The sequence below is a fragment of the Mycena indigotica genome (assembly GCF_014461135.1).
Source record: "Mycena indigotica strain 171206Taipei chromosome Unknown Mind.scaff0013, whole genome shotgun sequence".
NCBI classification, from domain to species: domain Eukaryota; kingdom Fungi; phylum Basidiomycota; class Agaricomycetes; order Agaricales; family Mycenaceae; genus Mycena; species Mycena indigotica.
This window is the reverse complement of record NW_023503012.1, coordinates 1608136-1678770: the sequence shown is the minus strand read 5'-3', so window position 1 is coordinate 1678770 and position 70635 is coordinate 1608136. Positions and strand designations below refer to the sequence as shown.

Here is a 70635-nt window from a genome sequence, read left to right as displayed (position 1 = left end):
TGTCGGCGACGGCGGGAACGGCGTCGAGACGTCTCGCGGGCCGGGGTTGGTTTCGGATCTGCGACGGATGGCCGGGTCGCTGGCGGCGGCGGCGCGTTCGTACTGCACGACGAGCGGGACGAACGGCTCGACGGCGTACCCGAACGGGAGTCCGCTGCCGCTGCCGCAGGGTGGCGCGCTCTGCACCTCCACCGGGCCCCCCTCGTGGTGGTCTTCGCGCGAGAAGAACGAGCTCGAAGCGACGGACACGCGTGTCGGGCGGCGGAGGCGGCTGGGCTGTGTCGACGCCGGTTTGGACTTCCTGCGCGCGCGCTTCGCGGAGCTCGCCACCAGCGTCTTGAGGCGTCCGATCCACCGCTGCACGACGCCCTTCCTCGTCGTCGTCGTCGTCGTCGTCGTCGTCGTCGTCACCTGCGTCGGGGGCGGGGCTGGCAGCGGCGGCGGCGAGCCCGGAAAACGGAGGCTGAGCTGGAGGGACAGTGCGCTCTGGTTGGGGTTCGCGCCGTGGGAGCTACTGGAGAGGGCGGAGGTGACGAGCTCGCTGAACTCGCCGAGCGAGAAGGGCGGCAGGCGGCTCGCGTCGGAGCTCGCGCTCAAGGAGAGCGAGGACACGCGGCGGGCGACGGCGCGCACGTCCATCGGTGGGCAGCGCAGGGAGGATGAGGGAGGGAAGGAAGGAAGATGTGGGGGCGTGTGGCAAGTTTATCGCTTGCGCCTCCGAACGTCGAAGTGCAGAAGCAGAAGCACGGACCAAGAAGCAGCGGCTTCTCGCGCGACAGATGAAATGGCATTTCCTGCTTCCTTTTAATTAACGCAGAAGGGTAGTGGAGCGACACACCTCCCTGTATCCTCCCCCCCACTTGAGCCCGCCCCACTGGCACGCAGCGTCCAGCGGGCCACCGCCCCGACGCCCGGGCTCTCAGGCCCCCTGCGACGGAGGGCACTGCCAGCCGTCTGTCGCGCGCCGCTCGCCGGCGCCGCGCCCGAGAACCCCGGCACGTACTTATTACGCACGTGGGACCGCTTCTGCGTACACAAGGCAGCCCGCGCGCCACATCCGTCCATACGGGCACGCGGCTCCGGCGTCGTCCGGACTCGCGACGGGCGCTTTCAGTTGCCGCATCTCCGGGCAGGGTATCGACGAGCCGCGAGCGCCCCACCACCAGCATCACACGCGCCGAGAGGGGCAGAGAGCAGAGGGCAGGAGTCAGGACAGAGGCGAAACCAGTGAACAAGCGACCTTGAGGTGGCGCGCCGATCCGCGGACGCGAATAGGCTTCGGCTGATATGCATGACCGTCCAGCCTAGCTTAGCATCCTTCTTCGGCCCATCCATCCCATCCCAGCGCGTCATGATCTCGACGCTCGTGCGCCGGAGCCGAGTTGTCCCCCCAGTGCTTCGCCACCTCGTTGGCCATGGAACGTTCTCGAACGTCCTTTCCGCGTCGCACCCGCCGGTGCGAGGCGCCCCGAGCCCCGGTGCCATCTATCGTCTGTCGTCTGCATCGGGGTCGCACGACACGACGCCGGGTCGTGCGACGCCGCTGGCCTGCTGCGACGTCGTTGAGTTAAGCACAGCCGCGTTTCAAAAATGTTGGGGGCGGAAACGTTAGTGGGAAGAGGCAAAGCTTTTTAACAAATGTTTTTATCGTACAAACGGGACCAAAAAGGGTAAGTTTTTGAAGGAGAAAAATTTATTGGATAGTCTAAAGTTTACAAATTGTTTTTTTGCTCTGACAAATGCAAAGTATTGTTAAAAATATTTCTTAGCTACAAAGTAATTTAAAAATATTGAGATTTCATACAAGTTTTAAGAGTGGGGTAAAATGTATTGTAAAAGGTAAACTATTGGAACAAATTTTTTCTAGTGGAAAAAGTTTAGTTTATTGACTGATTTTAAGGCCTGACAGACATGATCAAACACTTTGAATGGTAGAATGAGTTTTCTGACACAGAAAACATTAGACTTTTCAATGAGTTTTTTGGCCTGGAAAATTTCAAATATTCCAATACATTTTTTGACCTGGATTTTAAAGACAGGAAAACATTAAATAAATCTAATTGATAAGTAAATTTTCGCCCAGGATCAGGCGATTTTTCGTCGACTTACCTAAGGTCATAAATTGTAAGGCGATCCAGATAAGCATGCTGCTTATCATCTATTATGTTTCCTTATGGGCTCTCCCTTGGTTTGATTCAGCCAATCTATTGCTCTAGCAAATACATTTTCTGCTGGCTGACAAGAAACCCCGAACTTCTGCTCCGAGTTGTGCACCTCTATAGCCAGATTCCGGGTCAGCGGACGGGCCAGTGACCCTGACACGTGATTTCAGATGCACACGCCAGCCGCAGGCGGAGAGGTGGACTGGCCGTTTCACCCGTTGCGCTGGTAGAGAAAGGATTGCCAACCACAAGCGAAATCGAGTCTCGACGATAAATCGTCGGGTAGGGCAAAATCGCCCGCCACCCGGCCAATCTTCCCGCTGAATGTCCTCTGGCTACCACCTTCGTCAACCCGCCCTCGCCGTCGCTCGGATCGCACCTGAGCAACGGTTGACCACACTCCCTTGCCTAAGCACGTGCTTCGGCCCGGAGTCTGGCGCCTCCGATAGCGCCGCGAAGCGTGTGCAGACAGTAGTGCAAACAGCACTTCCTCTGAATCCTCAGTGTGAGTGTTGAGGGCAGACTGGGACTGTTGGCGTAATACCGGGCTCGCCGCCGATTCGCCCTAATCGGACATTTTGTCGGCGCGATTTCGCCCGACTGGACGATTTATCGTCCGACAGATCCGACGATAATCGCCGACCGGGCGAAATTTTCGCCGGCCGCCCCGGCGATTTATCGTCCAGACCGGTCGGCCTGGCGATTTCCCCCGTGGCTGGCGCTGCACTATATGCGCGTACGGCCCAACTGCCCGGGCCCGCTTGAACACCGTCGGCCCGAACTTGGCGTGGTAACGTTGGAGGAAAAGATGTTGATGATCGATCGATCGGAGTAATCTTGTCGCGAACGACGACGACCGCGATGCCGGCCTGCACATAGGGCATTTGCTGCTGCTCGGGCACCCCGCGCCTGGCGATACGACTGACCGCGGCCCACGCCTGCCCGCGTCGCCTCACGAGACCGCCCGCTTTCTGCCGACATCCTCCGACAACTCACAAAATTACATCACATCAACGGTGCTACTACTAGCCCACTACGCGGCCTCTTTGCGACCTCTCTGCCCTGTCCGCCATCGACAGCGACATCAACACGTGTCGGGCCGCCCTCCCCTTTGCTCAAGCTGGCGCCGACACCAACACGCGCAAACCAGCGCAGCCCGACCTGGGTCGACCAGCTGTTAGCGGGGCGCAAATACCGCCCACGCTTGGTGAACGACCGTCTTCACGGGTCAGAAGAAGGATTGCGACCGAGAATCCCACCCTTCACGCGGTCTCTTCATCGCCATCACTCTCGACTCCCCCTTGACCCCCGCGTTTTTATGACAGCAAGCAAGCTCGTTGCTGAAGGCGACGCGGAATAGCTGCAGGGACACCAGCCGTTCGGCGCAGACCCAGCTTCTGGCTTGTTCCCTTTCCAAAGGCTCACACTGGCACTGTTGCCGCCTGTGTTTCAGGTTTCAGTGGGAACGACTCAGGGGACTCGGAACTGTGCCCGCTGCTTGCAAATCTCGCGGAGGACACTGTGCATCGGCGAGGACGGTAAGCCCGAGCCCTGATCCGGGCCGGGATCGGGCTGCCCGACGCAGGCTGGGCCGGGCTTCGGGCTCCAAGCCCGGCAGACCACCACGGCCAATGGTAGCTGGTAGGCCGCAGATCGATGCCTTTATCGTCCTTCGCAACTTGGGTCATGCTTAAATATGCTATTGACGCATTATGCGCACCAGGCGAAAAAATCGTCCACTCAAGACGAAAAATCGCCGGATAGGGCGATTTCGGCCGATCAAGCAATGGTATCGGGCGACTTATCGCCAGCGAGAGCGCCGAGCCTTTCCACTGCTGTGTGGACCGTTAAGGCCGACGTCGACCACCATCACCACGTTCGCTCCCGCGCCAACCACGGGGGAAGCCACCTTCATCATCAGATCTGTTGGACGAGAAATCGCCCAGTCGGGCGATTTCGCCGGACCACCGGGCGATTTCGCCCTGCCCGACGATTTATCGTCCAGTCGAGTCGCTCATGGTTGGCGATTATTCCCTGTTGGCACAAGGGAGGAAATGACAAGCCCGCTTCTCCGCCTGAGACTGGCGCATGCGTCATCGTCCTGCCCGTCACGGTCCCGTCCGGGTGCGGGCCGAACACTGGCCATTTGGGGCCGTCCGCTGACCCGGAATCCAGCTAGCATTTGTCACACGGGGCGGGCATTGGTGTTGACCATGAGACTGAAGTTGGGGGCTTCTCATTAGATAGCAGAGCAATGTATATCACCTTAAGTCGACAAAAAATCGCCTGATTCAGGCGAATTTGGGCGAAAAATTACCTAACAACTAAATTTATTTAATGTTTTCCTGTCTTTGAAATCCAGGTCAAAAAATGTATTAGAATATTTAAATTTTTCCAGGCAAAAAAACTGATCAAAAAGTCTAATATTTTCCATGTCAGAAAACTCATTCTACTAATTCAAAGTGTTTTATTATGTTTCTCAGGCCTAAAAATGGGTTAACAAACTAACCTTATTCCACTTGAAAAAACTTGTTCCAATAGTTGACATTTTACAATACATTTTCCTTCAGTCTCAAAACTTGTAGAAAAGCTCAATGTTTTTAGATGACTTTGTAACTAGAGAACATTTGTAGTAATACTTGCCATTTATTGCACTAAAATACCAATTTGTAAATTTTGGATTGTGCAATAAATTTTTCTTTTCTGAAAACTTGACCTTTTTGGTCCAGTTTGTATGATGAAAACATTTGTTCAAAAACTTTGCCTCTTCCCACTAACGTTTCCACCCTCAAGATTTTTGAAACACGGCTGTGAAGGTTGAGGAAAGGAGGATCCACGTCACACATCACACGTCACAGGATCAACAAATCAACAAACGATCGGCGCAGCACGTGCTCTGCACTGGCACCAACCCGCCCGACCCGAACCTGTGACCCCGGCCGGACACCCGTCCCTGGCACCCGAGGAAAAAAGGAAAAAGGCTTGCCATTCCACATGTCCACGACCGGCGTCGAACCGGGGCCGGGCCGTGCCCGAACGGAGGTGCAGAGCCGACGCAGCGCCCCACTTATGCTATCTCGAGCATGCACTCACTATCTACTAGTACCACGTTATACGTCACCCCCACCGGCACCGCACGGGTATGCGCTGCACCGCACCGCCGCGGGCCGGCCCGCAGCCGCCGCCTCAACCGGACGCCTTTCAGTGACACCTAGAGCAAAAAAGGCATTGTTCACCAGAATCACCACAAGAACAAAAAAGGAATTGTTCACCCCCGAGATTCATAATGTCACCACCCGGCGTCGAACCCGGCCGTGATACTTGTCTATACCAATATATGTCAAACCCAGGGTTTAAGAAACCTTTTTGGCCCTGGTTGATAAGATGAGACAAGAAGAATATAAGATCGATGATAAGATGGTGATTAGATCCTCAGATATTGATGTTAGGACAGCATGAAGTTGAAGATAAGGCAGACAGCACATAAGTAGAGTGGATTTTCAAGCATGTGCCAAAATTTCATAAATTTCATAAATTTTGGCACCTGTTAATCCCAGATATCCTCACATATTAGAAGGCTCGACCAGATGGAAGGCTCGACCCATCTGGTCGAGCCTTCTAACATGAAGAGAAGAGCTTCTGGGCCTATGCTATGATATTTGCTCAGATAATTCTCCAATAATTCTGAGACTTAGAGTTTTTTTTACATATATCACTGGTGTAGTGACGAATCAACATAATCTGATGTGATTGATGCTGTTTCCATATATGATAACTTTTCCCAAAGGATACATTTTACAATGCATTTTACCCCACCCTTAAAACTAGTATGAAGTCTCCATGTTTTTTTATTACTTTGTAGCTAAGAAATATGTTTAATAATACTTAGCATTTATAACAGCAAAATAACAATTTGTAAACTTTAGACTGTTCAATAAATTTTTCCCCTTCAAAAACTTTACATTTTTGGTCCAGTTTGTATAATCAAAACATTTATTATAAAACTTGGCCTTTTCCCACTAACGTTTCCACCTGCCATATTTTTGAAACATGGCTGTGATTACATTAAAATTATTTATAATTATTCATATCTGATCTTAGATATTGACTTGTATCCTTTAGAAAAAGTTACCATATATGGAAAAAGCATCAATCACATCAGATTATGTTGATTTGTCACCATACCTGTCATATACACAAAAAAATACTTCAACTCTCAGAATTATTGGAGAATTATTGGAGCAAATATCACAGCATAGGCCCAGACACTCTTCTAATATGTGAGGATATCTGGGATTAACAGGTGAATTTTGGGACATATTTACAGAATGCTTTGAGGCTACTGCAACAACCACAATACAGACGGTGACCAAAATTTGACAGTTCGGAGTGAGTATCAACAGGAACTGATGGTATCAATTCTGAAGTGATTGAATCAAAATTGCCATCAAGCTGCATCAATTTCCGGTTGTTTTGGTTTTAGTTATAATAACTATACATTCAGATACATGCCTAATAACAGAAGAGGAACATCACAGCATTGGGCTAACTGATAGTGACTACTATTAAAATACACATAAAGGACATCGTATATAAATATCTGATCTTTCCAGCGGGTTTGTTCTTGTTTGATAGGAGATGATATTGGATAATATTGCCCATGTATGATCTTGAACTTCCACTTTTGATGAATGTATATATTTCATAATACCACCTTTCTCACTTCTAAAGTGCTTGGACTTGATACACTGCTGGCAGCCTTCATCCCACTGTGTGCTCACAGAAACTGTATAAAGAGCAGATGACTGTATCTCTGGATCATTGGAGTTGCTAGAATATAAGTTGAGATGTCATATTGACACAAGGGGTGCACATATACCCTGCAATGGTAAGAAGAGTACTGCAGACATTCCAGGACCAAGAATGAAGATGATCTGCTGTGATTTTTCCAATACACCTCACAATATTACATATTGTTTCTTGGTGTATATGATTTTGAAGCAGGCTCTCAAGACAAGTGCAATATATATTTTGCTTCATAGCTTCCACAATGAATAGTGCTAGAGGAGGGTCTTGGACTAGAATGAGCACAATCTGTAGGCCATTTTCCTGGATAGCAATTTCAGATGCTCTATAAAATATATTCAGCTGATCAAAAAGACCCCTTATCACTTGAAAACTTACAGAAGTAGTTTCAGGAGCTGGATAATATCCATCTGAGAAATAGTCTGTATTCTGTCTACCCATGATTGTTGCTGATATAACTTGAGGTCCAATGGATATTGTGCCCAACTTCTGACATTTTTATGTTCTGAATGCAATATGGATAATAGGATATCCAATCCCTCAGAGCCCATGAAAGACTGCTTAATATAGGTTAACAGCTTTTCTAGTGCTTTGCTCTCTGACACTACTCTGGCAAAGATATTAATGATGCTATAATATCACCACTGTCATAAAAAACAACATACTTGCTGATAAGAGCATAATCTACCAAAGATAAAGTTGCTAGCTGGAGATCAGAATGGCGAGCCAACTGATCTAAGAGCTGACAAGTGACTTCAATAACCATCTGATCTTCATGGAGGAGATTACAAATCCTCTCAGCCAAATCAACTTGTGAGGTTAGAAGGTGTCAGACTGCGGGTCGGGCCGTGCAAGGACTTCTCCTAAGAACGCGCGCCCGGAACAGAACAGACGGATAGTCGGCCCCGCGAGTATGGCGGGCGGGGTAGATCGAAACCGAAAGGGCCCGTGAACTCGGTCCCTTGCCGTAGTCAGTGGTCGAAGGTTCGAATCGGGTCGTGTCGGGCCCGATGAGTCGATAGCGTCTCCTCGCACGGAGTAAGGTAGTTCTTCAGACGATCTAAGCGATAGAGTACAAGGTACACTATCGCGCCTTATATACGTGGGCCCGCAAAGGGGTGATCGGACACCCTGGCCTCTCCTCCTCCTCCTCCTCCTCCGCTCCTGTTCCTGGCCGCAGAGGGGACGATCATACATCCCTTGCGGGCCAGGCGCTACTCCTAACCTCCTAGCACTCCTCCCCAGTCCCCTGGTGTCGAGTTGGGCTCGGCGACGGCTCGACGCGTTGTTCTCGGTCACGTGCTTCCCACGTGTGCGTTCCTCCTACTGGGGCGCATGTTCCCCGTCGTCACATGCTGCGTGCTACGGGCCCGCGATGGCCCGACACCAGCGCCGGAGCGGATGGGCCGGGTCTTATCCGTGACAAGTAGCAGGAGTGCTCAACTACATTCATCTTAAACAAAAAGGAAAAGAAAGCCAGAGGTTGACCCAGCCAATCAGATTGAAGGCAAGCGTAGTCGAACAGCATCTAGAAAGGCACAGGGGAAAGAGATCTTGCAAGGGCCAGAGGACTCTAAATCAGGTCATGCTTTGTAAATAGCCGCCAAAATGGATCTATCATTTGTTATTGTATGGCATATAGGTAATTTGGTAGCTAATGACAGTTTGTGTCAAAGTTCTGTGCAGGATTGAGTCCCATTCCACAGGACTGAGTCCTATAATCACAGGACTGAGTCCTATCCAATAGGACTGAGTCCTATCCAATAGGATTGAATCCTATCAGGCCAATCCTACTCCTACTCTTTTCGTATATACTCCTCGGGCCCGGGGGTATGGCTGTGGGGCGTTCTCGAACGGTCCCTCTTCACGGGGGCGGGGTGCCGGATGCAGCGCGCGGTTGTGGCGGGGGAGTCAACGCACGGGCGTCCACGTTCCAGTCGTCGACGTCGCTGGGGAAGGAGGTCACAATCACATCACATTGGTCACGGGTCACGATCAACAACGCGCCGCGTCACTGCACGTGCATATACCGCAGCACGTGCTATCACGGGCATTTCCGGGAGATGCCGTCGCCGGCCGCAAAAAGGAAGCAGGATATGCCATTTGACCTGTCGCGCCAAAAGCCGAAGCCGCTGCTTCTTGGTCCGTGCTTCTGCTTCTGCGCTTCGACGTCCGGAGGCGCAAGCGATAAACTCGCCACACGCCCCCACATCTTCCTTCCTTTCCTCCCCCATCCTCCCTGCGCTGCGATGGACGTGCGCGCCGTCGCCCGCCGCGTGTCCTCGCTGTCCCTCAGCGGAAGTGCTGCCTCCGACGCGAGCCGCCTGCCGCCGTTCTCGATCGGCGAGTTCAGCGAGCTCGTCACCTCCGCGCTCTCCAGCAACTCACACGGCGCGAACCCCAACCAGAGCGCGCTGTCCCTCCAGCTCAGCCTCCGTTTTCCGGGCTCGCCGCCGCCGCCGCTGCCAGCCCCGCCTGCGACGCAGCAGCACGTGACGACGACGACGACGAGGAAGGGCGTCGTGCAGCGCTGGATAGGACGCCTCAAGACGCTCGTCGCGAGCTCGGCGAAGCGCGCGCGCAGGAAGTCCAAGCCCGCGTCGACACAGCATGTCAGCGCCAACCGCCTCCGCCGCCCGACGCGCGTGTCTGTCGCCTCGAGCTCGTTCTTCTCGCGCGAAGACCACCACGTGGAGGTGCAGAGCGCGCCACCCTGCAGCGGAGGTGCGCTCCCGTTCGGGTACGCCGTCGAGCCGTTCGTCCCGCTAGTCGTGCAGTACGAACGCGCCGCCGCCGCGAGCGACCCCGCCCTCCGCCGCAGATCCGAAACCGCGCCGACGCCGAGCCTGACGCACGAACCGGCGCCGCCCGCGTTCCCGCCGTCGCCCACCGCGTCGCTCTTCTCGCGCTCGTCGAACTGGCACGCGTCGTCCGAGTGCAGCGCGGGCAGCAGCTGCGACACGTCCGTCCTCGCCACGCCCGCGTCCGCCGCCGCCGCTGCCTTCTCGCCGTACCGCGACCCCGTTACGTACTCGCCCATCGTGACGCGCCCGTGGTCCGCGCTGACCGTGCGCGCGCCGGACGCGGACCCGTTCGCGAAGAGCGCCGTGCGCGTCGTGCACCGCTCGTGCGAGGCGCTCCCGCACCCGCGCACCCCGCCGCGCACGCACGTCGCCAAGACCCTCCCGGCGCCGCCCGCGCCCGCCCCGGTGCACATGCCGGTCCTGCGCCGCCGGCCCGCGCGCGTGCCGCGCCTCCGCGTGGCGTCCACGATCGCCGAGGCCCCGCCGCCGACGCCGCCGAAGGACGACTGGACGCTCGCGCTCGGGGTAGATCTGGAGCTGGAGCTGGACGTGCCGCGCGATGTGGAGCCGGCGACGTCAGTGGAGGATGATAGCGGCTTTGACGCCGAGGACCTCCGCGACGAGCCCGATCCCACGCTCGCGCTCGACGCGGACGAGCCCGACTCCGGCGGCAGCCGCACGCCGACGCCGACGACCGCGCTGCATCGTCACCACCGCCCCGGCAAGCGGGTGCTCCCGCCGCGCCCGGCGAACCCGGTGTCGTCTTCGCTCGCGCTCGCCCTGGCGCCGCTGCACGCCGCCGATGTCGATGTCGACCACGCCCAGCTCACGCCGCCCCGCCGCCGCTTCCCGTTCCACGGCCACGGCCAGGGGCAGACGCAGAGCGCGCCGGCGCGGTCGCGCATCCCCGTGCCCGTCCGCGTCGTGGTGCAGGGAGGAAGGCTGCCGCGCGCGCGCGCGAGCTCGCCGTTCCCGATGACGCTAGCGCCTGCGTTCCCGTGAGCCCGAACCCGCTGCTGTATCCACCCGTCGCCGCCGCTTGCTTGCCCCGCCGCCGAAGAAGAAGAATACCTTTCTTGCACGCTTGTCCGCTCGTTTGTCCTGACGTCGATCCCCGCTCGTTTACTCCCTCTGTTTCTCTTTGTGTGCCTGTTTGTTGCCCGCGATCTTGTACCCGTAGTGTACCCGCTGTAACCCCGTAGTGTAGCCTATCAACGCCTTAATGTGTATTCCCGCCCCGGCGCCGCACAGCAAAGATGGGGCGGCCCGTGCACGGTGGGTCGCCGCATTGACCAAACACCACATCACGATCACAGCCTCACCCACGCACGGCGTTGCCCCTGATCTTGGTGATTTTCCTGCATCCCATCCGAGGGCGCCGCGTCACACATCACGCTACGCTCAGAGAAAAAAATGTTGAATATAATACGGATGACTCATGTGCCCCGCCGGGTGCGATCGCACATCACGCTCAGAGAAAAAACTGCTGAAGATAATACGGATGACTCAGCCCCGCCGGGTGCGAACCCGGCACCTCCGTCGATCCGTCAGGTTCATCATGCAGCGGAGGGGCGCCGCGGCGCGGGTGCCACGGGGCTGGTGTAGGGCAAGGAGCCCGAAATGAAAGACACACCCTCTCCTGCCCCCGCCTCGACTCCATCTCCGACTCCGCCCGCGACTCCGGTCATCGTCCTTCGCCGCCTCACTGCCTGGGAAAAGAAACTGCCCAAGCAGTACACCGTTGCCGCTGCCCCTGGGGCGAACTCCCTCCACCTCCCGTTGGAGCTTGAGTCCACCACCAGCGCGCTGAAGCTCTCACTCTCTGGGCTTGTCAACTGTGGTGCCACCTCCGACTTCATTGACACGAACTATGTTGCTTGGAATGGCATTCTGGTCCGCACCCTCGATCAGCCGATTCCGGTTTTCAATGTCGATGGCACCCCCAATGACGCTGGCTCCATCAAACAGATCGCGGACTTGGTCCTGCGCTACAAGGGCCATGCCGAACGAGTTCAACTGGCCGTCACCCATCTTGGCAAGCAAGACCTCATCCTGGGGTACTCCTGGTTGCGGAAACATAACCCAGAGATCAATTGGGAAACCAAGGAGGTCAAGATGACACGGTGCCCCCGCAATTGCTCGACCTGCCGTGAGGAAGAGCGCGTCGAACGGACCGAGCTGCGGCGACTCCGGTCGCTTCAGAAGCGTTTCCGCTCCGGCCCGTTCCCCTCGGTTTGCACTATGGACCTCTCTGGCCCTGAGGATGCAGCGGCCACACATCAAACGCAACACCGACCATGGACTCGTGCGGTATAGTGGGACGTTGTCCCCGTCGGCCGTGCCTTCCTCCCTGCGTCCCACGCCCAGCGGCGCGTCGAACGCAAAAAGAAAAAGAAAAACTTGTACTGTCCGTGCTCGCAGATATGGTATCGGCGGCGCCGGGCACGAACCCGGCGCCTCCGTGGTGCCTTGTTTTGCCACACTTGACATGGAGCGGCGGGGCACCGCGACTGCGTGCCGGCGTACGGTGCTGAGTATCAACACCTTACTGTGTATTCCAATTCCCCGCGCCGCACCTTGACTGGGGGCGGAGTCTGGACGGCCCGGGCCGCGGGTCACCGCAATGACCATTGACCAAGCATCGCCCGCCCGCCCTCGGACGTCGGACATCAGACGGCAGACGGCGGTGACCAGCGTGCAGCGTCCCAGCGGTGCGCCACGAAGAAGTCTTCACCCAGATCGAAGGATGTGCCCTGCCAGGTGCGAACGCGGCGCCTCCGTGCTGACTCGACTTACTACTTAGGGTAATACAGCGGAGGGGGCATCGCGGTGCCACGGGGCTGGCTAACAGCCTCACGGGGCTCCTGTTGCTCATGCGTCTGGCCTGCCAGTGCACAGCACAGTGTGCCCGGGTACTAACTTGAAGTACTAGTACCCACCACATCAGGAAAATAACAGAATCTTGTGGGGGCCTTGTAGGCCTTGTACCAGGTCTACAAGGCCCTACAAGGCCAATACAAGGCTATATAGAAGCATGTGACAGGAACAGCTCAGGAATTTAAGAATTGTCAAAAAAAAAAAAAAACTGCATTAAATCGTGTTCTATCGACGTATACAGATTATTATGGCGGGAAAAAATACCCCGAGAACATCAGCAAAAAGTGGAATCTCCGTTGAGACCCGTTGATGGCCTCCGGACTTGTGACATTTGTGAGCGCTTGAAGGCATCTGAACAGGCCTTGCAAGGAAGTCGCCGAGAAGGCAGATGTGGATCAGCGTGGTATGGAAGTGGTAGTTCTTATAGCATCCTGTCTAGGACATGTATTCTATCTAGAAACTTGGTCAGACCTAGCCAACATAATGCCAACCTTGTGCTGAAACTTTTGGCTGCTTGTCACGAGAATCTGCATCAGCATAATAATGGCGTAATTTGGCATGCTTGTTGACAATTTGATGAGATTTGATGTGCTGCTGTCACGGTCACCACACGTTGTTTCTTTCCTCTAAGCTCTTTTCCCTTTGTCGACACTGTCTCCGCTGTCTTCTCCCCCCCTTTTAAGACCGTGAAAGTCCCTGTTGCAAGTCCTCAAGCCTCCCTTCAAGCCTCAGCCTCTGTTTTCACACTCTTTTCGCAAGAGCCATCAAGTGCTGACTCAAGCCCTCAAGCGCCGGCTTCAAGCATCGTGTCCCAAGTCAATTACCCTGTAAGAACTTCAAGCCTTCGTCTTAATGCTACCTCAGCAAACCTTCAATGCCAATGAACTGAGAGGGTGCTGGAGGGCAGACAAGAGGTGGCCAAGACTGCTGCATGACTGCACTGTGGTGAGTCAGTGCCACTCATTGGCCCGGGGTGCGCTGTTCCTATATTGTTTATGTTTGATTAATTGCTACCCTAATACAACAGTTTATTCTGTATTGTAATCCAAAATAATTAATATTCACTGAGGACCCTTGCATTCGCATGAACAGCCTAGCCAGCTCTTGCCAGGCTGGCCACGACCGCGGCTCTTACAATTTAATGATCGTTTCTAAGGCCCTTTGATGGGCTGCCATGCAGGTAACTTATTAAGGGCAATTATGTTGCATTTGCAAGCCACGGTGAGCACTTGAAAGAATATCCATTTTTTGCTGATGAAGAAAGACTGGTCTCCAAGGAGAAACTCTGCACCCTTTGACATTTGCGAGAAATGTGGGCTCTTTTTGCCCCAAAGTCTCGCTATGTCATTCGTAGTGCTTTGCCAGGCCAGGCTGCCCGAGCCCAGCCCAATTTCGGGCCAGGCTTTGCCGGGCCTGGGCCAGGGAACCCGGCCGGGCTTCAGGCCCGGTCATAGCCGAATCAGAAGTACGAGTTACTGGTGCTGTACTACTCAACAGGTGTTGCAGAGTTCTCTACAGCTATTGTTACCTCTTCATCTTCGTCTTCGTAGCAGTCATCGTCAAGCTCCAATACGAGTTCTGCCGCTGTCTTTTTGATTAATGCACCACCCATCAAATCTTCAAGCGCTTCCTGCGCTTCCCCTCGTCCAATTTCCTCTTTGTAAGTGAGATCAGTATGAATATTTTTGAACCACAATTCATGCTTGAAAGCGAATTTGAGTGTTTGGAGTGCCTCTATAACGTTAGGCTTTAGTGCATTGCGATGTTTGGTGATGGTGATTCCAGCTAAGGAAAACACTCACTCGCATGACACGGAGGAAGCGGGAACAGGAAGACAATATCTTGCATATAACCGTTTTTCTATGTATTGGAAATCAGGAGAGGAACAGGAAGATTGAGTTATCATTACGTACGGCCCACCAGTCGGGTGCTGACTGCTTTTCTTCAAGCGACCATGTATCGGCTATATGCCTTCTCCCACGTTATCTCACATGCTTGTAGCGTCGGATGAGATATGAGCATTCAATGGCAGCTCCACCTCATCCTCGTCATCAGAAAGCCCAAACAGAGTTTGGGCCCGACGAGAAAGTTTTGATGCGCGGAATTGGGTCGTTGCCTGACTTTTTGCATAAACCTTCTCCCAGCGTTCACAAAACTGGGATAGCAATGAAAAGCTGGGAACAACAGGCAAAACACATTACTAGTTGCTTGACATGTATCTCAGCTGCTTCGTACTCGTCCTTGCTCCAATCTTCCTTGCACCACGCAAGCTTCATGCTCGGATCGACAACTTGCTCGGTGAATAGGCGTAAAATTTGAGCATATATTACTTACCTATAGCCATGAAGTAAGCATTACAGTCCGCCGTTTGGTCATAATATTGAGTGAGGGAGTCCAATCCCGCTTGAATTGCAGTATGTAGTGGCTCGGGCTGCCCAAGCCGGGCTGGGCCGGGCTTTGGGCTTGAAGCCCGGCCCGGCGGAGCACTAGTTATTCGCCGAGAACTTGTCACTCCCGAGAACTTGTCAATCCCGAGAACTTGTCAATCCCAATAACTCATCGCTCCCGACAACTCAGCACTATTAATGGCATTGTGTCATTCTCTGCAAATTAGGAGTACAGTACATCATAAGATCAGTTTGTACAAGAAATATAAGTTTTATTAAGAAACTATACTTATACATAGACCAAAGACACATTCATGAATAGCAAGTATAAGTAGTCTGCTACTATTCTGATGGATCTGACAATAAATGAATAGCATAATTAGCATTTCTCGGTGGATTTGGCTCTAATGACCCAGAACAATACATCATTATCCCTGCTACCAGCATACAATGTTTCCAGCTTAAAAAACCTTTTGCATTCTTAGATTTTCTGGCATTTATTGGTGATTTGCCTTTTTTGGAAGAGTGCATTTGGCAGTTGCAGGGAAGAAGAAGCAGAACTTGGAGAAGAAAAAGGTTTCTAGGTTTAATACTATAGAGGGGAAATTTATTAGATGAATGGGAGGGTGTTCATAAATGGGAGGGTGTTCATGAAGGATACAGGGAGTTACAGGTGCTTAAAGTAGGTAACCACATTAAAGTGGGTGACTACACAAAAAGAAATATGAGTATAAATTGTTTCAAGTTGTAAACATATTATACTGGTAGCATGGATAATTATGTATTAATTGCAATAGAAATATCAGTCCATAAATGTTTTATACTAATTTATGATTACTAAAGGTAATGTAGATAATTATGCATTACCATTGATTTGTTGCCAAATCTGAGTGCCACTACTGTAGTAATTAGACTATAGGTTCATCAATTTTAAGTTTTTCCATGCCTAATATTTAAAGCTGGGGCCAGCCCTAGGGCCCCTATCTAGTTGTGTAGGTAACTATAACTACTAGGGAGAATGTATACTACAACAAAGAACTTGATCTTATTGCCGTGTTGGATTGGCTGCAGGCAGTCTCTAGGTAAAGTTTGCCTATTAATTTTAATGCTGTTGGTCCTGCAGGCTTTCGTGGTGTTAAGTGCTCTTCATCGCTCCTAAAGCCATCATCTTGCTCATTGTAGTGTTGTCTTTTGGCAGGTGTGTCTTAATCTTTGTCGCTGAGTAAGCTCCTAACGCAGTTGAGCATCAGCCCTTTAAATGCTGCTTAGAACCGCCTTTTCAACTACAGAAGCTGCCAATGTTTCTCAAGCCATGTGTGGTTGTCTAATATTAGTCTTGTTAGTCCAGATTGCCTCACCCTCTTATACTCATCAGCCTTAAATAAACAGTGGCCTTGTCCGGTAAAACTCTATTACCAACAGTAAGCATTGTAATGCTTGACACCCTATAGGCCTTAAGATATAATGCTAATAAGTTAAGGTGATACACCTGCTGATATAGGAACTACGTGATATTCCTATTTTTCTAGAGGACCTCAAACTTTACAGCAGTACCCTTGCCTGCGTAAGAAACAATTTTATTTACCAGCTATTCTCCAGACCCCTCACCTAATTTAGCAATTTGAGGCAGCTGTTGCCCAGGAAATCGCCGGTCATCATTCAGCACATAGATGGGAGGAGGAATAAGTAAAATGCGGGGTAAATTCCTCGCTGCTTTAGTTTTAAAAACAAGTTGAGTTTATATGTCCTATTGTCATAGCCTTTCGGAATGTTGAATAGGCTAATAAACTTTGGTACCAGCTTCCGTAATCCCGACTTTCCATCATCACAGCCATTTATTATTATAGGCTATCATACTTTTTTTTTTATAGGATAAATACCTAATATCTCATTTTCACAGTTATAAGGTCAGTTAGACACCTCTTTTACACGCTACATAGGACTAGAATTGTTATTTCAACAACTAAGAAAATAAGCTATATTATCCCCTTATAACTCATTTTTTAAGTTACAAGAGTATTTTATTAGTTTTACAAATGTCTAAGTTGACTATTTACTTCCTCCTGCCCTATAATCTACCCCATATTTTGCCTGCACTGCGTGCACAAAGTCTTTCCATTTGTTTGTCTTAGGAGCAAAGTGGTAAGGGAGGTTCTTGTAATCCTTATTAATTTCATCTACTTTATTGTCTAAATATATCTCCTCATCTATTATATCTAAGAGCTGCTCTTATAATATAAAAATATGATATAAAAATATGATATAAAAATATGATATAAAAATATGATATAAAAATATGATATAAAAATATGCTGATAAGTATGTTTCTCCTTCTTTTTACAATTCTGCTTAGCACTAACATTTAAATAAATATAGTGTCCTTTCTTTTGGTAACCTTCTTAATAAAGACTATAAGGAGTGCCTTTTTACTAACATTCTTACTAACATGTAGGATAGATTTGCCAACTTTGGATACCATATCAATAACATAATAGTTGTTGTTTATAGATATTAGTTTAGTGCCTAAAAGGTTATTAAGGAGGGCGGCTACGTAAGACTGCGGGACATACTGCTAGGAGGGCTAGAGGGCTAGGACGTGCTAGGTATTAAACTGCTGGGCACAAAACAGCGCGTCTTCTCTATGCCGCAATCCGCGAACAGAAGCATAAAAAGGCGGGCCCCAGGAAGAGCACCGTGAAGATGGTCATGATAATTCAGCATGATGTGGAGCGCACGTACAGCTATACAGTGCGATCAACCAAGGTGTGGGAAGCAATACAAACCCAAGATTTCTTATAACAGGCCAGGAACTTCCTATGGTGCGACCACTATAACTCTTACTATATTGGTAACTGTCTGCGAGACTTTTTAAATGGTGAGAAAATAAGCCTATGCTAGAAATGCCAGGTTATGGAAGATATGCAGCATATTATGTTAGAGTGCCGGGAGATGGGCCAGGCAGAGATCTGGGCCTTCACGCGCGAACTGTGGCAACGACAGCCACCCATTACAAGTAAAGCAACAAGCTTTCCAAATAATCGTGTTTGAGGCCGCCTTTCTGATTTGAAAACTCCGTAATGAATAGGTTATTTTAGACAATGGTAAACTATACTTATCAAGGAAAGTACTAAACAGGTGGTACCAGTGTATAAATAACCGGCTGGAAGTTGATCGAGTGCTGGCATGTAGATGGGAAGGGGGCCACCTCTCAAGGCTGAACCCAAAACTGGTACTCGGAATATGAACTAATATTATTATAGATGAATCCCTTCATAAAAATTGGCTAGATGCTCCCAGGGTTTTAGTAGGTCCCGTGAGAAACCTCCACCCCCCAACATATCCCCACACTACCGCTAGTGGCGGTGTATAAAAGTATATTTTCCTGGGTGGTGGCTGCTCCTCTCCCTCCTCTCCTTCTAAGATGTCTTCCTAGATCATGTTCTACACTTTCCACAGACTAGTAAAATAACCTTGTTAACTACACTTTTTTGACTATGTTCCACAAAAAAAAAGAACCAAGGACGAGGGTCGGGGTAGGTCGGAGCATCTAAGGGGGCGCCGGTCGGATGCGCCTCGGATGCACTCAGACGGTCTGAAGGAGGCCGAAGCAGGGGTTCCCCTGACAGCACCCCCCCTTGAATGTGGTGTCCCAACGCATGATACGGAAGGGTAGCAAGTCGAAAGTTGCTGAGGCGATGTGTTATGATTTACCTGGGTATCTCTGATAGAAGTCCGCAACCTTGTCAGGCACAAAGACGCGGTCGAACCGAACCCACGAGTCGTGTGAAGCGTTGTAGCCTTTCCACCTGACGAAGTAGTTAAGCTGTCTATATCTTATCCTGGCATCCAAGATTTTCTCGACTTCCCATTCGGGGACTCCCCGACCTACCTCAGACTGTCCGAAGGAGGCCAAAGCGGGGGTTTCCCTCACAGAGAGTTAGATAATGTTAAGTTTCTAAGAGAATTCTCACACTAAGTGCAGAATATATGGTTGAATAAAGCTGAATAATTACTACACAGGTAATGTACACCAAGGCGCTATGTGACATGTGTGACTGATTCTCTCAAAAAGGAATTCTTTTTGCCCACAGACACCTGAAGTGATTCACACAGCTGTGCTAGACCTTTATATAGTATGACTGAGAGTAACAAGTATAACAAATTTCCAAAAAAGGAAATTTTCACTGTTTGGCAGTATAATCACCAGAGAATGTTACAGATTGTCACAAAATGACAGTTGTATATTTTGACCTGATAAACAACTTTCATTAAGTAACCTATAGTAGAAGTTGAGTAATTGCATTAGTATGTGTCGTCTATCACTAACTGGTATATAACTGATTGGCCTTTATCTCTATAGCTACTTAAGCTCCAAGTCTGAAGAAAGTACTAGCAGGCAGGGTTCTAAGACTACTATTGATTGGCTATTAAATTTGATCACCATCATATAATATAATCACTCTATTGACTATTCTTCAATATAGATGACAATATCCAGTATTTAAAAATGTAAGTTGGCTGACTGTTAAGTTCAGATACTTTAGACTCCGGCTACAGTCTATGAACCTCCAATCTCAAGTGAATATGCCACTGAGAGTGCAATATATTCAGTGATCAGTATTATTTGATTTCTATCAACACCGAAAGATGAGAATGGATCTCCAGCTATGCTTGGTAGATAGAGCTAAAAAAACTCATTTGGAAGGTATATCATCCTGCCATTATCTGACCCATTTACTCATATCATCTGTTACCAGTACCTTAATTCAATCACTACCAAGCATGTTGGACTACTAAATAAGGGAGGATTTTGCTGAATGCTGATATCCTGGGACTGCATGCATGTAATTCCATAATTCAACCTGATATAGTAACATATAATAATACACTATCATCCTACTCATTTGTAATGTGTAAGGGTTAGTCAATTCTTAATGTGCTCCGGCTAATCCATAGCAGCCATCCTACATGAAGAATAAACTCGATAAAACAAAATATTAATGCGCTTTAGCATGCATATCCTGCCTTGTGGCACTTTATTCAAAAGTAACACACCCCATTCTGCTACCCACCACTGGTGTTAAACATGGAGCACCAGTACTGGCTGTTGCTAACTGGGACACTATGGTTGGCATGTTCTAGGTCTTTAGTGTCTTATCTGATTATGATTAGGATTCCAACATATAGAACACGGGAGCAATTAGCAATGAGATTACACAAACAGCCCTGCATGAGGGGCTCAGGGAATACCTAGTGTTGTCCTCCGCTCTGCGCTGGGACTGCCACTTTGTTTAAGTTGGCGGCCTTCAACTCCCTATAAAATTTAAGAAAGATAAAAAAGTGTTAACTAGCCTTATTGTATAACACATCCCCCCTGGGTGGCACTTCATTTAAAAATATGCATCATATTTTCGTACCCACCGCCGGCAGAACCCGCAGCACCTACACCTTTTTCTGCTGTGGGGAAGGGAGCACATGCCGGCGTCTTGTCTCATTTAATCAGGATCCCAGGGGCTAGTACATACATATAGCACGGAAGCAATTAGTAATAGGGGTACACCTACTGTAGACAAGCAGTGCACGAATAAGCTTAGGTGCAATAAATAGTTGCAGCGGCTGAATATTATATACTAGTACTTGTTTATCAGGATCCTAGGAGCCAGTACATACATACAGCATGGAAGCAATTAGCAATAGAGGGTACATCTACTGTAGGAAAGCAGTGCACGAATAAGCTTAGGTGCAATAAATAGCTGTAGCAGCGGCTGAATATCACATACTAGTACTTGTATCGCCAGGTCTTTCCTTTAAGGGATTAAAACTATAACACCATGACCTTGCACTAGCAATACCCGCCGCTGGCGCCCTCATCCTTTGACATGATAATACTATTTTAAAAGAGCTAGCAAGATAGATTAACGGGCTAGATCCTCAGATGCACCTAGTAGAGCAGGGCAATCTGAAATTCAAAACAGAGGTATAAATACTAAACAGAATTTAATACAATCAGGTATATTATAGTAGTCTAAGCACATAATTGTATTGGTATTCTTTTGCCATACAACCCAGTCAAAAGTCTAGGTCTAGATGACTGGTATCATGTGTTGTGGTGTTAATGACCCTTCTGAACTTGCGACCATCTAGTTCTTTGTGTAGGATCCTGTTTCCTTGAGCATAATAAGTTAATAGCTTGTCCTCCTAGCTTCTAATTGACACCCATAAGTTGTATCTTGAATGCACAACATTGGCAGTAGTTCTCCCAACTCTCCTAGCACAAATCTAGTGTTTAGATGTCCAGTTCCTTGGTAGTGTTTTAGAGTTGCCCCATTCCATTGAGTTGGTTTCCTCCCCTCTTAACTATCCCTTGGCACCCTCAACCCTCCAACAAGATTCAAAACCATATTTTAATGATGTCAGTTGCCGATACCAGTAGAGATAGGAGCTCCCTTGGCTAAAACAAGTAGGTTTTGAGTTCCTAATATGTGCCAAACCAAATATGCCTTTTATTCTGTAGGTATTTTGTATAGGATTGGATAGATCCTTACAAGAAATGGGCTCTGCAAACAGTCTAGAATTCAGGATCGTAGAGTGCAATCTGATGTATTTTGACTGGTTCTGGCCATTCAGGACTCATGTCAATTTTGAGACATGCGCTAAGCAACAAAATCAATAAAATTAGTCATTTCCTAGTCTGTCCCAGACTGTGGCTTCTCAGTGCACCCTATTTCCAGCCTAAGTATCTAGGCACCAATACATGTGTGTATGGAAAAAACATAACGGATACATTGTCTGGGGATGAGATACACCCAGTATCAAACCTAGTGCTGCTCTGGAGCATGGATTCCCGCCTACGGGACTAGTCCTGTGGTATCCTGCTATATGCATATGCACAGCCAGTAATTACTACAAAGGGTCACTGCAAGTGCTATGCTCTGCTCCGAGCTGGCACTGCCACTCTGTTTGCAGATCCCACCCCCCAAGTATAGACACAATGCGGGGGCAATTAGCAATGGTATTACACTGCGCATATGTGGGGATGGAGGTTACAGCTACAGCAGAAAAATAAGGACGCGCGCGCGACAAGGGGGGGGTTCAAGATTCTTAACAGGCACATGGGGGGGTCCCTAGGGGGGTAAAAAACTTTTTGTATATAAAAGATTTGAGCCTTATATAGGTGTACAGATACTAAAAATATCACCTGTTTGTCCTAAAAATGACCGTCAATTCACAGTGTTAACCTGGTGTGGTAACGCTGTGGAGCAACAGAAATTTGCAAGGTTCTTATAGAAATAGATAATCCATGGATAACAGAATGAATAATTGTAAGTTTTTCAAGTTCTTAAGGTGATTTTTGACTAAGTCCAATACATTGTAGGCTTGTTACTCGTCTATAAGGTATGAATAATTTGAATAATATCGATACAGTCTACATACTAATGAGATAGTCAGCAGAGAATGAATAATAATGAATAATTAAAGACCTGAGACCATAGGCCTGAGTTCAGTGCCGTTACACCGTGTCACAAGCGTGACAAATTTCCTCAAAAGGGAAATTTTCGCCATTTGACAGTATGATCATCAATGAATGTCACAGATCGTCACAAAGCCAAAGTTGTATATTCTGACTGTACGAACAACATTAAATAACCTATACTGGCAGATTAATAGTTGTGCCAGCACTAGCCGACCACTAGCTGATCTACAACTGATGAGATGATATCTCAATAACTAGATAGGCTACAAAGCTAATTGAAGTACTACTAAGGATACCTGAATCAAGGGTACCATGCAAAAAAAATCCTAGACATTGGGTCAAAAAAGTGAATTAAGCACCAGCCAGCCCTCCCTACCCTATTGACATAAGCATGACTAAGCCATGTGACTTCCCAAAAAGGAAATTATTTGTCATCAGTGTCTGTACAGAATACAGCATTGGGCCCATTGGATTCTATGCCAGGGCCATTTAAGACATACTGTAAGGGCAATCCCGGAGGCCTGAGATCAAGGTCCTAGCAGGGGAGGATCCAAAGCGAGAACATTGGTAAGCGAATACAAATGAAGCTGACCTAGCAGGGGAGGATCCAAAGAGAAGAAACTCTAAGGGTCTGTCTGCTAGGGAGCTGACTATATACTGCTTGTCCGTAGCTGCCGCTGTCGGGCACAGAAGGCTTGGGCGGCATCGCAGGCGAGGTCCCAGGGCGACCATCGGGAGGGCGTTGACGGATCGGTGATTGTGCGGGCGAGATGGAGGGCCGGACCGGAGTCGGAACCGGAATCGGACCGGAGTCGGACGCGTCTCTGAGGGGCCGAAAGGGAGGTTCCCCTGACACAAACTCCCTCCACCTCCCGTTGGAGCTAGAGTCCACCACCAGCGCGCTGAAGCTCTCACTCTCTCACCCCCAATGACACTGGCTCCATCAAACAGATCGCGGACTTGGTCCTGCGCTACAAGGGCCATGCTGAACGAGTTCAACTGGCCGTCACTCATCTTGGCAAGCAAGACCTCATTCTGGGGTACTCCTGGTTGCGGAAACACAACCCAGAGATCAATTGGGAAACCAAGGAGGTCAAGATGACACGGTGCCCCCGCAATTGCTCGACCTGCCGTGAGGCAGAGCGGGTCGAACGGACCGAGTTGCGGCGACTCCGGTCGCTTCAGAAGCGTCTCCGCTCCAGCCCGTTCCCCTCGGTCTGCGCCATGGACCTTTCTGGGTCTGATGACGGAGACGATTCCGTCTCCGGTGACGACTCCGGCCTGCCTGATCTGACGCCGGACTCCGACGACGACGATGACGATGGTCAGCTTGAAGATGGTGACCGCATCTTCTACACCTTGTTCCGCCCCTCGGAGGAGATACGCGCTGGCAGTACTGTCTCGCAACGCCTGGCCGAAGCCTTCGCCAGGAACTCCGCCCCTCCGCCCTCCGAGATCCCGGACTGGGCTAAGGAGTTCCAGGACGTCTTCAACAAGGAGTCCTTCGACACGCTACCGGAGCGGAGAGCCTGGGACCACGCCATTGAACTCGTCCCCGACGCTAAGCCCACCAACTGCAAGGTGTACCCCATCTCGCCCCTCGAGCAACGCGAGCTCGAGGCGTTCATCGAGGAAGGGCTTTCGACGGGCTGGATTCGCCCTCCAAGTCTCCGATGGCGTCTCCGGTCTTCTTCGTCAAGAAGAAGGACGGCGGACTCCGCTCGTCCAGGACTACCGTGCTCTCAACGCGATGACAGTCAAAAACCGGTACCCCCTTCCGCTGATCAACGACCTCATCAACCGGCTCAAAGGCGCTCGTTACTTCACCAAACTCGGCGTCCGTTGGGGCTTCAACAACGTCCGGATCAAGGAAGGTGACGAGTGGAAAGCGGCTTTCCGGACTAACCGAGGCCTGTTCGAGCCCTTGGTGATGTATTTCGGCCTGACAAACTCTCCCGCGACGTTCCAAACGATGATGAATGACATTTTCCAGGATCTCATCCTCTCCGGAGACGTCATGATCTACCTTGACGACATCCTGATCGCCCATTCCGACCTCCGGAAACACCGGCAGATTGTCCAGGAGGTCTTACGGCGACTCCAGGAGCACAAGTTGTACCTTCGAGCGGAGAAGTGCGACTTTGAAAAATCGTCAATCGAGTACCTCGGAGTCATCATCTCCCACAACCACGTCGAAATGGACCCCGTCAAGGTCACAGGCGTCTCCGCTTGGCCGACTCCGGAAAACAAGAAGGACATTCAGCAGTTCCTTGGGTTCGCTAATTTCTACCGCAGGTTCATTCGGGACTTCTCGACCCTTGCGCGCCCTCTTTTCGTGCTCACCAAGAAGGACCAGCAATGGACTTGGGGCGACGCGGAGGCCTCCGCGTTCTAAGCGATCAAGGACGCGGTCACCTCGAACCGGTCCTGGCGATTCCGGACGACGCACGGCCTTTCCGACTCGAGGCGGACAGCTCTGATTATGCGACGGGGGCGGTTCTTTCACAATCCGCCCCGGACGGGAAGTGGCACCCTGTAGCATTCTATTCCAAAAGCTTAAATGATGTCCAGCGCAACTACGAAATCCACGACAAGGAGATGCTCGCGATCATCCGCGCACTCGAGGAGTATAGACACTTCCTCGAGGGCGCCGCGCACCCTGTCGAGATTTGGACTGACCATAAGAATTTGGAGTACTTCAGGAAGACGCAACACCTCAACCGGAGACAGGCCCGCTGGTCCCTCTACCTCTCCCGGTTCGACTTCACGCTGCACCACAAGCCCGGCCGCGACATGGGCCGACCTGACGCCCTCTCTCAGAGACCCGACCACGGAGTCGATTCCGACAACTCTGACGTCGTCCTTCTGCGGCCCGAACTCTTCCACGTTCGCGCACTTGAAGGTGTTTCTGTTTCCGGCCCTGGTTCTGAACTTCTTCGCGACATCCGTGATGCCCTCTCCGGTGAGCCAGACTTGGAGGAGCCCGTCACACTAGCGGCCCGGCAACTCCTAAAGGTCCAAGGTCAAGCTCGAGGCCCCCGCTCCTCACGTTCTGACGAGTGGGCCGTCTCTGGCGGTCTTCTCCATTTCCGAGGAAAGATCGTCGTACCAAAGGACAAGGACCTCCGGAGACGCATCATCGAGCTCTGCCATGACACCCGAGTCGCCGGACACGCAGGTCGTTTCAAGACCCTGGAGTTGGTCTCCCGGAACTACTGGTGGCCTCAGATGTCTCGCCATATCGGCCGGTATGTTGCGACCTGTGACTTGTGCTGTCGCACCAAGGCACTCCGGAGACTGCCCCACGGAGAACTGCACCCCACGGAAACGCCCCCGGAACGCTGGCATACCGTCTCCGTCGACTTCATCGTAGAGCTTCCCGAAGCCCATGGGTACGACGCGATCATGGTCGTCGTTGACACCCTCGGAAAGCGCGCCCACTTCTCAGAGTGTCATACGACGGTCGATGCAGTAGGGGCAGCCCGCCTCTACTACCGGAATGTCTGGCGGCACCACGGGACTCCGGAGAAGTACGTCTCCGACCGCGGCTCGCAGTTTATCGCGGACTTCACCCGAGAACTTTGGCGTCTAATCGGCATCAAGCCCGCCACGTCCACCGCGTACCACCTGCAGACAGACGGTCAGACAGAGCACGTCAACCAGGAGCTGGAGCAGTACTTGCGAATCTTCACCAACTACCAGCAGGACGACTGGGATGAGCTGATTCCGGCCGCGGAGTTCGCCTACAACAACCACGTTCACTCCTCCACGCAGCAGGTCCCCTTCATGACGGACACGGGACGGCTCCTGCGCATGGGCTTCGAACCCGGAGTCCGTTCCGCCATGGAGTCAGTGAACGAGTTCCGCGACCAGATCGCCACTGGTGTTGCTGAAGCCAAGGCCGCGCTCACTAAGGCCAAAGAGGAGTACAAGCGCTACTACGACCGGAGACGGACTCCGTCTCCGGAGTTTAAGGTTGGCGACCGTGTTTGGCTGGATGCCTCTGACATCAGGACGACTCGCCCCTCGGAAAAGTTCTCCCATCGCCGCCTTGGACCGTTCAAGATAGTCGCGGAGATCAGCAAAGGTGCCTACAAGCTCGACCTCCCTCCGCGCTACTCGAAGCTCCACCCGGTCTTCCCCGTCGTCAAGCTCGAGCTCGCTCAGGATGACCCCTTCGACGGACGCCCCGGCTACGACCAGCCCCCTCCGGACCTCGAGGATGGAGTCCCGGAGTGGGAAGTAGAGGAAATCCTGGACGCAAGGGTGAGGTACAAACGGCTGAACTACTTCGTCAGATGGAAAGGCTACGACGCATCGCACGACCAATGGGTCCGCTTCGACCGCGTCTTCGCCCCGGAGAAAATTGCGGAGTTCTATCGTAAGTACCCTGGCAAATCACGGCACATCGCCTCTGCGACCTTCGACTCGATTCCGTTCCGGTCTATGCGTCGGGACGCCGCATTCAAAGGGGGGGGTGATGTCAGGGGAACCTCCCTTTCGGCCCCTCGGAGACGCCTCTGATTCCGGTCCGACTCCGGTTCCGTCTCCGGTCCGGCCCTCCATCTCGCCCGCACAATCACCGATCCGTCAACGCCCTCCCGACGGTCGCCCTGGGACCTCGTCTGCGACGCCGCCCAAGCCTTCTGTGCCCGACAGCGGCAGCTACGGACAAGCAGTATATAGTCAGCTACCTAGCAGGCGGACCCTTAGAGTTTCTTCTCTTTGGATCCTCCCCTGCTAGGTCAGCTTCATTTGTATTCGCTTACCAATGTTCACGCCTTTGGATCCTCCCCTGCTAGGACCTTGATCTCAGGCCTCCGGGGTTGCCCTTACAGTTTGCCCCAGGGGCAGCGGCAACAGTGTACTGCTTGGGCAGTTTCTTTTCCCAGGCAGTGAGGCGGCGAAGGACGATGACCGGAGTCGAGGGCGGAGTCGGAGATGGAGTCGAGGCGGGGGCAGGAGAGGGTGTGTCTTTCGTTTCGGGCTCATTGTAGGGCAAGGAACTGCATTCATCATACAAAGAGGCAAAACGATTTATAGACGTGAACGAGGGCACACCAGTCACTCGTCGCGGGGGGACAAAATCCTCTCCGGCCATCGACTCCGCTGCCGTGTGTCCGTGTAGCGGGCGATCAACTCCGCTAACATCTCGTCACCGAGTTGTTGGATCACCTCGTCGAGGATGTCCATCGAGCGGACATCGGCGGGGGAGGGGGCAATCCCGGGCGAGATCGTTTGGGTCGCCGCACCTGAAGCAGGCGCGGTGAGGGGCACCCCGAGCCCTGGTGCGATCCAACTCCATAGGGACGGGAGCTGGAGGCGCCGGAGCAGGGGGCGCGGGCGTACTCCGAGCCTGAGTCAGCGCCCGAACCTGGCAATCTTGTCCGGTTAATCCCGTAGAGAGTTTCTTCTGCTGTAAGGGCAACCCCGGAGGCCTGAGATCAAGGTCCTAGCAGGGGAGGATCCAAAGCATGAACATTGGTAAGCGAATACAAATGAAGCTGACCTAGCAGGGGAGGATCCAAAGAGAAGAAACTCTAAGGGTCCGCCTGCTAGGTAGCTGACTATATACTGCTTGTCCGTAGCTGCCGCTGTCGGGCACAGAAGAAACTCTGAGGGTCCGCCTGCTAGGTAGCTGACTATATACTGCTTGTCCGTAGCTGCCGCTGTCGGGCACAGAAGGCTTGGGCAGCGTCGCAGGCGAGGTCCCAGGGCGACTGTCGGGAGGGTGACGGATCGGTGATTGTGCGGGCAAGATGGAGGGCCGGACCGGAGTCGGAACCGGAATCGGACCGGAATCGGGCGCGTCTCCGGGCCGAAAGGGAGGTTCCCCTGACAATCATGCTTGGCAGTCAATAGGTTTTGTCATGGTACCAGATGAGATAGCCAAATGGATAAGATAATGGTAGGTGGTATACCTTTGAAATTAGTACTCTCCCAGCTTTATCTGCCCTAACTAGTTAGAGATCCATGGTTATCTTGCAGGTTTGATGGAGATCAAATACTACTGATGTGGGGATACATTGCATTGCTCTGATCATATTCACTCAGGATCTGAAACTGAAACATCAGAGCCTTGGTGCGGGAGGATCTGAACATATAAGTCACCTACCACAGATTAGTTTGAGTACCAGAAATGCCCTTTGTTATGACTGAGAACTGAATACAGTCATTATGTGGTATGATAGTGATCAAATAGCATGGGTAGTTAATGGTACTGCTTACAAGCCTCCTGGCAGTACTTGAATCATGTATTTACCTCAAGTACAGGAGTTAGAGGCTCATCAGTTGTAGATCAGTCAGTGATTGGGCAGCACTGGCACAACTATTCCACGGGCACTATAAGCTGCTTAATCAAAGTTGTTTATATAGTCAATATATACAACTTTGATTTTGTGACGATCTGTGACATTCTCTAATGATTGTTCTATCAAATGGCAAAAAAATCCTTTTTTGGAAATTTGTCATAGGCCTATTATCAGGTAATTGATGGCAGGTGAACAGATTGAAAAGTTGCTATGGCCTGCCATGTGTGTTTGAGGGTGCCAGGTACATACATACCTACACAAATCCATATACACATACATAAATCTTTTTGAAAAATAAAAGTTTCACAAAGATTGAATTTTTATGCCACTTTTTGATCGCATCAGTGGTCACATGATGCTAATCGTGGGAACATATTACCCTATATGGCAGGAGGAGTTTTTTCCGACCCGATATCCGTGATTCGAGACTTGAACCCCCCTTGCCCGCAAAACAAAACATTCATGCAACATTGATGCGCTCCGGCACGCGCAACCTGCTCTGTGGCACTTCGTTCAAAAACATGCACCACATTCTCACCCACCGCCGGCGCCGAACACGCAGCACCTACACCTCCTTCCGACTTCCTGCGGGGAAAGGAAGCGCACGACGGCGTCTCGTCTCGTCTCACTGTGATCGGGATCCCACTATGTGTGCGGGAGCAATTAGCTAAGATTACACAGACCGCCACGCGTGGGGGTGGGCCCGGGGGTACAACTACAGTAGAAGAACAGCGCGCGAATAAGCTTAGGTACGATAAATAGCGTCGTTTCGGTTTTGGGTTCATTTCGATTTCGTTTTGCGTTTTGGGCCGCGGAGGCAGGCAAGGAGGGTGTGCAGTGGGCCGCGGCGGGGGGCGGCGGGTATCGGAGGGACGGTGGTATAAATCGTGGACGTTGGCGGGAAGGGCAGGGAAGCGAAGCGGAGGAACGATCGTGGGACGCGCGATGCGGTGATGTGCACCGGGGTTCGCGGCGAGAAGTCGAAGCCGATGTCGAAGCGTCCGCGGGCTCACCACCCGTCGGCGGCAGCCCAATCGCCGACGTCCACGTGCTCGTACTCGCTCTTGAACGCGGACGGGAGGTACTCGGACGAGGACGGCGGGCTCGGGTACACCGGCGGGGAGATGCTCGGCGTGCCCGGGCCGTACGCGAAGCGCGACGGGGGCTGCGCCTGCGCCTGCACCTGCGCCTGTGGCTGCGGCTGGGGATACGGGTGGTACGCATGAGACCGGGGCCGGCGCGCCTCGTAGTCGAAGCCCGTGCCGCCGAAGCGCTCGTCGAAGTCGTCCTCGTCGAGCGTCTCGACGGGCTCGCGCGCGTCGGGCGCCTCCGCGCCGGCGGCCACAAGGGCGAACGCGTCCCCGCGGTCGGTTTCGGCCAGCGGGGGCACGCCGGCCCGCGCGCGCCAGCGGTTGAGCTCGCCGCGGAGGGCGCCGTTCTCGGCATGCAGCGCGCGGAGCTCGTGGGCGGCGAGCACGCGGTGGCGGCGCGCGAGGTGGATCTGCGCGATGGACGACTTGGTGATGGCGAGGCGCGACGGGCGGCGCACGCCGGCGAGGTTCGGGAGGAGCGTGGAGAGTTGGAGGATGCGCGCGTTGAGCTTGTCGCGGCGGGCGCGCTCGACGGCGTTGTGCGACGCGCGGCGGACGGCGACCTCGCTCTCGTGTGCGCCGCCCGGCCCGGCGTCGTACAGCAGCTCGTCCTGGTCCGCGTCGTCGCTGCTGCTGCCCCCGCTCCCACGCCGCGACAGGCTCGCAGGGAGCACCGTGGGCATGTGCGCGTGCGCGTGGGGGTGGAGTGCGCGCGGGCGCGGGGCGGCGACCTGGAACGGGGACGGGGAGCTGAGGGGGCAGTCGGCGGAGGACGGAGAAGACATGGTATGCGTGTTTGTGTGTGTGAAGAGGGGACAAAGCTGCCTTCTCGTCAGCGAGCGAACCACGCAACGGGAGGGGACGCACCAGACAAGCAGCGCGAGAAGGCGAAGGAATGCGCAGCCAGGGGGGGCGAAAGCAGCAAACGGGCGGGGGGCAGCGAAAGGAAGGGAAGGGAAGGGAAGCACCCCCCAGGACGCGCCCCGCCCTTATTATATCCCTCCGCCGACCTCGCCGACTCCTGGGAAATCAGCGAGACGTCCCTGGCACTGATGTGATTGCAGATCCATGATTGGCTGATCGCACCGCAGATCCTCTGATCGCACCGCAGATCCCTTCCGCAATAGGCAGCCGCCCGCGTGGCGAGCACGCGCCCAGAGTCACAGTGCTGCGTTCCCGGCGTGCGCGGATGACGCGGTGTCGGCGCGCGTTGGCTCGCGACAACATCCGGGAGGCGCCGGCGCTTAAAGCTTCTTACTGCACCCGGCGTTTCGTCGGTCCCTGCGCAGCCACCCACCCACCCACGCGCGCAAGTCTCGATCCTATCTCGCCTCGCGCAACGCAGGGGCAGCCATGATAGGGGCGCCCTGATTTCAATTCCCCACTGGCCAGCTGCGTCGGGACCGAGCCCCCGACGCCACAAGCACCGGTCGCTGGCCATGGCCAACTCCAAGATCCAGCGGCGTCCGATTACGCTCCATGACGGAGAGCCCGCCGGATCGTAGAAAGAAGCGAAGCAGCAGCCCCAGATAGACACACACACATGGCTGTCAGGCGCCACCGGACGCCAGAGACCGCGTAACATCGTCACATCAAGTCACCCGCGTCACATCACCCCTGCACTGATCTGCGTCTCCTCGACGATCGCCGGCCCCCCTTCATGCAGATTCAGATCCATCAAACCCTTCGTTCCAGCGCAGAATTCCCCGGCCTGTGCTTGTGCCTCGACCCTGGTGCAGCCCTGCAACCCTACTGGTACGCGGAGCCGGGGACGCACGCACGCGCGGCCGTCCGAAATCTCCGGTTTTCGAGGCCCGGGGCGCCTCCCTCATCTGCTGACGCGTATGTGGCTTGTCAGCCGAAGCACAAGCACCACCACAACAGCACCCTCCCCCAGCCCCAACTACACGCAGGGCCCGGCAGGGTGCACCCCCCCCCCTCAGACACCCCACACGCACACGCACATCCATGCCCACGCAGCGTCCGGTTCGACCCAGCCGACCCTGCTCTGCAAAATGGTGGTCGATTTCATTTTTTTTGTTCGTTTTGTTTCGGTTTGTTTTGTTTGGTTCATCTGCCAGGGCACACATCGCGTGCTAGATAGTATAATATAAATATTGTCTGACCATCCTAGCTCCTATCTACATTAGCATTCTGGCCCTCAGCAAGTGCCTCTGCACTGTACCAGGAAACAGGAAACATGCGCGTGCTGCTCTGCAGCCCACAAATCGCTGGCACTGCCAGCTGGTCCAGTGCTCACACCTCTACTGGATCAGAAACCTGATATTGATGCAGCATCTGGTTCAAGCCCAGATGAACCTGTTCATCCTGGCCTGGTCTTGTACTTTTTATACTTATATGAACTGATTGAGTGTCAGGTAAAATATAAATATCACCTCCCCATCCTAACTCCTATCCACATGCTTACCTTTAGCCATCTCACTTGAGCAAGTACCTCCACATCTACCTGCCACCTGGAAGAACTATAGACAAGTGACAGAGCAATGGCTGGTTCAATGCCAGATGCCCTCATAATGTGGTTGAAGCGTCAGATCAAGTATTTTTAGTTGTCAATACTGGCCCATTCCATTTAGTGCTGTCCAATTATGATTATGAATATGAATTTTCATAATTGAGTTCAGAATATGAATATATTTAATTATGTTCAAGCTGCACAAGTCTATACATAGTGCATATAATCCACCATATGATTTATCTTATGGTTTATTGAACCACTCCTTGGTTATGGTTGTTTCTGTGGCCAATTTTGCAGTCATTCAGGCATGCATATCCGTCATCCTATGCTTGATGCTGGAGTCTGGAGAATAGGTGCCCTATAGAGATGCTCCTTGCAGCAATGACCAGGATTGGTAACATAGCCTGAATGTTCTACAACGAGATATTAAAACTCTAGCCTAGGTTAATTATGATACCTTCACTAGCAAAGAGTGTCATCAAAGTCCAGGGTAACAATGTAAAGGTCAACTTCAGCCTTCCGTCAGGGCTGGATATGGATGTTGTCCGACCTGATTAGCGACGAACAACAACAGAAGAGAGCCTGCTCATGGTACTTGGCAATCGATGACCAAGAACTTGCCGAGGGCCTCGACGAATTCGCAGACACAGCTAAATCCTACGACGAGTGGAAGATCGCCATCATGTCGCATTACGCGGGCAACGACGGGAATCATCTGTACACGCTGAAAGATTGGACCATGCACCTGGATTCCACAGCCGCGGCTGGTATCCACTCGGAAACGGACCTCGCCACATTCTATTGAACGTTCACGCGCATCGGCAAGTTCCTCACCTCAAAAAACCGGCTCTCCGAGTCAGAACGGTGTCGTGCTTTCGTTCGCGCGCTCCAACCAGCTTCGCTCCAGGCCTCCGTGAAGCAACGGCTCCAAATCTTGCGGCCAAATGTCCATCTTGACAATCCATACGACGTGAAGGACGTCTACGACACCGCAAAATGATGCGTAGATCAAGTACCGCTGTAGTAGGGGGAGTAATGGATTAATTTTTGAAACTTTTTACGTAGCTGTGCTGTGAACCAAGAGGAGCGTTGGATGCAATTTTGAAGTACCCTCGCGGTGGGCTCCAAAATGACAAGCTTTCTCACTGGTGTGAGAAAGAACAAGAAAAGCAAGAGCCCTTCAAACTGCTCTAACTGCAACCAAAGGCTACAGCACAACCAGAGAGGGAGAAGAAGAGGAAAGACTTTGAACTCTGGGGGAAACTCTGCTGGGGAAACTATATGATATGGAAACTAAACTAGAGACAGGCTTATATACCCTACTAACTAGGAGCTAGGAGAAGGAACAGGAACAGGAACAGGAACAGGAACTATAAGGAACTATATAGGAACTAAGGAACACATAAAGGGAGAGATCAGGAACAACTACCAAACATGAACAAACAAGCACAAACAAGCAACAACAAGCCAAAGGCTTGTCATCATCGAAAAAAAAATTGGCGGCCGAAAATTTTCAGCTGTCACACACATCGCCAGGCAGCGCCAAAAATTTAATTTTGGTGCTGACATCACACCATTTTGGGGCGCCAAATTGTATAAATTACTACAGTACAACTTCTTACTGTGTAACAACAGGAACTTAGTCCTTGTACATCTATGCCCATTTGACAGGCAGCATGAATGCTAGTAATGCCACATGTGATGTCAATGCTTGGTCAAAGCTGTCAGGGGATGAGGGTCCAGGTGCCTAGTTGATACCAAAGCCGGGGGAACAGCCCCACGGCCAACTACTTAAGTACAGGGCTATCTGCGCACGGACCAGTCACGTGATCAGTCACAGCTGTCACATCACATGCTCCCCTTACACCAACCCCTCCTCAAGATCCGTCGCCTCGACGGATAGGCGGAGTGTAGGGTTCTGCGAACTCGTATTCGGGGTCGCCAGGGAAATAGAGGTTGTCGCCTATAACACGCGATGATTGCGCAGGTACGCCCCCCTCGTTGGGCCGTCTGTCGATTGCGGTGCCGACCGTGCGCTACCGCGTCAATCTGCATGGGAGTGGAAGCCACACTGGTATCCATCTGCATGGGAGAGGCGCCTTGGGTATGCGAGACTCGGGTAAACGTCGACGGAGTTCCCATAGCCACCGAGGGTGCGAAGGGAGTAGGGTTAGGCTGGGGAGTAGGGAGAGTGGAAGCCGCGGCCCGTATAGGTTGGGTAGTGGCGGCGGCGGGCTGACGGGGTAGGGTAGACGTGAAGAGGGGAGAAGACAGTCGCGAATGCCCAGCTGGCCCGCCGGGCGGCAGTCGAAGCCCTCGGATGAGCGGCAGGACGTGCGGCAGTGGGGGCGCGGGGCACCTGAGACTGGCCACGGGGCACAGTGGACGAGCGGTGTGGAGCACGGTCGACATCCATCTTAGTGGCGTGGGACGCAGGCACAGGCGCGACAGGAGGAGGGGGAGCAGGTCCCTCAGCAGACGGTGGCTGACGTTGCTTCTTCGCACGGACACGCTTACGCATGAACCGTTTCCCAAGCGCAATAAGTGCGTCACCGATTTGCTGGTCGGTTCCCCGGATAGAGACCCGGCGCTCGCCAGGCGCAGCGCGATCAGAGTACGCGCGCAACTGAGCACCGGAAGTGTCATGAGCTTGGTGGAGACCCTTGCCACCACGACCCACGATATGCCCGACAGCCGAGTCAGGCACCACAAGCGTACAAGAGAAGCGCGTGACAGTGTCAGGCGCAGTAGGGGGGAAGGTTTCGGCAAGTGGTATGGAAGTGTGGGCCGCAGCGATGACGGCAGGGGTAGGGGCCGGGATTGTTGGAAGAACCCAGCGACTGCCGTCCCAGACACCGTGGAATGTAGGACCAGGGGAAGGGGGAGCAGGGGGTGGAGCAGGCGTACCATACTCAAGACGGTCGAGACGGTCGGTGAGGCGAGTAATTTCGCTCTGCAGGAGCAGGCAGTACGAATACAGGTTGACAGGGACGCCGGGAGTCGTCATTGGAGGAGAGAAGGCAAGCACAGTAGGGTGAGGACGAATATAGGAGATAGAGAGGATCAACTGGGGCTAGAAGAGTGCCAGAGTCGATGTAGAGGCTTTGGTATGCTGTCAGGGGATGAGGGTCCAGGTGCCTAGTTGATACCAAAGCCGGGGGAACAGCCCCACGGCCAACTACTTAAGTACAGGGCTATCTGCGCACGGACCAGTCACGTGATCAGTCACAGCTGTCACATCACATGCTCCCCTTACAAAAGCATTACCCGTTACTGCACATCATCCACCCTGGTGACCAGTCAGGTATCCCAGCCCTGATCTGTTGGATTGGCATCAAGCATGTGCCTCGTCACACGCCAAGATCCAATCACTAACAATGCTCTCTTCTCTCCCCTCATATTTACATAGCCACTTCCTTCTACCAAACCCTATAGCCCTATATAGAGCAATCCCTCTCTCTCTGTATATATTATCTAAAAAATTAGTTTTGCTACAATCTTCTTCTTCTTTTTGTACATTAGCAATAAGCTACGCCGTTACGCACACCTGACAAAGTCAAGCCCCGCAGGACTGAGTTTTGCCTTATTCAGTAAGCAATCATTAACTTGTCTTTAGGTACAACTTGGCTGGGAGAAATGAGTTGTTGTTCTAGAACTGAAAAAAGTTGTATCCACCTTCCAGGCCCTGGGACCTGGCCTGTGACACCACCCAAGCCTTCTGTGCCCGACAGTGGCAGCTGCAGACAAGTAGTATATAGTCAGCTACCTAGCAGGCTAGGGTGCTGTGAGTAATTCAATTTACATTACTCACAGGTGTTTCAAAACCATATTTCTATATTAGGCAATTTTACCTATCTAGAATTCTATATTGTCCACACACTCCTCGACCACTCCTTCTTCTCGTACGCTTTGCGCCACCTCTGCGTCAGTAACAACATCCACCACTGCCCCACCCATTGGCTTGTTGCTCAGCAGATCTTGGAAGAATGTATGTGAGATATCAGCATACCATTCAGCCTCAAATGATGTATCCAATTGGCTGCGGGTTAGTTTGAGCTCATCCGGAGATGCCTGATCACCATCGAGGGCTTTCAGACTAGTGTTCGCCGCTGCAGCAGTGTTTGCAGCCATCGATGCCTTCTTGAAGGCAACTACCGATGGGCCATCCCAACTATTGAGTATGTTGAGGTCCGAGTCGTCCGTTGCTGTGTCATCATTGGAGTCTGAGTCTAGCTCCAACACCTCTGGTTGTGGTGATCCTGAAGGGGCCGTGCTATCGTTGATGGTGAATAATGTCTTCACAGGGCGCCAGTTTAAGTTCGGCGCAGTCGGCTCTTTCTTGTCGGAGTCCTGTCGAACGATGTGTGCATGAACCTTGGCCATGGCCACAGTACTGGACACGTCTTGACGGTTACGGTCCTTTGGAGTGAGTTTTGTAAATACTGAGACTGTCTGCTCCTCTGGCATAGAGGTCGGCATGATAGCGAATATCTTGAGAGCCACAAACTAAGAGAATTTAAGTCATTGATCACCAGACGACTGTGACATACTGCAAGAACAGCTGCATCGGACTCAGCAATCATAGCTCGCCAATAGAGATATGCCCGTGTCCATGCTGGGTCGCGCCGATTGAAGGGCGCGTGCTGATGGGTGTATGCCTTATATTGTGAGTGCAGCACATCAAGAATAGCCGTTACTGTTGTATAATGGCCTTGAGATGTTTTTTGAGGAGGTCGAAAAGATATTTGCCAACAATAGCATAAGTGGAGATGCTTTCTCGAAGGTCGTGGTCGGGGCCTATCAGGGCTACTGGAGCCGTCGTCGGAGTCATAGTGGTAGGTGTTCCGACAATGGGAGTACTTGTCGGTGGCAGCGGCACTGTGGTAGACGTGGGGTGCAAGAACGGGCTTGAAACATATTCTTAAATTCATTAGTAAACAATGGAAAACCACAAGTGAACGGACATACGGGGATCAAGAAAGAAACCCGAAACATAAATATTATTACTCCCAATCAGTTGCTCGTACCGAGTATTAACAATCACACGAATCTTGGCAATAACATCCGGTGGAATATCATGACTGTTATCCCGGAAAATGTCGCTCTGAACGGCCATAATGGCGACATAGAACTTGAACACGTCGGCAACAGAGGTGGATGAGATTTTGAAAGCGTTGTACTGCAGGATGCTTCGGAGGAAAGCTAGATGAGATTGTTCCTAGCAGATAGGTGTGAGCTTTACACTTGCTTCATCACATTTATCCGCGGTCGTACCTCGCTTCCATCCATTTTGACAACACCTAAGCGCACAAGCTCGTGGATGCTCGTCAAGTTGCGCAACAACGCGTATGCGGACCAGTAGATGGTCGTGAATCGTGTCTTCCCAACAACTTCTAAGCCCTTGCGCACTCCAAGGATGACACGCATTGCCTTGAGATGAGTGCCTGCCTACGTGGATGATGAGAAGAACGTGATGATGACACACATTCTTGAGATACCCTTCGAATTGCATTAGCGTGAGACTCGGGATCGAGGGACAAAGATAAAGATGGTACTAACCTCCTCAAAATGTGAAAGCCGGCAGATGTCTTTAATCAGGTTCGAGAGATGGTGCGGCGCGTCAGCAAGCGCTATAATGGTCGGATATTTGACGGCAATATTCTTGTGCGCGACACGCATGTTACCCGTGTTGTCGGAGACGATAGCAGCGAACTTTAGCGAGCCAATACTTTCAATTGTTGAAGGACCGATTGATCCGGAGAGTGAATAAATCAAAAGCGTCGAAGAGTTTGCAATCACAATCAGGTAAGTGATCTATGCGTTAGGGCAAACAATGCCCAACGCTGAATATTCTTTGGGTTTATATACATACAGGCTATGTACTAGTAAGTTCTACAATGTTCTGAAGGGTGAATAAGCAAATACACAGAAGATTCTGGAAGGATCGCGGCAAGTCACACCGCTGACACGTCAATCTTCAACATCAATCAGCTATTGGAATCGTTCTTCAGCGTCCGCGGCTACATATGGTGGTCAGACCTTTGTAAGTATCCCTTCGATTTGAGCTCCTGTATGCAAACGACCTGTTAGTAGGTATAAGATTTAGCCTAGGGTCTAGGAATAGATAGAATAGCAGTAGCCTAAAACTCTAGGAAGACTTTTCCCAGCCAAGAAAGACTTTAGAAATGGGTTCTTAATTGATAGATTTGATGCTAAAAATACTATATATAGTAATGCTAACTCCTTTTCTTCAGGCCGATAACCCGGTATATAGTGGGGAAGGCCTGTGTTCAGGATTATCCTGATTGGGACCAAAATGATATAGCTTGACACAGTGATTAAAACTACGGATGGCTATCAAAAATCGTTCCACATCAATAATATATATCAAGGATCACAATCCCCATCAAAATTAAGTCAATATAAAGGCAGAAAATAAATAAATAAAGAATAATATCATAGTAATTACACTGCTAAAACATAGGGACTAGGAATACCTAGATTTCTAGGCTACCGCTATTCTAGCTATTCCTAGAGCTTTTTAGCCTAAATATTACCACTACGGCTAAGTCTTGGGGGTCGTTACATGTCCGGTATAAACCGACTGCCCAAAAAGAGTCGCCCCGTCATAGGACAGAGTCAAGTTATCAATTTTTCGAAGCCGTTTGATGTCAGCGCGTGTATGCTTGAGCGCTTCGCGATGGATGTTTGCCGACATTGTGGTGGAGGAATGAAAGCCGTGCAGTGGATTGAGGTGTTAGGCGAGTTTGCGAAAGATGGGAAGGTCAACGTGGCGAACAGCGCCCCCCGAAACACACAGATACTCGAGGAGCAGCAAGTTACTGCGTTTTTGAAAACACTTGAGCGCTTTTTTCTTGTCTTGACCCCACGCGATGTGAAATGGCTGGAACGGGTCATTGGTTACCTCCCGCATCTCCGCCTCATTGCCTTGCTCTGCTTCCGCTTGCTCAAGCTGAGTGGAAAGTGCACTCTTGATGCTCGCGTCAGTCGCCCTGGCGCGTTGTTCTTCAGTGAGTTTGGGGCAGGTTAAGGCATGTTTGAAGATCCATGGAGTGTTCCAAGGATGTGCCCAGCTCTCCTTGCAGCCGGGACCTGCACAATGGTGTCGTTGCCAGGGTTGTTTTGTCTTGGGGTTGAGAGCCATCGTTTGACAACGGATCGTGAGTGTGTCGAGAAGGGGGTTGGAAGTCCGGCCGCATCCACCCTTTTCCTTAATGGCAGTGTCAACAAGGTCATCGAAAGCCCAGCTGATCTGTAGTCATTTAGCCATAGAAGGTATTGAGCTGCTGTTTACGCACCGTTCCCTGCTGTGTCACTTCTGCCGCCGCTGTTGCAATTGCTCCATTTACTTTCTTCTGCAAACCCGCATCTGACTTTTGACACTTCTCAGCATCCTCCACATCCTGCTCCTCCTGTCGCTGGCGCTTCTTGCCCGTTTCCTTGCGTTCACAAGGCTAGACAGAATTGTCAGGTCAATAAGAAGATAATGTGTGGTTACGCACGACTTTTCCATCTCTTCCAATTGCCACCTCTGCAGCTACGATTAAAGTCGACCCAGTTCATGAGGAGGACATTCTGTCCAGCAGGACCCGTAATATATTCGCAAAGGACCACAGCAACCGCTTCCAAACCCGGCCCCCTACTCTTGAATTTGATCACCGTCCCGCCAGTGCGTGTGCCGAAAGAGCGTTCAAGGTCCTGATTCACGACGGGTTGCTTGCAGCCAAGCTCCACCACGGCGTCAGTACGGAGCGTGAAGTTGCAGAAGTCGTGGTCTGATCCCAGTGGGATGGATGTAGGGAGTGATCTAAGTGTCTTCTCGAGCCATCAAATTGGCTCCGCATAATACAGTGCTCCAATTTTCGGCGGAGCTGGGACTTTTGGCGCCATGGGAAGGAGAAGGAAGTTATTTGACAGCTGTCATTGACGGCTGCCCTGGTGACCAAGACTCGGCCCGCTCGGGGATATCGGAGATATCACCTGTCGGTTTCGAAACAGGTCCCAGCACCTGCTGATTTCAAAACTCACAGGTGTTTCGAAACCATTTCGAAATGGGTTTCGAAACACCTCTAACTCACAGCACCCTATAGCAGGCAGACCCTTAGAATTTCTTCTCTTTGGATCCTCCCCCTGCTAGGACCTTGATCTCAGGCCTCATTTAAGCTGTAATAGTGCCTTTCAATATAAAACAGATATCAAAAGTAAACTGCCCATTGATTATATTGCCAAATTAAGAAAGATAAAATGCTATTCAGTGCTAAGGAGACCCAGTAGCCTCAACTGTTACTGTCTATAAGGTAGGAGCAGTGTACAACTTGGTGTACAAAGACCCGGAAAAAATTGACACTGTGTAGATAAATCAGAATTTGTATTTTGGCACCCCCCTTAATTCAGGGGAATATTTCTCGAAAGCAGATGGTGCAGGTGTGAATGGCATACATGCAGAGATGTTTTGTCAAATTTTCGTAGGTGGAGTCCAATTTAGGCCCAGAATTCATCCAATTCAGGCCACACTTCCTGATGCAATTAATATATATGGATCAATACCACGCCTGTCATTGCACACAGCTTCTTTTCTGCCACCTAAGCATGAAGACCAGGCTTCAACCAGCGCTGGAGTTGCTGCCTGTTGAGCTCTGGGAAGAGATCTTTGCTTGCTTACCTCCTCGCACAGCCTTATATCCACCTACCGGCATCTCCTTCGAGCTCAATCGAATTGCAATCCAGTGCCACCTCCGCCGTCACGGTCTCCAACTGGACTCCTTCCTGCAGCCCACCCTTCGGTTAGCGGCAGATGGGGGCTTGTTGACGGTGCTTTCCCTATACATCACTCGGGAGGAGCTCATCACCGAAGAACTCGAGTTTCATGCTTCGTGGCCCAGTACAGCGATAGACATCGCACGGGCGCTTGGCCGTCTTGAACGTCTAGTCTATCGGCTGCCGCGGCTGCGTACACTCCATATATTCTTTGGGTCCAACTTGTATCGCTTTTCCGACGCCGTCCGTATGCTCGTATGTGCCGTCTTTGCGGCGCTGGCGAAACGGATTTCTCTGGGTGGTCCGGTCTTGATTTGCTCGTCTCGCGTGCTGTTCTCATGCACCGTGGACAACTTGTACATCGACATGCCCCGCGCGCGGATGTGTAATCCTCTATTCCACATACGCTGTCTGCATCCTGAGCCGTGCTTGCTCCCGCCGTTTCTCCTCGACGCAAAGTTCCGACTCTGTTCTGACAACTTAGAGCAGAACACGGCCGGAATCCTACTCTTGAACAGCAGAAATGCATCATACTTCTCCTGGGGAGACCTCACCCCGGTCCATATCCGACCTCTTTCCGGCATTGTATTCGAAAACGCGCGCTTTCATCGTCTTATCACGCTTCACCTCTCCCAACATGTCGCTCTTTCCTACCTCGTGGCGTTTCTCGAGAATCACCCCCACCTAGAGCGTCTCGAGTATCGAATCGCAGGAGCTGCGGATGATCCCTGCAACTGCAGCACTGGCAGTCTTCTGCCCCGCCCCAACCTTCCAGAATCCCGAATCAAAGTTCTGCAGCTTAACCTTGGGAAGGCCGACGGCGACGCCATACACTTGCTCAATTTGCTATCCAACGCACCGCGGCTGAGCTCGTTTGAGCTCCTCGTTGACGATATTGGGATCAACAGCCTCGCTTTGACGCTCAGAACCATCGCAGTTCTGGCGGAATCATCATCCGAATCAGGCCAAGACCTCTCTGTCCATCTCATGCCAGAAACGGCAAAATCTATGTTTCTGTGGTCGAGCGACAATGCCTCCATTGCACCCTTGCTCGTCTTCCTTCGCCGCCTAGATCTAACCCTCCCGTCATTCTCCGTCGCGCAAGCAATACTGCCTTGGCTTCGACAGATACCACATCTGGCCCACCTAGCGTTCACCATTAAACCATCTTATAACCAGAGAAAGACGCAGTCTGCGTTGCTACGCAAGTTTCAGGAAACTATGGAGCGGAGAGAGCTGGCGGCAGACGAGAAGCATTTGCTTCGCGAGTGTCATCTGATACTGAAAAATGTGGATGTGTCGTGTATGGTAGAGCAGCCGCGACCGTCTTCCTCGAGACCGACGCCTAGCATGCGGTTGTTTTGAGTCTAAATGGTTGGCACAATTCAACTTTGTGGTTAAAGTTCTGTGGCATTGGAACTAAAGTGAAGCCTGAATGCCCTCAAGTTGTGTGTCAACATTATACTCACCGAGCCATGAATCAAGGGCTGATCAGTCATCGACTGAGGGTCAAATTAGCGCCGTACTAGTCGAAACTCGCGGGCAACGACTCAAATCGTACAATCACCGACCGTGTCACAATATCAAATCACTCACGTGGTGTGACATCGCTTGACTCCGCACCCTCAGCCACCGTCTCTCTACATCCATCTGGAGTCCACATACCTGCGCTCATACCTTTCGGATATAACCCTCTCATATGAATACCACCTATCTCCCGGCCTCGCCGCCAGATTCCCGTTCACTGTCGCCCGTCGCTCCCTTCGATCTGGCTGTTGACCCAGATGGTGTGTTTCTCGCTCTAGCCAGTGACCACCACATCTAAATTAAAATTTTTGCGTGACATGTTTAGAAGAACAGCACGAGCCTATATGGGGATTTAACGCTGCGCTGCTCCCTGGCGACGCCGACCAAACTGAAGACTCTCCATCCCACCCACAAGGCCAAATATCCGAACTTATTACATCGTTTTCGACAGCGAAACGCCAAGCTGAAAGAGCTCGTCGGCGCACGATTGTGGAGGTGGAAGCTGAAGGGGAGTCCCCGGCAAAACGTCTGCACGTTGACCCGCCGCCGGGCCCGGGTCAACCCGCGCTGGACGTAGACGGTGTGGAAGTCGAGGACTGGGTCGATGTGGATGGGGCCCTTTTGGCCTGGCTCGATCGTCTTGCGAATGAAGAGGCACTGCGACTGCAGCAGGCTGCAAAACTCGCAGGCGGACCGAAGAAAGAAGGAGATTCTGAGGAAATGCAGGACGTGGCCCAGGCTGTACCGGAGGAGCGGTGGGTGATCGTCGAAGCGCCTCCAGATGGTGCGTACTTTTGTCTTTTCTCCAGAACATAATCAGGCGATTGACCTCACTCCTCTGGAAGGCCCACATGCTTCAAAGCCCATGTTAGATGTGGTCAGCGAGAGCGTTTCGGCCCCACTGTCACCACAGGATCTGGTTGCTCCCATGGTAATGTACGACCAGCTCGTGTTAACAGCTATTATTTTGCTAACTACGATATCATTCAGTGACCCCGAGCCATCACCATCGCCGTCCCCTTCGCCGTCCCGCTCGCCGTCCCCCGACCGTCCTCCGCGTCGCTGTCCTTGTGCACGCTGCTCGCCCAACGAGCCATACAACGTGAACTCCGGTAATTGTGCAATTGCATCTGCTCATATGTTACTGATTGCCCTTTTAGCATTGTCTACGGACCAAAGGGACGAGATACATCGCTTATTTTCTCTCAGCCCGTTTGCAATGGGAATGGCCTAATCATTTTTCTTTGGCAAATTTTCGACATTTCCGGGACAAACGGCCAAGGCTGGACGAATTCTCGATTGGAAAGAATCAAGTAACAAAACCAATGTCTGTACATGTCTGTACTACTATATGTATTCATGATTTCACTTTCACTCTCAATGTGAATATCATTTATCCATAAGAACATCGAAGATTCGAACTCAGTGAAGTGAAGTCTCGAAAACTCTCAACCCCACCAGCAGGTTGAACGAACGGGAAACTTGGGCATTGAGGAACGTGTGTCAGTGGATGTCTATACCCCCAAAGCTTTCTCGTTATACACGTCGCCCTTTGGTGGGTCGGTGGTTTGCGAAATGATATTCATTACTGCCCACGTCATCAAGCTGATATCATGGACCTCCCGCACACTCTTCTGTTTCGACGATGATGCTACAAACGCCAACCCTCCAATTCCTTGCGGACAAAGCATTGGAGGAGATCCTCGAGCGTGCAGCGCCGATCCTGGGCGAGTTTTACATCGCTTTTATTCCGTCAAGGCTCAATTTTGTGACAGGTCGAGCGAGCAGCGTCCCTCCGCCCAAGACAGCGCATTGGATGGCAAACGTGCCAGATGAGACGCGGCTGGTGGACATGAACCTGCCCGGCACACATGACTGTGCCACATGTGAGCCCGTCGCTTGAGATGGGTCCAGGCTAAGGGTCAGAAGGGAACTACTCGGCGGAACGGCAGGCAGAGCTGGAGAAGTACACGGGACCGTGCGTGCCTCATTGAGACTGGACTTGCTGACTGACCACACCCTCAGTCTGCGGTCTCACGTCTTTTTCCGCTGTCAGGACCGCTCGCTGCTGGACTCGCTTGACGACGGCATAAGGGCATTCGATATGCGGTTGGGGTACAATCCAGGGGAGGACACAATAGGTTTCTACCATGGTGTGTGGCGCTTTTCGTTGGTTGACCTCTTCTTACTGTTCTGCAAGGCCGGGCACTCCTTTCCCCTACCACCTCGTTCGACGATGTCCTCTTCGGTCTATACCATTGGCTGGTCTATCATCCCACAGAAACTATCCTCGTCTCAATACAGCAGGAAGAGGGCTCGCTAACGACATACGACGAGAAGTTCGAGGCTATGCTTCATGCCTCACTCACAACACCCGTTGCGCAGCAGTTCTGGCTCCAGACAAAGGGCCGGTTGGGTACGCTTGGTGAAGCGCGGGGAAAGCTGGTGCTGCTCCAGCGGTTTACCTACGAGTTTTTACCCGCGCTAGGCGAAACGCACGAGTATGGAATCCATCTCGGGGCCGCAAAATGGACGCCAAACGGGGCCGATATCAAGCTGGTGTATAGTGCGGAACCACGCAGGGTCGCGTACATCCAAGTTAGTACAATCCTTTTTGCTTTTACTTCCTCTTTTTTCTAACCCAGGCAAGGACAACTTTATGCCCCTCGTCCCGCATAATTCTGGTCCAGACGCCAACATCTCCGCCAAATTTGCGGTTGTCACCACCCACTTGGACAAGGCCATCTCCACCAGTTCAAATGCAACGGAAGCACTCTACGTTTCCTTCGCCAGTGCACATGCGAACCGAGACACGGTTCCTGTTACTCCCAACGTCGGTCTTCTTCTATCGGTATATATGCTTCCACTGACAAGACGTATAGATAATCGCCCTTGGGGACGGTGCGGGAACGCCCGGTATGAACGAGCGACTGTTGCCATGGTTGACCGAAAGAAAGGGGAAACGATTTGGTATCGTCTGTGTGTGATTTATATTGCCAGTTTTTGTCCAATATTGAAGACTGCTTAGTGCTTGACTTTTACCACTCGCAGCCTGCTCTTGTACAGACGATTATCGGATTGTCTATGTAATTCAATGTACGACATCCAGTTGTTATGTGCGGGGAAAGAGACTGAATCCCAAATAGATTTAAAGGAGCTATTGACTCTCCGATTGTACATATGTGCCAGTGTAGTATGAATGGTTATATTCGACCATGCCCACACACCAGAATCAACCACGAACTCTTACGGATCAACTTCTGCGAGTCACGTATCCCTTCTCTTTCTCCCTCTCACCATCATACCACGCGGACCTACTACTATTGATATCGTGAACTTCGACGCGCATGCTATCAACTGTATTATCGACGGCCGATCCGTGGACCCCCGTGCGTCTTCTAGCTTCCCCAAGCCCGCCTTATTCATCCACTATCGGACACTGCTGGAATTCCACCGATATTAACCACGACCGAGTGGAAGCCCAGCACGACTTGACTTCATCTCGCTTGCCCAACGGATGTCATTTTTCGACGCAGGTATGTCGCAATTATGCTCCGCCTTGGTAGAACATTGAAGCCCGCAGGCTCGGTCGGCATTCGAGTCATAAGTTCGTTTCGCCGACGGCGCGACAAAGGTTTCTCCCACGTGCGAGGCTATTTGACCTTGAAGCTTGCGAGACGGAGAATCTCTCTTACTCTCCACCCGAATTCCATGGAGCACCATGAACGCCCGACACTGGAAGGGAAGCGGAGCGACTCTGAGGTGGAGAAGGTTGTCGTCAAGACGTCGACAGAGACGACTGCAGGTGGTGGTGGTGGCGTAGAGATTGAGTATCCGGAGGGCGGTATAACGGCGTGGCTAACGGTTCTTGGAGCGTACGTCGGCGCTTTCTCCTCCCATTCCATGGCTCAGAGACGGTAGGTTCATGATTAACTTTTGTGGATTTGGGTGCGTTGTCAATTTTCATTCATGGCGCCGTCTTGAACTTGTTTCAGCTATACGACAGCGTTCGGTGTATACCAAGGTCATTCTCAGTTGTTTCCGCTCTTTTCTGTTCTAACAGTTCCCGCAGATTTCTATGTCCGCGACTACCTCTCGAATTCATCTCCCTCAGCGATATCGTTCGTCCCTCATGTCCTCCGCTCCCTGAATATAAATCAAATCGTGCAGATGGATTGGGAGTGTCAACGCTCTCCTCGGTGTTGCATTCAGTCTGATTTCGGGGCCTTTATACGACCGCGGCTATGTGTATGTTCTCCTCCTCCACGCGATAAACTCTTATTTCCCCAGTCGCCCAGTCATATACCTCGGCTGTTTCATACAAGCGCTGAGCCTGTTCATGCTATCGTTCTGTCAGCCGCAGCAGTTATATCAGGTTCGTTCTCGTTGCCCATTGTTTGCTTAAGCTTCTTATACAACACCTTCTCACAGGTTTTACTCACTCAAGGCATTGGTTTGGGCATTGGCTTGGGGATAACTTATGTCCCCTCCGTCGCTGTCGTCTCACACTATTTCCATCGCCGCCGCTCGCTCGTTATGGCGCTCACTCAGGCTGGTACGCCGCTCGGTGGCCTAGTTCACCCAATCCTCCTAAACAACCTCCTTCCCCATCCCGGATCGAAGCATCGACTAAGCTTTGCTGGGGCAACGCGCGTGAGTGCGGCTCTGGGAAGCCTCTTCCTGCTCATGGGTTGCCTCTTGGTGCGACCGCGGCCTGGAATTATTGCGCCTGTGCGACCGACAGCGCCAACACATAAAACGAGCATGTCTGCGACGTTGTGGAGGTCTCTGAAAAGCGCCGCTCGCGATCGGCCATACGTTATTGCCACGATTGCGTGGGTGCTGTTAGCACTGATGGTATTCGTTTACTGACAACGGGTACCGCAGCATGTTCTCATACATCATCGCGTTCTGGTACCCCATTTTCTTCCTCCAGCTCGATGCGACGACACATGGGATGAACGAGACATTTGCGTTTTACGTTGTAAGTCGATGCACTCTCACCGTCCTGGCATATCATTCACGACTGGGGCGCTAGCTTGTAATTATGAACTCGACCGGGCTGGTCGGGCGACTAACAGCGGGATTCCTTGCAGAGTACTTTGGCGTCACGCTCGTCATTACGGTCTCTACCGCTGCAGGGACGCTCCTTATCTTCAGCATGCTCCTATTGAAGACCGTCGCCAGCGTGGTCGTCTTGGCGGCCATCCAGGGTGTCTTCATCGGCGTCTGTCAGTCCCCTATACAGCTTCAGATGTCCCAAAGCTGATATGGTTGAAACACACAGACGCTGGGCTTCTTCCCTCATTGCTGGCCTCCTTGACGGATGACTTCACCGAAGTCGGGTGCGCATTAATTCTTTGCCTTGGATGCGTCTGAACAACTGCAGTCTCCGAATGGGTATATCCTTCACTGTCGAAGGAATCGGGGGCCTCATTGGTGAGTCACATTGGCATTTCCTCTGAGAATCTATGTTGATCCCACTATACAGGGCCGCCGCTATGTGGAGCGCTGCTGACCTCGCATTTCGTGTGGTGGCGGCCCACTCTGTTCAGTGCGGTGAGTTGCCTGTTGTTCGCTCCCCAAACATTGCAATATCAATATTAATGGCGGCAGATCATGGGACTGGTAGGCTGCTTATTATTCACGGTCGCTACCGTCCTCGTTCGTCGCAAACGGGCGCATGTGGGTTGAGGTTGAGGCGCATAGTATATGAGCAGTGTGGGGCTTGACATATGGATAGAGTATAGACGTACTTAGAATTTCCGGATACATAAATTGTGGTGTGCCTTGCATGGAAGAACTGCAAACAGTAAACCCAACCCAACATGAGTCTGTAAGCTGATGCTCAGCTTACTGATGGGGAGCTCTCCGATGCAGAAATCATTCGGCTTTCGGGTTTGCTCGGCGATGCCTCGAAAAACCTCTCCCACACTTGACGTCGCATGGGAGATTTTTCTTAGATTTTGTCGACTGCTGAATTGGTGAGTAATCCCATTCGGAGAAGGAAAATCCCCACTGTTGCTAACTGTCTAGCCTTCGGATTGTTACTTATGGAACTTCGAACGTCGAGGATGAGAATGAGAATAATATCGCTTCAAGGAGACCAAGATTTCCCCAGGCTGATGATTTTTTCTCATGCACTCTGATCCATTTGCCTCCTGTACTTGCCGTCGAAAATCTTATCGGTTTGCCACGGTCAACACTTTGTTGTCATCACGACTTTATTGAGCGGACATCTGCCGATCAACTGCCGATTCTGCGGACATCAGTCACATCGATTTTGCCTCGTGATACTCATTGACAGCTCATTGATCTAGACGCCGCCATTTTGACATCGAGCGCCGACGGGCACATGGGCTTGAGAATCGTCGAAATTGGGGAGTCGCACCACCCGCTCCCTCAAGACTTGTAGCCTTAGCTGCAGTAACTAATCGGGAGGCGGGATGAATCGCGAGGCTAAAGTCTCCACGGCGATAGACGCATCAGTCAAAGTCGACATGACAACGAGAAGTCTCGCACCAGGATCGACTGATGATGATGGGCGTTACGACTTGGCTGTCACGCACTATTTTCGGTGTTCCCCTTCCTCCTTCCCCCGCCCGCTCCTCCCGTGGCTTGCCTCGTTACTGAGGTCGCCCAATACACCTCCCCAGTCCGCTCGCTTCAGCTCGCACCGTCTTTACCTCCACCTGGCTCCCCTACCCTTAGGCCCCTTACCTACCCTTTTTCCGGATGCAAAGTGACGCCTCCGGGCTTGGCCAAAGGCGCGGCTATGCCGCGTTGAACTCCTCCTCAAACCAACTCCTTCCTTCGTCCCCCAACTCTCCCATTTCCCCGTTCCGCTCACCTGCGAGCAGTGCATCGAGCTTGCCTCTGAGCCCTGTCCCAGGTAGCTTGCGGCAGTCCTTAGCACCCTCCATCTCCGACCGGGTGCGTCCTTTGCCACCTCTCTTTCTTTTTTCTTGGCTGACATTGCCTAGTTTCATCTTTCCGCGGACCCTGCTGACTGGGGGGCGGACGTGTCCCGACCCGAAGCTGACGACGCCTTGCATGATCCACGCGATGGGCGGAAGCACAACAACGGCAGCATATTCACGAGCCGAGGATTCTGGAACGTGGGCTGCATCGCACTGCTGGCTTGCATTCTAATTGGGCTATTGTTGCGTCTTTCTTTCCTTCAATTCGACCATGCTCACTAATCACCTTTAGCCTGGGATATCCCATCGCCACGCACATCACCAGCAAGGCGAAGAATACCAGCGCTGCTACAGTCGTCAACAACACGACTGCTCCCGTGTGGCCTAATATCTCGAATTGGGGACTGATCGACAACGATACTCCAAAAGTGCGTTTCCTTTTTTATGCTACGCCTCCTCTTTAAACTCTTTACAGGAGTTCCACAGGATCTACTCGTACCACGATCCAACTAAAGAGATGCAACTTGTCTTTAGCGACGAGTTTGAGACCGAAGGGCGCACATTTTACCCTGGCGATGACCCGTATTTTGAGGCCGTCGATTTGCACTATTGGTCTACTGGTATGCATCATCCGCTCTTGTGCTCCTCTGGATGACCATGAACCCATAGGCGACCTGGAATGGTACGACCCCGCGGCCGTCACGACCCGCGCTGGTGCCCTTGAAATTAGTATGAACGAGGTTTTGGATATCTCTCAGAACCACAACATGTCATACCGCAGCGGCATGCTTAGCAGCTGGAACAAGTTCTGCTTCACGGGAGGTCTTATCATGGCGGCTGTGAACCTCCCCGGGACGACCAACGTTCTTGGTCTCTGGCCTGCAGTGTGGACTATGTGAGTTGACCCGATGATTCCAAGCTCCCAAAGCTAACATCCCGCAGGGGTAATCTTGGACGCGCTGGCTAGTGAGTCTTCTTTAGGTTGCCCGACGTTATATCGTGCTCAACTCCATACAGTGGCGCTACCCTCGAGGGTATGTGGCCCTACTCGTGCGTTTTATTTGCCCGTCCTTCATCGTCCTGTGACAACGTTCAGATACGACACCTGCGATGTTGGCACGCTTCCGAATCAAACACTGCCCGATGGCTCTGGGCCTCCTGCTGCGCTCCATTCCGGCTCGAAAGATGTCAAGGGGGAGCTGTCATATCTTCCAGGACAACGACTCTCCCGCTGTGTATGCCCAGGCGAATCACATCCCGGACCTATGCACAAGGATGGCACCTATGTCGGCAGGTCCGCGCCGGAGATCGATATTTTCGAGGCGCAGGTAAGTGTATTGCCTTCGAGTTGGGACCCCCGAGCTCAGGTGTTGCATAGATCGAAGAAGAGGTGATCGGACGAGTGAGGCGAGTCATTTTCCCGAGAAGACGGTTTCGTTTTGACCGGTCTTTAGTCAGAGTGCGCAATGGGCACCTTTCGACGCGGGCTACAACTGGGTCAACACGTCGGATACGCTCTACATCGCTGATCCGACTTTGTCGAAGCAAAACTCTTACTCTGGCGGGATTTGGCAGCAAGCTACTTCCGTTGTATCAACAACCAGTCCGTCTCATGTTTCTATTTCGTGGTTTTCTCATAACTTGTCGTAGACCAGGACTGTTATCAGCTCAAGTCGCCATGTTTTGCCGTCCATGCGTTCGAGTATATTCCAGGATATGACGACGCGGTAAGCCGTCCACGTCTCTTGATTGCCCGATGATGCTCATGCGTTTTCAGTACATAACCTGGGTCACCGACAACAAGGTCTCATGGACAATGCGTGGGGGTGCTGTCGGCAAGAATGAGCTTGCGCAGATTGGGCCCAGAGAAGTCACTCGCGAGCCACTGGTCTGTGCAAACTTTCGACGTTCGATCTCATCCTCACATTCTCCAACGCAGTATATTCTCATCAACTTGGGTCTCTCCCATGGCTTCGTCTGGGACATCGACTTTAAGCACTTGACCTGGCCTGCAGTGATGCGCATTGACTGGATTCGTGTTTATCAGGACCCCAACCAAATAAATGTCGGTTGCGATACCCCGGAACGGCCGACGGCCCAGTATATCAATACGTGCGTCTCTTTTTCCGCGATCTCACGAGCGCCAATCTGACGTTCATGCACAGGTACCTCGAGGCGTACACCAATCCCAACTTAACAACTTGGGAAGACGGCTACCACCAACCAGTGCCCAAGAATAAATTAAACGGCGGGTGTTAGATAATCGGAGACAAAACGCAGCTGTTGTTTGTTCTGTTGTTTATACGCTGGTTTCTGTGTAAGGATACCATGGGGGATAATGGAAAAATAGGATGCTATTCTTGTAATCTCTTCGAAGCAATCCATTCTCAGGTCGATCTCTCGAACCCCGCCATTTTGTCATTCCGACTTGCGATCGCTTGGCATTGAAGGCTTTTGACTCAGTTCAAGTACCGTAGCCTGCTGTAGAGCACAAGTTGAGCACGGTCTACTACTTATCCACAAGGAGCACGTTGGGGTTCATGGGAACATTGTGCTTGTGTACAAATAGGCACGCACATGAATAATAGGCCAAACGTGAGTTCTCAGTTGGGGGGCTCAGGTGGTTTGGGCCCTGCCAGTGGGGACTGGAAAATCTTCTTGTTCCTATATGTGGATGGCAGGTTCCCACGTAAACACGATCAGTCAAGTCACGTGGCCCGATACGGGTTGCTTCTGACGTCCATCACCCTTGGAGCGCGATGCCCGCCGCATCCTCCGCCTCCGCTGCCACACTACAAACGCTAGTGCAGCGCATGAAGAGCGAATTGGCGGCTGCCACGGACAGAAAAGATAAGCTCTACGCGGTGTGTTTATTCTGCTCTGCAGACTCCTGCCAGCCTCTAAACGGAGGTCCTACCGCAGGAGTTGGTCGCGGCGAATGAAAAAGAGCCAAATGAACCGGCAATGGACGTCCTCAAGACGCGTTTGAAGCTGAATGAGGTGCGTACGTTGCCGCTCGTCAACGCTCCCTGACGGAAATGCAGGACCTGGTCGAGATGAGACTAAAACTGGTGTCGTCAGTCAGTTCTGAGGCGACGGACTCACAGTTGGAGGAGATGCGTGCAGTAACTTTACATGCTTGTCTGCATCACTCACCGGCTTACTTGCATCATATAGCTTTTGACTCGATGCGAATCAGCTGCTATGGATATTGCGGAAAGCAAGGCGTCGGCGGTGGTACGTCTTACTATCAATACGATCGAGTGATGCCCTGGAACTAAATCCGCACAGCCCCCCGCAGGTAAGAAAAAGACGTTGCTGAGGGACAAGGAGGGCCAGTTTACGCAGAAAGCCGCCGTGGCGGAAGCATCGGCTTCTGTGCCCTCGACATCGGTCAGCAAAGCGAAGAAGAAGACTCCCACCCCGCCACCCCAGCGCAAAGAAATAGACTGGGACAATTACCCGCTTGCACGGCCCCCCAAAGGTGAAAACTGGCACGAGTTCTACGAAATGGAGGGCTTTCACGATTTGGCCAAAGCCCAAGCAAGGGTAAAAAGAGGCGATCCCATGTTCATCAGCAAAAGTCTTTCGGTGCGCCTTTTCAACTCGCGTTCCCTCTTCATCATTGAAACCGTATAGTTCAATACATATTTCGTCGTCCTTGCGCCGGAGGTAACAACATGTTTCTGTCTTAATCTCACCGTCACTTAACCTGAATGTAACAGCCACCTTGCGATCGCTGTGTCAAGCAGAATCTGCCCTGCTTAGCTCCAGACCCCGCGCATAACACTAACACTAATCAATTCCGTTGTATCACTTGCCGGGAGTTCAATGGAGTGTGCAACAAGACCATTCCGGGTAGCACGAAGCACGAATACGCTGGTGAGTAAACTCCTCACTGCCTATGCAACCGATGACATCCGCTCAGACGCCGTTGTTGCTTATCACAATACTGCCAACAGTCTTGAACAACGGCCCGGGTTGTGGATGGGTCCGGATGTCCCGGAGCTCGATATTTTGCCACACGGGGTGTGGGAGCGTCAAACGGAACTGGACAAGCAGCGAAGAACACGCAACTCGTTGGGGAATGGCCTGTAATCCGCAACAACGCTGAGCGGAAACTTGAATATCTATCTGCTGAGATTGATTCCATGATTAGCCAGCGAATAATTCGCTTGATTAAATATATATTTCTTTGATGAAACATTAGCTGTCAGAAGATGGTGCATCCGCCTGAACTACCCTACGCACTATGCTACCGATGAGCCTGAGAGTTTCAAGCTCACGCATCTCATCTCGAGTCAAGGAACTTGAACCCCTCGGTTTCAAGTTCACGATTAATATATCCAGCCAATATCGAGCCGCTAGTGCATCATAGGCATCATTTCTCGACGTGGGAGTGCATATGAAAATTTGATATATCTGAGTTCTCTGATGCTCTCTGACCAATTATTGACCACCGAACCCAATAATCGATCAAAAGGTTGGAGCCGGCACTTCTTTGGCCCTTCAGCTTCATGAATTCCCACCTGCACACATGTAGGGGAAATGTGATCACCGCTATATAAAGTGAGCCGCAAGTCCTTTCTGGGACCACTATTTCTTGCTGCCCATTATACTTGTATCACTACTTCAGCACCCGATGGGCCCAATAGACAAAACATACGGTGCACTACTGATTGGTCGTAAGGACTCTTAGCCGTCCCCCATGTCAAACTTTGACCTATTTCTCTTAGTTCTCTTTGAAACATAGTAGGTAATTTTGAAACTCACAATTATGCATTTGATGAAAGGTCCTGGATTAGTCTCCAAGGCATTGTGACTATCCAAACCTATGCATATTATGTCCATTTCCCCAATGACTCCCGATGGATGAAAAGCTTGGTTGGTTTATATGGATAACAAGTGATGACCTATTGTTTATTAATCTTGTACAGGTTGCAACTGTCTGGTATGCTTATGATGTCATCTGCATTATCTGTCTAAAAGTTTTGGTCAAAGGAGTGTTACCACTGCACATTTGATTATTGCTTCACAGACAGTCTACAATAAGCTAATCACAACATGGGGAGATGACTTGGCACTTGAAACTCTTCCACCATTATTCAGTGGTGCCTTTCTGCTGGTCATGGTATCAACATTATTGTGCCAATTCTTCCTGCTCTACCGGTAATACCTCAAATATTGATATTTTGCTCTATTGGCACACTCTAATATTTTTCAGGGTCTGGATATTAAGTGGGAAAAACCAGATTGTAACAGGTTTTCTTCTTCTTGGCTGTCTGACTGGATTCTGCATTGTTATTACAATTGAAGGCCAGATCCTACACAACCCCTCTCTTAGCTCCTACAGTGCCAAGAAGTCAGAGCTTATTGGGGGCACTGCCTTGCTACCTACCTGTAAGCATTTGTTATGTTTCTGTGATTATATGAGAGTCATATTCAATACAGTTGATCTGCTTCTGGCAGCAGCACTAGTTTATTATCTGAGAAAGGAGATCCTATATCAACAATCTCTAGGGAGATCACACAGGTCTGTAAACTTCAATTATTATTATTATTTTGCTTTCGTAATAATCCTGATTAGTCCAACACAAAATATAGTCTGGCTTATTATTCAATATGCAATTGCTACTGGATTTTCTACCAGGTCAGTTTACCTACAGAAAAAAGGAAATTTTTAAAAGAACTGTTGCTCCTAGTGTTGTCTCATTTGCAAATCTAGCTGCAGTAAGTTTAAATGGTGAGTATTAATATAGCTAATGGATAGTTTGATAGGATGTTCTGAGCTCCTCCAACTCTATCATTGACATTGTCTGTCATGCATATAGCTTCCTATCTAATTGTTTAAAATTTCATCAGGCTGTTTATCTTGTCTATGGACCATTATATGCAAATGCATTGCTAGCAAAGTATGTTTATCAAATATGTTCCGCTCATCATTTGACTTGAAATATTCAGTATCAATCTCCGTGTTCAATTACGACAAGAAATTACCAAGGAGTTGACTATGAGTGCAGTTGTCAATTTATCTTCTATGACATCTGCAGTTCTCAGTGATACTGAACAGCAGGTTCAAAATGTCAATTGTTCTTATGTCAATAATTGACATAGTACTTTTAGATTAATGTAGCATCAGGAAGTCTATATGGATTAGAACCTATAAAACAATGTGTCATTGGTGAGGTAGCAACAGAAGTACATAGCCTTAGTACATCTTGAGACATAGTTCATATCAAATATACTTGAAGAGATAAAGTACTATTAGGCCTGGAATGAAAGTGTGTGTCAGGGGAACCCCCCCATTCTGACACCCCAGAGACACTGCCATCTCTGGTCTGTCTTTACTCTGACCCCCTACATGGATCTGTGAATGCCCTTCCAACGGTTGCCCTGGGACCTGGCCTGTGACACCACCCAAGCCTTTTGTATCCAACAGCAGCAGCTACAGATGAGTAGTATATAGTTGGCTACCTGCAGGTGGACCCTTGGAGGTTCTTCTCTTTAGATCCTCTCCTGCTAGGTCAGCCCCCATTTTTATTTGCTTCCCGATGCCTATTCTTTAAATCCTTCCCTGCTAGGACCTTGATATTAGGCCTATAGGGGTGCCCTTACAGTTTGGAAAATTATAGGAAATTATTTTTGAAATTCTGATATCATATTATGTATAATATTGTTGAGGTTCCAGTTGTCAGGGGAAGCCCTGATGCCGTCACTTGATCCCATCAAGTGCCACATCTCTGCTCACGTCTCCGCGTCTCCACGCGCATCTCCATGTCACCACCCATGTCTCTGTATCCCTGCACCCTGATGCTCCTCCTCACTACCCCCACCACATCTCATATCCCCAGCCTCCAACTCCCATGGCCACCTCTTTCCGGGAGTCTCTCCACTACGTCAGCGTTCGGGCTTACGTTCGGATGGCTGAGCCTTGCCATGGCTCCGCTCTCCACTCTGCCACCATGGCCCCGGTTATCAGGTCTTCCTTTGGGTGAGGCCTACTGCCGTTAAGGCTCGTGCCTACTGCAGCGCCCCAGGCTGCATGCCCTTACACCTCCACCTCTCTGGAGACATCCAGGGACGTCTCCGAGTGACCCTCCTGTTGCTACCCTCCAGTGGTCATGGCTAGCCGCCATTCCCATTGGTCCTCTCCGACACTCCCCAGCCCTTGGGCTAGACTGACTCCTTCCCTCTCTGCTCCACGCCTCCCCTCTCCGTTTCCAGACGTCACATCACAGTCACGGTCACAAGTGGAGATGCCTAGAGGCAGCCTGAACCCCCGAAGCCCTTCCTGGGCCTTCTAAGGATGCCTGGGCTCTTCCCTAGGCATCACGGTCCCAAACCTGCCTCTCCAGAGCTTTGAGGGCTACTCGACACTCACCTAGGGTCTATTAGCGACACCTGACTTCTCCCATGCGTCGTTCGTCGCTATGCAGTCACTTTATCATTACTCCGGTCACTAGTATATAGTGGTGCACCTGAGCAGAGGGCTCCTCGGCTTGTTCTCTAAGGATTCCCCCTCAGGTGAGTCTGTAGTGTCCCTTCCTGTTGTAGTAGTTTCACTAAGGATTCCCCCTCTGCTCAGGACTCTGATTTCGAGCCTCGCGAGGTTGCCCTTACATTCATGTTCAGCTACAAACACATGATTAGCATGAATGGGATAACAACTTTGTCATGACTTTACAAAAACTTCCTAATAAATGTTACCAGCTCACTTGTATGGAGAAGTCGACCTTATCTAGTGAAGTCAGGTTTAAGTAGGGTCTGAGTCAGGGTCAGGGTCTGAGTCAAGTTAAGCAGACCCAGATCTGTACCTGTGCTCCATCCTATGAGTAGTAAGCAGTGAACAGGAAGGGGAAATTCACAACAATATAGTGCTAATACTATTTGAGCGAGGTCAGCCCTAAAGTAATAAAGTTGATATTTTGTGAGTATTTCATATTCTGTGAGTTAATCATTATAAATTTTGGATAGGTTTAAAGTTTAAACCGAACACTTACTCAATTAATGAAGCTCTACTACCATGTCCAATATAGAGTAATTTGGATAATTTTGGATTTTGAAGTTAATTTAATAAACCTTGACTTATAGTGAAAAACCCAACTCACGTGCCTATTAGTGAAACTTCCTTTTTTGGGACAATATGTCACACATGTCATGAAGTATGACTTGAGAACTTGGTCTCAATGATCTGTGTCATATCTGTCAGGGGAACCTCCCTTTCGGCCCGGAGACGCGCCCGATTCCAGTCCGACTCCGGTTCCGACTCCGGTCCGGCCCTCCATCTCGCCCGCACAATCACCGATCCGTCAACGCCCTCCTGACGGTCGCCCTGGGACCTCGCCTGTGATGCCGCCCAAGCCTTCTGTGCCCGACAGCGGCAGCTACGGACAAGCAGTATATAGTCAGCTACCTAGCAGGCGGACCCTTAGAGTTTCTTCTCTTTGGATCCTCCCCTGCTAGGTCAGCTTCATTTGTATTCGCTTACCAATGTTCACGCTTTGGATCCTCCCCTGCTAGGACCTTGATCTCAGGCCTCCGGGGTTGCCCTTACAGCAGAAGAAACTCTCTACGGGATCAACCGGACAAGATTGCCAGGTTCGGCGCTGACTCAGGCTCGGAGTACGAGTCCGTTCCGCCCTCGTCACCGCCCCTGCCACTTGTCCCCTCCTCCTCTACTCCTGTGGTCCCCGCACCCGTCATGCCGTCCGGAGTCACTCCTACCGCAGACGCCCGGCTGGACTCACTCGAGGCGAAAATCAACAGCCTAACTGAGGCCCTTGCTTTACTCACCAACCAGGCTTCCGCTGCCGCTGCCGCCGCTAATAATGCTGGCGGACCCCAAACACCTTTGCCAGAGACGTCGATTCCGACTCCGACTCCGGTCCAGGGCGACTCCGGAAGCCCTTTTTGGCAACATCAACCTCACCTCAAAATTGGTCTTGCGACCAAACCCCCCGTTCACCTTCAACGGCGACCGGAAATGCGGCCGCGCGTTCCTCTACGCGGTCCGCACCTACGCCCGCCCTGCCCCTGAGGCCTTTGTGGTCAACGGAGAAGCAAGTGAGGAAAAGGCCGTCCGCTATGCCATGTTGTTTATGGCAGAAGGACCCGCTCAGCAATGGGCGGAGCGCCACGGAAGCAAAGCCCCGTTTCCGTTTCCGTCTTGGGGCTCGTTCGTTTCCGAGTTTCGACTCCGGTTCGTCGAGGAGAACGAGCAAGATCACGCTCTCTCCAAGCTGGAGACTTCTGCCTATCACATGGGTACAAAGGATGTCTACCAGTACACTGCCGACTTCGAGGACCTGATGGACCTCGCCGGATTCGAAGACGCGCTGGTCAAGGTGACCAAGTTCCGCCACGGACTTGACCCCTTGATCAACAACGGAATCACGTCCTCGAACGACCCCCCGGACCTCCGGGATTACCTCAGCTGGCGCACCCGGGCCTTCCGTCAATACGAGGCCCTGGTCCAGGCCAAGCTGATCAAGTCAGCCGCCCCCAAGACGCCTGGTGGTTTGATTGGGACTCCGTTTCCGGTCAACCGCATCCCGGCTCCGACCCTTTTCGCCCGGTGGCTCCGGTCGTGCCACCCGCGGCCCGCGCCCCCCGCTCCGGCGCCTCCCGCTCCCGTCCCTATGGAGTTGGATCGCACCAGGGCTCGGGGTGCCCCTCGCCGCGCCTGCTTCAGGTGCGGCGACCCAAACCATCTCGCCCGGGATTGCCCCCTCCCCGCTGATGTCCGCTCGATGGACATCCTCGACGAGGTGATCCAACAACTCGGTGACGAGATGTTAGCGGAGTTGATCGCCCGCTACACGGACACAGCTGCCCTGCCGGAGACGGCAGCGGAGTCGATGGCCGGAGAGGATTTTGTCCCCCGCGACGAGTGACTGGTGTGCCCTCGTTTGCGTCTATAAATCGTTTTGCCTCTTTGTATGATGAATGCAGTTCCTTGCCCTACAATGAGCCCGAAACGAAAGACACACCCTCTCCTGCCCCCGCCTCGACTCCGACTCCGACTCCGCCTGTGACTCCGGTCATCATCCTTCGCCGCCTCACTGCCTGGGAAAAGAAACTGCCCAAGCAGTACACTGTTGCCGCTGCCCCTGGGGCGAACTCCCTCCACCTCCTGTTGGAGCTAGAGTCCACCACCAGCGCGCTGAAGCTCTTGCTCTCTGGGCTTGTCGACTGTGGTGCCACCTCCGACTTCATTGACATGAACTATGTTGCTCGGAATGGCATTCCGGTCCGCACTCCTGATCAGCCGATCCCGGTCTTCAATGTCGATGGCACCCCCAATGACACTGGCTCCATCAAACAGATCGCGGACTTGGTCCTGCGCTACAAGGGCCATGCTGAACGAGTTCAACTGGCCGTCACTCATCTTGGCAAGCAAGACCTCATTCTGGGGTACTCCTGGTTGCGGAAACACAACCCAGAGATCAATTGGGAAACCAAGGAGGTCAAGATGACACGGTGCCCCCGCAATTGCTCGACCTGCCGTGAGGAAGAGCGCGTCGAACGGACCGAGTTGCGGCGACTCCGGTCGCTTCAGAAGCGTCTCCGCTCCGGCCCGTTCCCCTCGGTCTGCGCCATGGACCTTTCTGGGTCTGATGACGGAGACGATTCCGTCTCCGGTGACGACTCCGGCCTGCCTGATCTAACGCCGGACTCCGACGACGACGATGACGATGGTCAGCTTAAAGACGGTGACCGCATCTTCTACACCCCCGTTCCGCCCCTCGGAGGAGATACGCGCTGGCAGTACTGTCTCGCAACGCCTGGCCAAAGCCTTCGCCAGGAACTCCGCCCCTCCGCCCTCCGAGATCCCGGTGATGAGGGTGGATGACGGGTGGGGAGACCGGAGATGAGACCGACACTACACAACTAAAACTCAACAACAAAACAACAAATAGTCGTTCTGTCTGAGCGATAACCGTATAACACCGTTCCAAACGTCCAACAACCACCAATAACCGTCTCCTAATACGAGTGCAGAACCCTGGGAACAGAGCCTGTACACGGATGTGCAAGGTTGTAGGGTAGATCGAATGAAATCTTGTTAAAGATTTGTTTTGTGGTTGTCCTTAAGCGTACTATCGACGAAATCCAGCAATAGGAAAGCGCCAATACGATGCCCAGAACCGTTTATACTCGTTTGGATCAGGAACTAACTGCCTTAAACCCAAGGAGTCGTCTCAAGTCAGGAACTAACTGCCTTAAACTCTCGACCGCCAACCGAAACCAAGTGTACGCCAACCGAAACTCTCTTATACGGCAACCGGAACCCTCAACTCTTTGATCACAACGCCTTTTTACTTGAATGAAAGAGCTAGCAGGATGATATTGACAAGCTAGATCCCCAGATGCACCTAGTAACGGGGCAATCCGTGAATCGCTCAAATACAGGACAGAGATATAAATACTAAAACAGAAAATGATAAGATCAGGTAAATCGCCACAACAGAATGATGGTCCATGTGCATAATTTGTAAGGTATCGTTTCGCCATAAGGCCCAGAGTCGAAAATCCAGGTCTAGATGACCGGTAGCGTGTGTTTTGGTGTCAATGACCTTTGTAAATCCTCCTTTATTGCGACCGTCTATGCGTTTTTGTGAACGGTCCGCTAACCGTTGTTGTTATCGTCGTTGTTGCTCCACTTCCTAGCTTTCCATCGATATCCATGACTTGAGGTTAACCGCCAGACACCGTTAGGCAAATCTCTTAACGAGATAATCGCAATCTGTTGTCGAGTTGTTCGGTTGGACGGTTGCGGGTTAAGGTCGCCGCGATCTGCAGCCAAGCCCTCGTTTCCACTGAGTCATGCTTCCCGTTTAACCGCACCTCCACATGTCCTTATCCTTGCGTAAGTTCCAAACCCGTTCCAATGCTGTCAGGGACTGATCCGTTCGAAGCCTGGTTGAACCTTCGTCGGAGTGTTCTGAGTTCGAGTCCCAGCGCGTACCAGACCGAATATGCCTTTTAGTTTACACTCTCTTTTGGTATATATATAAAGGATTGGATGGATCCTCTATGTTGGTTGGGCTCTGCTGTTGTTTTGGTTGTTGTAAGAGTCGTTCTGAACGGCCAGTTGCTATCAACAACGGTCGAGTCGAAACGCCTCCTCGCAGATATCTCCCTAACTGGCCATTCGGGACTCATGCCAGTTCCTAGACGTGCGCTGTACCCATGAAACGAATGAAAACGGTGGTTTTCTATGTGTGTTCCAAAATGCGGCTTATCATCTCCCCCATTTTTAAATCCCGACTGTCCCCAGTCGCTTTGGCAATACTCGCGTTCGGCTACATCGCTTGTTCCCTCTAGCCCATCACTCTCCTCTGTTCTGTTGTTCGAACGGGAACTGTTTCGTTCTCGTAACGGAACCAAATTTCGCTTCTCACGTCACAACCTCATGCCTGCCAAGCAAAGGCGTTTCCGCAGATCCTTGATCCTTGCTCGAACAATGAATTGCTTCCGTTTAGTCTCACAGTGGCTCGACCCTGCGTGTCCGGGGAACCATCATTTTCCAATCGTCTTTTCCAAACAACGTCGACACGACTGAATAGAGCTCGTGTTTTTCCGCGGCAGTGTCCTTGAGCTAATTTTTCCAAAGTCCGGTTTGGCATTCAAAATTAAGCTTCAGAAGCTTCATTACAGTCACGTTTTCTTCCTCAGCGTTCTTTTTCTTCAACTGCGCGTCGACCATATAAGGTGGCCCGTGGTTTTTCTGCTCCTTTAATTTTCTTTCTTCCTCTATGGCATCTCGTCGCCCTCCCCCTCGTAAACTCACTACCGCTCCCAAGAAGATTGAGGTTTCGACCCCTGGCCCTTCCTCCTCCGACCCTGACTTGGTATATCCGGACTCCAACAACCCCTTGTGGGCGGCTTTCGCCGACCCCGAAAAGGCGCTCTTTTTCTGCGTTATCTTCGACACGCTACTAGCGACGACCCCCGCGTTTTCCGTAAGGATGTGATTCCGAAGGAAGACATGGCCAACGCCTTCGACAAAACCCTTTTCCACTTCGTATGTTGAACTCTCCCTCCTTATGATCATTCCACTCATCGTTTTCCAGCGCTATATCTTCTCTCGCACCGCCTGCTTGTCCAAAAGCGAGCCCACCTACGCCACGAAAGACATCGTGCTTCTCGTCGAATTAGCCATCCAAATCCGGGACTCGTTTCCTCCCACTCGACTTCACTATGACTGGCCGAACATGACGCTCGAACACGCAGCTATCAAGGTTCGTACACCCCGTTCTGCTTTTCTTTTCACTCGCTAACGCTGTTTCCTCGTTTCGTTAGGATTTGGCCCCTTCTTTCTTGAAAATCGTTCGGGGTTTCCCAACGAGCATTTTCAAGAACCAGAAACAAGTCTCCCACCACAACCCTTCTTTGCACGGTTCTACCTCTAAACTCCTCGAAAAACCCTCGTTGTCAGACATTCACCAGGCTCCATCCGACGACGGTGAACTCAGTGAAATCGATTTTGGTTCCACCTCCATAACCCCAAAGAAGGAGAAAGGTCGTTTGCGCAGTGCTTCGAACAAACGCGGCCCTCCTTCTGACGACGAAGACGAGAACGACGAGTTGGAGGCAGAAGAGCCCGAGTCCGAAGAGGAAAAGGAAGATCGCAAGGGCAAGGGTATGTTTCCTGCCCACTATCCTTCTCTCTTGTCTCGTTTCTAACAACCCTTCCCATCCAGGCAAACCTGTCCCCAAGAAACCCAAGATTAAGGCCGAGACCAACGACGACGAGGATGACGACGACGAACAGTCCGTCCTGACTGTTGCCGCCTTGGGTGGAATGGATCCCGAGCTCATTCCTGACGCTCGCGGTTATTTCCACTATCGCGCTCCCAACGACAAGGTTGCGTTCAACGCTGGGGTCCCCGCGCACACACATCGCCTCAATCGCAGCTTAATCAAGTTGATGCAGGGCACGACTGGCAACATGCGCGACGTCGTTACTTTGGCCCCAAACAACCGCGTTCGTATCGTCCTCACCGACGTTTCCAAAACGTTCTCCCCGAACCTCACGGCCCTCGCTGACGAGTTCCAACCCAAACTCCCGGAAGTCGAAGACCAAAACTCCCGTTTTCGAGTCCTACTACGAGCCCAACGCTCCCATTCCGATCCGCTACGTGAAGCAAGTCATTGCAGAGGAAGCACCGATGCCCGAATGGCCGTGCTTTCTCTGTATGCTTTACCAGCGCGAATGCGTCCCTGCCGGCTACGGAATCCCTTGCAACGGCTGCCACGACGATCCAACCAAGGGTAGCTTGTGCGATCACGAGCGTTCGTCAACGGAGGTGTACAGGGTCATCGATCACCTTCTCCCACTCGTCGAGTCGTCCGCCCGCGACACCCAAACGGCCATTCTTCGGATGAAGTACACGATGGAGCTAGCCAACAGTACTGGCGAAGCTCACCGTCTTGCCATGCGCGGAGCTCGTCGTTCCTTGCGCAGTTTCCAGAAACACCTTCAACGTGTTGTCGAAGTCAGCGGAACCGAAGGTCTCGAGCAGCGCTTCCGGCTCGACCCTCTCGACCCATCTGCCACCTCGATCCTCAACCATCTCTTGACTTCGGCCTCTGCTAGGTTCGCTAGCAACAACGGTTCGTTTCCTTGTTCCTTCCTTTTACTTCGTTTTCACAACCTCCAGACTCCGAATGGGCGACGGATGACGATGCCGACAAGAACATCAAGAAGAAGAAGGACGAGGATGAAAAGGAAACGGTCCCTCCCAACGATCTGGGTACTGGTCACCGTTCTTTCGTTCCCGACGTCGACTCCAACGGTGCTGGTCCCTCCAAGTGAGGTTCCACTCTGGTCTGGAGTACGCAACGCTCTTCAACTCGTTCCGGTGGCTTGCGGGGGTGTCCACGGTCTACGGACCTTAAAATTTTGTATATCGAACAATGCGTGGGTCGGCGTAGTAGTATTTTGCTTGTACTACTGCGTCGACAAAATAATCAATAGTAATCATTTGCCTTTCCTTTCTCGCGTGATTAAGTCTGAAATAACAGATCTAAACAATCGAGAAAAGTCCAGAAAACGCAGACGTTATCGTTCGTTTGTCCGACTCTTCGTTCTTTGTTCCGTTAACGCGACATCTCATCAATCTGTGATGAGGATTCCCTGTTCCACCTTACTCCATCAGCCCTTCATTCGACATTCCATCATCTTGACAATATTCGTGATCGGTCGCCCACACACTCGTTCTGATGTTTCCACAACGAATTTGTAACTCCCAAAAACGAATATAAGTCATTCCATCCTCTATTATCCAGCGTTCCCTAGTCGTTCGACATGACTGACAACGGCATCCCCAAGTATGTCAACGAGCCTATGGTTCCAATCCTCTATACTGGTCTCTTCTCGAAAGAACCCTATCCTGCTATCTTCAAAATGTGTGCAAGCCTCGATGTACGTCCTATCGTTTTACTCCGTTTTTCGAGCGTTTCCCTGATATAGAACACAGATTCTCGATCCTTGCAGTTCTTGCAAAGTTCTCAACCGTGATTGCGTTCACATCATGGCAGGAATTCCATGTCTCCCTTGCGGTCTGTCGCGCAATGATTCCTGCGACTATTCCACCCTTGAAGGCTTCTCCGTTCTCTACTCCTTCAACCGTGAATCGCATTTGGCGTTCCTTGGTTCGTTCTAACTCCCGTTTTCTTGTTTCGGTTGACCGTTTTTCAGATCACGACGATACCAAAAACGACGAGGAGAAGATTGCTAAAACCGTCGCTCTACTCCGCAACTGGGATGAGCTTCGTTCCAGTGAGCATCTCGAAACCTTCCTGGACTCTATGCGGTCAAGGTCCAGAAAACGCTCGAATGCGGCATCCAAAGCATTTTCGGCACTCTCGATAACGATTCTCTCCAAGGCCTTGAGTCCTGTCTCGAAGGGAGCCCCAGCACCCAGCGACTCTCCAAACTCGCCCACTATTCTCGCATTCTCCTCGAAGACAAAGCTGAGATCCGTCGTGACCAGATCCGCAAGAAGATCCAATCTCTGAAAACGGAGTATTACGCTGCCTGCGAGTTGCTCGCTCGGCTCGATTCTGCTCATTCTCAGGTTATTCCTCCCGATGTCTCTGTCTTCTTTCGGTTCTCATTCCGTTTTCCAGGCTTCCCTTCATGGTTTCGTACAAGATAACGACTTCCTCACAGAGTACGGACACACAACGATCATGAACATCGCCGATATCGCGTCTTCCAGCAGTTCGTCGCTCACCAGTCTTCCTGACCTCGAGGCGGTATCCCCTGTCATTCACCAGACCGTTATCCGTAAGGTTCCTATGGGTGCCACCGATGCCCCCTGCGTCTCCTGCGCTCCAGGTAGCTCACACTCCTTCGGTTCCTGCCCTACCGAACGTCTCCCTTGATCATCCTCCACGAAGATCCCCCTAGTCCAACTCGTAGTCTGTCGTTACCGTCGAAAACAAGCATTCCTGTCGTTACAGTAGCGTTTTGAAATGCCAAGGATGCGTTGTGCCTTGATTTCCTTTGTTCTGGCCCAACAACATCTCGTTGATAAGGTACTTTTTGAAGATCTTGGTTTCCAGATATTACGATCGAACTCCTTTCAGCGATAGAGCATACGGTCGAGCTCCGGATATATCGTTCTCCACGTTATTTCACACCATAGTTGGTCCCTTCACCGGTAGTAAGGCGTTTTGAGGGTGGAAACATGATGTTAGTCGTTCTAAGGGCATCGCCGTTGGTGCGATTAATTCAATTGCGACCCACAACCATGCTTTCCTCGTCAAACGGCCACGCTGCGCTCCATCCGGACCACGTTGTGCCCATCTCCCCCATTTTTAACATCTTGCTGTCCCAGCAATGTAGCCCACCTATTTAGGATGCCGTGGTTAGACAACCCATTCCAGTTCCTCTCCGCTCTCTACCCCAGAACATTCGCTCCATATCTTTCCCCAAAAAGTACGGTTCATCGATCTAGCGACCTGAATACTTGCGTTAACGAGCTTCCAGTCGTCCTCCAGTGACGAATCCATGGCTGACTCGAACACGCGCCTCGAGAACCCTCTGAGGGAGTCTCAGAAGAGCTCGAAACCGACGTTCACGAGTTCATTACAACCATCCAGGACCTGCGTATTCGGACCAACGATGAAAACGTCCGCAAGATCCACCAGTTGTACCGTTATCTGGTCCGTGCCTGCGGCCATCGACCGTTTCACAACCATCTGAGACCGTTTACAGTTGCCCCAACTCAAAGACGAAGCTGTTCGAACGCCTCGCGGCCAGCCCGCTCATTTACAAGGACATTCCTCACTGCCTCCAAAAGCTCCACACTATCCAGAACAACATTCGCAACGAATCAACCTGGGCTGCCAAACAGGACCAGCATCTTCGCGACACGAACGCTTGTATTGCCCACTTCAATCATATCGATGCATCCGCTCGTGCGTACGCAGCACAACGCAAGGCCGCCGAAGAAGCGAAGAAAAAGGCCCCTGAGACCAAAAAGGCAAGAACAATTCCCGTTTCGGAACGCTTATCTTATCAATGACAGGCCACCTCCTCCAAGTCCACCCCGGTTCCTCTTGTTACTATTGATAGTTTCCTTCGCAACTCAAGCTCGTTTCAGAACACTCGTTCGACCAGCGCAGCGCAATCCAACAAGGTAAGTTCTCGATCCACACAATCCCCGCGTTTATCGACTGCAGCGCCAGCGTTCGACCGATCCAGAAGACGAAGAAGAAGAGGTCCGTCGTTTGTTTTACGATTCGGAGGACCCCCGTTCCCATCGTTAATCTTCCTGTCTCGCCTCGTTCACAGGTCACTCGGGCGACACTGATAAGAGTCCTTCCAAAAAGAAGCGCACTAAAGCGACTTCCCCCGAGTTGATAGATGAAGCTCGTGCCAAATCCGCAGCGTATCCTTCGTTTTCCAAGAAGAAGGATTCCAAAGACGTTCCCGTGGTCAGCGTCCCTCGTTAGCTCAAAACTCGATCTGACCGTCTCTACTCAAGATTCCCGCGTCTGCTGTCGCTGGCATCGTGCGTTCATTTCAAAATCGACTTCCGTTAAATCGTTAACCCGTTTCCAGATTCTGACTAATCCCTACACTGTCGATGATTCCGCACCTGCCGATCTTGAGTTTAAGACCGTTCAAGAGCTCCTCGACCAATTCGCACAAGGTGGTGAAGTCCGCGTTACGAACAAGCAAATTTTCGCTTGTCTCGAACTCGCTCAACAACAAGTCCTTCTCGCCGTGCAACGAATGGCGTACTCCCTGACACCTACGAGGTTGTTGCTCGTCGGTACCAAACACTCTTCGACCTTGCAAAGGACCGCGGAATGAAGGTTGAAAGCAAACTTCCATCCGTAACCCTTCCGTCTCGTCATCGTGTCTAGTGCTGAAGGCTCCCCAGTGATCCATCGCAGTATCTGGCCGTTATTCGAGGAAACGCTCGACTCGCAACTCCCAATGGTCCGTCCCACAACCGCAAGTAAACACTTTCCAGCGTTTTCCCCTTCTCCCACAATACTATATACCCCCACGCTCGTTTACAAGGCCACTTTCCCTAGCCGTTACTGTCGTTACTCGGATTGTATTGTGTACTCGCGCCTCAAGGCGTTTGTATCTTGATGCCGCGATTCCTCTTTAACTCGGTTCGTTTCCTAAGAACTCTTCAGTCCTCGTCGGACGATCCCTCGTTATCGGACGTTTCTTCGTCATCCAGATCCAGATTCCCAAACTGCAAGTCTGTCCCTTCGTCATCCTCTCGACTCAAGGCCAACGAATCCAGTTCTTCTTTTGACATATCAATGAGTTTCTCAATGTCTTTCGAGAACGAAACACGTTTCCTTGCTTCATAAGGAATAACCCTGAAAGCGCCCACTTTTCCCGGAACCATCGCTCCGTTCAGTTCGCAAACGAGGTACGATCCACCAGTCGTTCGTCTAACGACGACCATTGGGCCTAGATACCTCAGTTTCGCTTTCTTATCGAGACTCTTCTCAATCCTGGTGTTCCGAACGAGGACTATGTCCCCCGGCTTGAAATCGTAATCCTTTATCGTTGCCGCGTGTATCCGCTCGTATCTCCTAACAGCTTCCAACTTCTCCTTAGTTACTCGTTCTCGCATCTCCTTTATGTGGTTCCTATGTTTCACCAAGGCGCGTGCTCGATAACCGATCAATTCCTGGTACTAATGATCTGCCCCGGGTATTCCACTAGCCAAGTCGCTTCCACAATGTCAAACGGTAAGATCGGATGACAGCCTGTCGCCGCATAATACGGAGAACAGCCTAATCCCCGTCGGATCGTTATCCTATCTGACCAAACAACTTGCGGTAAGAAGTAAAACCACTTGTTAGGGTTCCCTGCACAGGCTTTCACTATAGACTGCCTCACATCCCGGTGTCCACTCTCTACTGGTCCGTTTGCTTTAGAGTTATAGGGCGATATCCGAATGCCTTTGATTCCATACTTGTTTTCCAACCAATCCAACGCTGCGATGAACTGAGGAGCGTTATCTGTAACGATTTCCGCAGGACATCCCCAACGACAGATAACGTTTTCCAACAAAAACATGCCAATCGCGGCTGCTGTATCAGACCTAAGTCCCTTCGCTTCCAGCCATCTGCTCAACGAATCCCTTGCTGCGATAACGAGCTTGTGTCCGTTCGAAGCAGCCCCCATCACCATAACGTCCGTGTGGATTTTCTGGAATAAACTTGGTGTTTTCGTCGGAATAGGAGGTATGCGCAACAGTGTACTCTGCCGGACCTGACACATGTGGCACGTTTTAACGTACCACGACACGTCCCGATCCATTTGGGGCCACCACAGCCTGACTTCTATCAAGGATTTCGTAGCATAAGCGCCCCGATGTCCCAGACTGTCATGTGCTGAACGCATTGCATACATCCGATGTTCCTTCTTAACCACTACTTTGTGCATTCCATTGTTATCCCTCCTGAAGAGTCGACCCTTTTCACTCAGAAAGAACTTCCGCGCGTACTGCATTAACGTCGAACGCTCTATCCGTAAAACCACTTGGTCTCTTCTTTGGATCCCTCAACCATTTCTCCACCAACTCCAGTTTTTCATCAGCCCGGATCGCTTCTACGTTTCGATGCTCTTCAGGGTATGGTTCGCGCTTGCGTGTCCCCATTTGAAAGCCGAATTAGGCAGCAACTTCTCAGGTTCCCGAACAAAACTCGAAATATACTGAGGCAACTCCGTTCCTTCTCGTTGATAAGCGTTTCGAATGACCTCCGCTTCGTCGATAGACTCCATGTAAGTGTCGAGACACAGCTGGCCATGTTTTCTCCACGTTTCGCTTTCCATCTCGTCATCATCGTCAAGATCCAGCGCTCCGAAATAATATCCACCCCGAGTATCGATTTCAGACTTGAAATCATCGAACTCCCTTGGCTGAGGGATCGAGTAATCCCAGTCTTCATGAACCCCAGGCTTGTTTATCTCCGGTCCGTCGTCAACATAGTCGTATTCCTCGTCTCCTGGAACCTTGTCTCGTCGAGACAGTCCGTCTGGCGTGAAGGTCTTGCCCACAACATGCTTCAATTCGAAATGAAACATCAAGATCTGTTCTATCCAACGGTTAATCGTAGCATTCGGGCCCATGCCAGGGTTATCTAGCATTCCCTTTATGTACGACGCATCCGTTTCCAGAACCAAATTTCGACATCCCAGTATCCAATATTGCATATGCTCAAGCCCCCTCTTGATTCCAAACAACTCTCTCTTCGCCTGCGAAAACCTTGCCTGTCGCTCATCCAACGGAATGGACGAAAACCGAAATAGTATCGTTTCTTGAGTTCCCTTCTTGATATTGATAGATTACAATGCCGATTCCTTTGTAGGAACTGTCGATCTGAATGACTGTCGTCCAATCCTCTGAATAGTTCAAAGGACGGATCACAGGACATTCCGCGACAGCCTTCTTTATAATCGCCATGGATGCCTCTTGCAACTCTCCCCATTCGAATTCCACTCCTTTCTTCAGCAGATCCGTGAGCG

The 70635-nt window shown here is 51.4% G+C and overlaps 8 protein-coding genes across 8 annotated transcripts; 6 read left to right on the top strand and 2 right to left on the bottom strand.

Annotated features, from left to right (window-relative positions):
* Positions 1-29830: 29830 nt before the first annotated feature.
* On the bottom strand, positions 29831-30697 carry MIND_01280000 (Macrophage erythroblast attacher; the record flags this gene model as incomplete). The annotated part of the gene is made up of 1 exon (XM_037369271.1): positions 29831-30697. The coding sequence occupies one exon, from the start codon at positions 30695-30697 to the stop codon at positions 29831-29833; it is 867 nt and encodes a 288-aa protein (XP_037214477.1).
* A 3861-nt stretch (positions 30698-34558) lies between these two features.
* MIND_01279900 (uncharacterized protein) lies at positions 34559-35395 on the bottom strand (the record flags this gene model as incomplete). Its single annotated transcript, XM_037369270.1, has 1 exon — positions 34559-35395. The coding sequence occupies one exon, from the start codon at positions 35393-35395 to the stop codon at positions 34559-34561; it is 837 nt and encodes a 278-aa protein (XP_037214476.1).
* Positions 35396-40998: 5603 nt separating this feature from the next.
* On the top strand, positions 40999-42531 carry MIND_01279800 (uncharacterized protein; the record flags this gene model as incomplete). The annotated part of the gene is made up of 1 exon (XM_037369269.1): positions 40999-42531. One exon carries the CDS (start codon positions 40999-41001, stop codon positions 42529-42531), a length of 1533 nt encoding a protein of 510 aa, XP_037214475.1.
* A 334-nt stretch (positions 42532-42865) lies between these two features.
* Positions 42866-43927, top strand: MIND_01279700 (uncharacterized protein; the record flags this gene model as incomplete). Its single annotated transcript, XM_037369268.1, has 5 exons — positions 42866-42953; positions 43019-43477; positions 43539-43629; positions 43684-43805; positions 43854-43927. 5 exons carry the CDS (start codon positions 42866-42868, stop codon positions 43925-43927), a joined length of 834 nt encoding a protein of 277 aa, XP_037214474.1.
* A 411-nt stretch (positions 43928-44338) lies between these two features.
* MIND_01279600 (PLC-like phosphodiesterase) lies at positions 44339-45783 on the top strand (the record flags this gene model as incomplete). Its single annotated transcript, XM_037369267.1, has 7 exons — positions 44339-44579; positions 44623-44671; positions 44719-44846; positions 44894-45291; positions 45344-45526; positions 45576-45672; positions 45722-45783. The coding sequence occupies 7 exons, from the start codon at positions 44339-44341 to the stop codon at positions 45781-45783; spliced, it is 1158 nt and encodes a 385-aa protein (XP_037214473.1).
* Positions 45784-46210: 427 nt separating this feature from the next.
* On the top strand, positions 46211-48387 carry MIND_01279500 (MFS general substrate transporter; the record flags this gene model as incomplete). The annotated part of the gene is made up of 14 exons (XM_037369266.1): positions 46211-46229; positions 46277-46568; positions 46615-46641; positions 46689-46717; positions 46766-46814; positions 46864-46941; positions 46984-47068; positions 47125-47528; positions 47581-47677; positions 47732-47924; positions 47981-48038; positions 48083-48132; positions 48185-48252; positions 48310-48387. 14 exons carry the CDS (start codon positions 46211-46213, stop codon positions 48385-48387), a joined length of 1527 nt encoding a protein of 508 aa, XP_037214472.1.
* Positions 48388-49428: 1041 nt separating this feature from the next.
* Positions 49429-51872, top strand: MIND_01279400 (GH16 domain-containing protein; the record flags this gene model as incomplete). The annotated part of the gene is made up of 14 exons (XM_037369265.1): positions 49429-49626; positions 49677-49855; positions 49906-50041; positions 50089-50233; positions 50283-50508; positions 50556-50579; positions 50631-50663; positions 50710-50941; positions 50992-51044; positions 51068-51216; positions 51264-51340; positions 51391-51501; positions 51553-51725; positions 51779-51872. The coding sequence occupies 14 exons, from the start codon at positions 49429-49431 to the stop codon at positions 51870-51872; spliced, it is 1830 nt and encodes a 609-aa protein (XP_037214471.1).
* A 476-nt stretch (positions 51873-52348) lies between these two features.
* On the top strand, positions 52349-53711 carry MIND_01279300 (uncharacterized protein; the record flags this gene model as incomplete). Its single annotated transcript, XM_037369264.1, has 8 exons — positions 52349-52477; positions 52536-52613; positions 52658-52738; positions 52791-52850; positions 52905-53204; positions 53253-53285; positions 53339-53495; positions 53542-53711. The coding sequence occupies exons 1-8, from the start codon at positions 52373-52375 to the stop codon at positions 53709-53711; spliced, it is 984 nt and encodes a 327-aa protein (XP_037214470.1). The 5' UTR covers positions 52349-52372.
* Between the last annotated feature and the right edge of the window lie 16924 nt (positions 53712-70635).